We start from the raw sequence: 72,089 nt of genomic DNA, 5'->3' as shown, positions 1-72,089 counted from the left end.
CCAAACCCAGAGTTGTCTTATAGTTGGAGCCGTTACTTTCAAGCTTTATCAGAGGGCATGCTGGAACGTAGGGATACCATTTGCCCATGTACCTCAACAGGTCCTACAACCTGAACTTCAAACGACCGAGCCGCACATCTGGGCTACTGTAGCTGTTTTCGTACAGTCACACCGGACGCTTCGCTTTCATTCACCACCACGAGTCCGACAGCAGTAACGCAATAAGCTGCAGTGGGCCACCGCTGTTTCTGCTAAGGCATCTCGATTCCCGTATCTCACATTTTCTGTTTGTTAGGTTTAGCTCTCTGTTATCTCTTGCTTTCTCTCTGGCGACTGGTTTTTAATTTAGTTGTGTTTGTTGAACTTCTTGATGCGTTGGTTATGTGTAATACCTAGCCTACCGCCGCGCGGGATTAGCCGAGCGGTCTGGGGCGCTGCAGTCATGGACTGTGCGGCTGGTCCCGGCGGAGGTTCGAGTCCTCCCTCGGGCATGGGTGTGTGTGTTTGCCCTTAGGATAATTTACGTTAAGTAGTGTGTAAGCTTAGGGACTGATGACCTTAGCAGTTAAGTCCCATAAGATGTCACACACATTTGAACATTTGAAGCTAGCCTACGTCCCTTTTATTAATTATCAGCTGACAAATTCTGCTTTGCCCTGGTAATTACTTTCCCAATTTTCTATTAGAAATGAAAACAAAAAAATGAACTGTGTTTGTAGTGCAATATTGAAAAAAATTCATTTCCATGTATTCTGATAACACTTTTGAAGAAAAAAAATCACGAAACAGACGTACAAAAAAATATGCATAAAGTACAAATGAATAAGTCCAGTAATCGGTACAGTTTCTGCACATTGGGCGGAGCTCCAACACGATTTAGTAAATATCTCTATCGCCACGCTTCTTCATAGCCCTACAGGCAGCCATTGTTTTCGCCTACAGATGGTTGCGCTTCGCAGTTGAAAGCTATCAAAAGCTCTGACAGGTATCGGGAATTTCCTTAAACTAACTCAAGTGTAAGAGTGTCTTAGCAGTTAAAAGTTCACGGATGATGCAGTATTTTTTCACTAATCTCATGTTTATGACGTCATATCTTGAAATATGCGTCGCACAATGATATATTTGTGTAGGGTCGCGTCCCAGAGTTTGATAACCACTGATCTATTTACGCTTACATTCTTCCCGCATCGGCTTGAAATCATTAGACAAAGCTTTTTGTGCCTCTTGAAGTTCTGAATTCATGTAATGTATTAGCCGTACCTTTCTGCGGTCTGCATCGTCCTTCAACTTTCGCATACAACTGCATTAACGTGTCCTTTTCGAATAGATTTTTCGAGTGACTTGTTTCCTCGCTGTTTACTTCTCTTCTCTCACTATGATCTATCTCAGTCACAGTCACATTTCTTTCTAACGTCCCCATTATACACTGAATTTCCACCCTCGTTTCTTCCGAACTCATCTTCATTTCATTACTGAGATCAAAAAATCAGCTACATTCTCTCGTCAATTCCACTACTCTGTCGAGCTAAAAACACCTCCTTCAAGATACACAAGAACAAGATCAATACAACGCAGCTAGGCAACGCAGGCAGACGACACAAATGGTACAGTAAATGAAACGCAGGAGCTTACAATTGAAACATTACTTGAAATGATAACTGCATTCAGATAGCGTACAGTACACACTCACTCATTCCGTTTTTAAATCTCTGCTAACTACTTGAACTACTTGCCATGCCATTTCGTTACTTTAAGTTGCTTTTAAACAAGAATTTCTATAATGAAGAAAAACAATGTCCCGAAGCAGCAATATATCGGCATTTAAAATAAGATATTGAGCGTTCCAATTAATGTAGTGGTAGAAACTTTAAGACCATTGAAATATAATAGAATTGCTCTTGAGTGAGGCATTAGCATATTTAGTAAAATGATTAGGAGCGTCAGCAGGAAGAATTTAAAGACATTAGCCATAACTATTAGTTTGGTGCGTAAGTTCGTAGCGTTTTTGTTTTGCATGTTGATATTCCGGTTACTCTGGGTTTATTGATCGATTATCATTTTTTATTTGCACCTCACAGATGCTATTTCAGTTTACGTATTGTCATTTTGTCGTTTTTAGATAGTGAATGAAGCAGTGGGCGCTAGAAAATGGAGTGATAAGTGGAGAAATCGGAACATTTCCGACGTATTCGTCTTTCTGACTTCAGTAGCGGGGTGACAGCAAGGCAGCCCGAAACATTCGCCCCGTGTATGCGGATAATGCCATTGTGCACAGCATGTCAAACAAATGATTTTCTCGTTTTAAGAAGGATAGTTTTCACATTAGTGACTCTCCACGTTTAGGAAGACGTTCGGTGTTTGATGAAGATCGTATAAACCCAGTAATCCAGAATGAGCCACGTCAGTATACGCGAGAACTGGCAGGTGTGATGAAATGTGATCATTCCGCCATCGTGCGACATTTGCGTGTAATGGAGAAGGTTCAAAAATCGCATGCATGGGTACGGTATGCTCTAAGGCAAAATCACAAAAAACTCGCTCGTCATCAATTGCCTCGTGAACAACACCGACCGTTCCTATCCTGTATCGTTACTGCCAAACAAAGCAGCAACTCCCCATACAAACACCATCCACAAAAGATAATGTTATACATCTGGTGGAACGGCGACGGTGTGGTGTACTACGAATTACTTCCCCTAGGAGTAACCATCACTGCTGACATTTATTGTCAACAGCTGAGACGTCTTGCAGACGTAGTCCAAGAACAACGACTAGGGAGACTGCATGAAGTGATGCTAATCCATGATAACGGCCGCCCGCATTCTGCTAGACTGACAGAAACACTGGTGCTGGGAAGTCATTTGCGCACCCACCTTATTTACCTGATAATGCGCCCTCATTTATTCACCTTTCCCGCTCTCTATCAAGCAACCTTCAAAGAACTTCCTTTCCAGATGAAAATGCGCTCCGAACATGGCTAGACGAGTTCTTCGTTTCAGAACCACGCGATTTCTACAGTTGCGGAATCGAAGAGTTATCTCAGCGTTGAGACATTGCCACAAATAGTGAAGGAGAATATATCAGTGATGAGTGACGTCTCCGTTGTGTGTATCTGTTTTCATTAAACTTATGGAAAAACGCTACGAACTTATGCACGAACGTAATATTTATTTGCAGAAGCAAAATACTTTTGAGCCACCGTTATTCAACTGAATTTACAAATTCCGTGCGTTGGCAAGACCGGTATCTGCAACTATTTGTACCAAAGCAGCGGCGTGCATTCAGGGGAAGTGATGAAGCTCTGCTTTGGTAGCAGTACGTGTGACCATATATTATGTATTACAACCACACGTTTATTCAACAGTATCTTGATACAAACATTAGATTTCTTCGAAACACATAGAAGCCATACGTTCATAACATTAATGACAGAGCACTGAGAGCAGCACCGAAGCAACGTCCACGTAGCTTACAAGCGAAGCTACCCATCGCACCCTCAGATTTAGTCGTAACACGGCCCAGTGGATAGCCCGTCAAAATTTGAACACAGGTCAGGCATAAAAACAGGAAGAAGGTGTACTGAACTGTGAAAAAAGAAGCAAAATGGAAACACTGAACGGCCCAAGCTAAAGATGTGCATTATTGAGTATACTTTCGTAGCCACGGCTTTCTGTGAGAGGTATATGCACCATCTCGCCTGCTCTCATTATTCATCACATTTACTTGCGACGGTAATATATTCTTACCACATGAATCATATTCTTTAAGCAATGTTTAGTGCGACAATTGCCAAGACTATAGGAGAACTGACACTCAGTGTCGGGACAGAAAGCTCATAACTTTCTGAAGAAAAAAAGACTGGTGCACGAGCGAGATTTGTACTCGAATCTTTCGCTCGTCAGTCTAACGCCACGACCACACAACCACGACGAGCTGATAGCTACGGGTACCTCTATATTACACATCTTGAGCTTCGACCATTCACTGTTTCTATTCTGTTTACAGTCGTAACTCGCCGACGCATTTGCAGCACAAAATGCAAAAAAATGGCTCTGAGCACTATGCGACTTAACTTCTGAGGTCATCAGTCGCCTAGAACTTAGAACTAATTAAACCTAACTAACCTAAGGACATCACACACATCCATGCCCGAGGCAGGATTCGAACCTGCGACCGTAGCGGTCGCTCGGCTCCAGAGCGCCTAGAACCGCACGGCCACTCCGGCCGGCCACAAATTGCAACCACGCCTCACAACAACAAGAAAGTAGAAATCAATGGAAACTGCTTAAGGCTGTTACCAGTGTACATTTCTTAGAATGGTTCTAAAATCAGTCACTAGATTGAAACACCGATCAGGAAAGAAACACAATGTGTTCCTATGTAAACTATCGTCCAGCACAACACCCTCATCCAGTGACAGTTTTCGTAAATGTTTACGACAGCCTGTGTAGTATATGAGCCGTGGGGGCTTCCACGATTAGGTGCTTTCCATCGACTCTGGCCCTCGTCGTATTATCCTTGCTGGGTTTTGTGTTTCCTCTGGGGCTGCGTGATGGTGAGTGGTGTGCCGGCACGGAGCTGCGCGGGCGTGGTAGAGTACTTGGCGTCCTGGCGATTGCAGCGAGTTAACACCGGCGACAGCTGGGCAGCGGGGGCCCGCAATTTCCTGCAGCATTCACCATTATTATAGGTGAGTTTAGAGGGAGAGGAGCGGCTCTCGTAGTGTGCAACCTGATTACGATGTGCATCAGTCAATCGTGGTGTGCTAAGTACGCCGAGATATACCGAACAACTTGTTAACAGACACGAGCAGCGGGGCAGTATTATCTGGTATGAGATTTTCACTCTGCAGCAGAGTGTGCGCTGATATGAAACTTCCTAGCAGATTAAAAACCGTGTGCCGGACAGAGACTCTGTCTCTTTCATGTCTCTGTATTTGAATACTCATGTCTTTACCAGTTTCTTTGGCGCTTCAGTGTATTTGCGGGGACAGAGTTCCGTCGCGAGTTTATTTAATTAATTAACAGTTTGTAGTCCGGCCACCATTGTGTTGCACAGCTGCCATTTTTTAAGTACTACTTGTAATTTGTTGTACAATGCAAATCTCCTAATACATTGTGAATTTAATCTATAAATGTTAACTATTTATATGTATTTCGCAAGAATCTTGGTTGGCTCATGATTGAGTTGATAATAAATACAAATATTTGTTTGGGAAAGATAAATGACGCATCAAGTTGGGTCCTCCTTCCATGTGGTTTCCTTAAATTAATCCCGATTCTTGTTGTTGGTCTCAGTATCTGTATGTGGCAAAACGACATCGAACTTGGAACAGGAAAGAAATTTCCCATTTCAAGAATGAATCAAAGAAATAAGTAACATTGTAGTAAATAAAAATAAAGAATTCTAAAAAACATTTGTTTCCCGATTTCCTGCGATACTTTGCCTCAGAAACGTCGCATCGTAAGCAGCAGCAGTGGTCGGACAACACTGCCGCACTCCATTCTCCTCGATAACGTATTTAAAATAGCGAAATTTCCGGTCACAGTGTGAGCTAATCGCGGTTCTCGAGCCACCTGCGGCTGTTTGGTATCTCACGTGTGGGTCTACTACAAAATACCACGTACGCATGTGCAGTACACCGCAACTGAAACTTCGTTGCCCATGCGAGAATGTCCAGAGTTGTAATTCAGATTTCACACCCACGTGGTTGGCGATTCCACCTCCCACTCCCCTCCAGGGTTCCCTCGCCAGAAGCACTTTCCTCTCTACTCGCTGCCGTTCCACACATTTAAGGGAGACTAAGTTTCACTAGGGATAAGATAGATGCCGCCTACAGAAAAATAATAGAAATCTTTGGAGAAAAGAGAACCACCTGTATGAATATCAAGAGCTCAGATGGTAAACCAGTCCTAAGCAAAGAAGGGAAATCCAAAAGGTGGAAGGAGTGTATAGAGGATCTATACAAGGGCGATGTACTTGAAGGCAATATTACAGAAATGAAAGAGGACGTAGATGAAGACGAGACGGCGGATATGATACAGTGTGAAGAATTTGACAAAGCACTGAAAGATCTAAGTCGAAACAAGGCGCCGGGAGTAGACAACATTCCGTTAGAACTACTGATAGCCTTGGGAGGGCCAGGCCTATCAAAACTCTACCATCTGGTGAGCAAGATGTATGAGACAGGCGATATACCCTCAGACTTCAAGAAGAATATAACAACTCCAATCCCAAAGAAAGCAAGTTTGAAAGGTGGGAAAATTAACGAACTATCAGTTTAATAGATCACAGCTGCGAAATACTTACACGAATTCTTTACACACGAATGGGAAAATTGGGAGAAGCCGACATTAGCGAAGATCAGTTTAGATTCAGTAGAAGTGTAGGAACGCGCAATACCGACCCTATGCCTTACCTTAGAAGCTAGGTTAAGAAAAGGCAATGTTTCTAGCATTTGTAGACTTAGAGAAAGCTTTTGACAATGTTGACTGCAATACTCTCTTTCAAATTCTGAAGGTGGCAGGGATAAAATACAGGGAGCGAAAGGCTATTTACAATTTGTGCAGATAGCAGAAGACAGTGATAAGAGTCGACGGGCACGAAAGGGAAGCAATGGTTGAGAAGGGAATGAGACAAGGTTGTAGCCTATCCCCAATGTTATTCAATCTGTACATTGAACAAGCAATAAAGGAAACCAAAGAAAAATTTGGAGTATGAATTAAAATCCAGGGAGAAGAAATACAAACTACGAGGTTTGTCAGTGACACTGTAATTCTGTCAGAGACAGCAAAGAACTTGGAAGAACAGTTGAACGGAATGGACAGTGTCTTGAAAAGAGGATGTAAGATGAACATATACAAAAGCAAAACGAAGATAATCGAATGTAATCGAAATAAATCAGGTGATGCTGAGGGAGTTAGGTTAAGAAATGAGACACTTAAAGTAGTATACGGGTTCCGCTATTTGGGCAGCAAAATAACTGAGGATGGTCGAAGTAGAGAGGATACAAGATGTAGACTGTCTATGGGAAGAAAGGCGTTTCAGAAGAAGAGAAATTTGTTAACATCGACTATAGATTTAAGTATCAGAAAGTCTTTTCTGAAAGTATTCATATAGTGCGTAGCCATGTAAGGATGTGAAACATGAACGATAAATACTTTAGACAGGAAGAGAATAGAAGTTTTTGAAATGTGGTTCTACAGAAGAATGCTGAAGATTAGATGGGTAGATCACGTAAGTAACGAAGAGGTACTGAATGGAATTGGGGAGATGAGGAATTTGCGGCACAACTTGACTAGAAGAGGGTATCGCTTGGTAGGACACCTTCTGAGGCATCAAGGGATCACCAATTTAGTACTGGAGGTAAGCGTGGAGGATAAAAATCGTAGAGGGAGACCAAGAGATGAATACATTATGCAGATTCAGGAGGATATAGGTTGCAGTAGTTACTCGCGGATGAAGAGGCTTGCACAGAATGGAGTAGTGTGGAAAGCTGCATCAAACCAATGTTTAGACTGAAGCCCACAACAACAACAAATTTCGCTCTGCGTGTAAATGCGGTGGCGGCGCGCGCGATTCATGCACGACTGCGTAAGTCGCGTGAGCCAATCAGTCAGCAGTCTTATTGTGCAGTGGTTAGTGTTAGCCGCGTCCGAATACTGAGCGCGTAAGGGAGAAGTACGTACTCGAAGGATAACGCTAATTATATTTTTCCATCCACTTACAGGTATTTTTGTCATTAGTTTTAAAAGTGTAATTATTTTGTATTTGGTAGGTTTATTATTATACAATGAGGTGACAAAACTCATGGGATAGCGATACAGACATATACAGATGCCGGTAGTGTCACGTACACAACGTAGGAGGATAAAAGGCCAGTGTATTGGCTGACTGTCATTTGTATACAAACTGTTCATGTGAAAAGGTTTCCGACGTGCTTATAGCCGCACGACGTAATTAACAGACACTGAATGCGGATTTGTAGTTTGAACTAGATGCATGGGTCATTCCATTTTGGAAATCGCTAGAGAATTCAAGATCCCGAGGTCCACAGTGTCGAAAGTGCCCCGAGAATGCCAAATTTCAGGCATTACATGTCACCACGAACAATGCAGTGGCCGACGGCCTTCGCTTAGTGACCGAAAGCAGCGGCATTTGTGTAGCATTGTCAGTGCTGACAGTCAAGCAACACTGCATGAAATAACTACAGAAATCAATGCATCCGCTAGGACAGTGCGGCGGAATGTGGCGTTCGTGGGTTATGACATCAGACGACCGACGTGAGTGCCTTTGCTAAGAGCGCCTTCCCTGGGTTCGTGACCATATCGGTTGGACCGTAGGCGACTGGAAAACTGTGGCCTGGTCGCATGAGTCCTGATTCCATATGGTAAGAGCTGACGGTGTAATTCGAATGTCGCGCAGACCCCACTAAGCCACGGGCCCAAGTTGTCAACAAGGCACACTGGAAGCTGATAGTGGCTCCATAATGGTGTGGACTGTATTTACATGGAATGGACTGGGTTCTCTGGTCCAGCTGAACCAATCATTGACTGGAAATAGTTACATTCGGCTACTTGCAGACCATTTACAGCCATTCATGTTTCCAAACAACGATGGAATTTTTATGGATGGCAATTCACCATTTCACCGGACCACAATTGTTCGCGATTGGTTTGAAGTGCATTCTGGACATTTCGAGAGAATGATTTGGCTACCCAGATCGCCCGACATGAACCCCATCGAACATATATTGGACGTAATCGATAGGTCAGTTCGTGCATAAAATCATGCATCGCCAACACTTTCGCATTTATAGACAGCTATGGGGGCAGTATTGCTCGATATTTCTGTAGGGTACTTCCAAAGACTTCTTGAGCCATGTTACGTTGAACTGCTGCACTACGCCAGAAAAACAGAGGTCCGACACGAGATTAAGTAGTATCCCATGATTATTGTCATCTCAGCGTAAAAACAAAAAAAAAAAAAAAAAAGAGGCTCCCTGTTTGACAGACCTACAAAGAAGAAGCACAGAAAAAGGTAGACAACACTTTCAATTTAAAGCTGAATCGATCGAAACTTTCGCGTTTTTTCAAAAGTTAAATGGCCTTCCAACCCTTATTATTATTCAGGAAAAATTGGCTCATAACCGGAAATCAAATTTGGAGAGGTACTTTCCTGCTGAACACGTGTCATTTGGTACTCAGTATCCTGTCAGTCAAGAAAAATGTTCTGTATTGATTACTGGATGAAATGTCCCAACAATGGTTTATTGTAAGTATAGTGCTAAGTCAAGAGATTTATAATAGAGGAAAACCATATATATATATATATATACAAGGAGGAAAGTGGTTGAGGAAATTGAGAAGAGTCACGAAAAATGTTCTGTATTGATTACTGGATGAAATCTTCCAACAATGGTCTATTGTAAGTATGGTGCTTTGTCAAGAGATTTCTAATAAAGAAAAACCATCTATATACGGCGAGTATACAAAAAGATGTTTCAGGATTTTAAGAACAAAGCAGATATTTTAAAAAATTGCGAGTTACCATTGTCTGCTAAAACAGTGAAAGGTTGAACGGTTAAAATGTGCTTAAATACAACCGACCAGCAAATCGAAGATATTCTGTTGGTCTTAACATTCTCAATAGCAGTTGAAGATTCTTGTGACATAAATGATACACTTCATGTTTCACTTTCTGTGCAGTTTATTTCATCAACAGGTTCTAAAGAAGAACTATTAGGATCTATAGCCGTTCAATGATAAAACATTTCGAGAGGTTTTAGCAAATGTAGTAATTGTGTGCACTGAGAAACGTCATATTCCAATGGGTAAAACTGTCTCATTTTCAACAGCCGTGTGAAAACCATGAATGGCATAAGAAACGCGTTTGTTGTTATTTTGAAATAAAAAAATCATGAGTTATTTATTTATCGTTGCATCATTCATCACGAAGAACTTTGTATGCAGACATTTCTAGAAGAAGTTTTCAGAGTTGCAGAATTTATGATTATTAACTGAGTTGTGGATATAGCTCATAATCATCACCAATTAAAAGAATATTTAGCTGAAATGGTGGCTGAGCGCACTCATTTTTTGCTCCATAACAAGGTACATTGGTAATCAAGAGGATACGTTTTGAAACGTTTCGTTTCCTTGTTAAAAAACATTAAAACATTTCTTCTTGAGTAGGTTGTTGACTATCCAGAACTAACGAATCATCAGTGTATCTAAAAATTTCATTTCACGGTAGACGTTACGTCTCATCCGGATGAGCTTAATGGAAAACTACAGGGGACCGACAATACAACTTTTCTGAAGTCAGAAGAAGTTATTTCGTTAAAAAACAAATTACCTCATTCGAAAGATAAACTTTGATTCACTTTGCGGTATCACACCTAAACCGACTGCCGCAGTCTCGTATCCCAGGCGACGTAAATGAAAAGAGCATGCCCCAGCAATGCAACTTATTTAGCCGGCCGGTGTGGCCGTGCGGTTCTAGGCGCTTCAGCCTGGAACCGCGTGACCGCTACGGTCGCAGGTTCGAATCCTGCGTCGGGCATGGATGTGTGTGATGTCCTTAGGTTAGTTAGGTTTAATTAGTTCTAAGTTCTAGGGGACTGATGACCACAGATGTTAAGTCCCATAGTGCTCAGAGCCATTTTTTTGCAACTTATTTAAGAACTATAGTTACAATGAACTGTTGCATGTTTCACAACGTCATGATTTATACAATATAAAATCGAAGTGTGCACTTTCTATTATCAACATCTCCCTTGGAACTAATATTGTGAGCACCTGTTTGCAGACTAGTGTTATACAGTTTTCTTTGCCTCCTTCCGTGTATGTGTAGGAATTTTTTTCATTGCCATTATCGAGACCCATAGCTTTTTTGGCACTTTAGTCTACGACGTTGGCTGAAATACTTGGAAATAAATATAAATAAACATAGGAATGTTGTAAGTAAACATAGAAATCCTTAAGTAAGTTAGAAAGGTTCAAACGGTTCAAATGGCTCTGAGCACTATGGGAATTAACTTCTAAGGTCATCAGTCCCCTAGAACTTAGAACTACTTAAACCTAAGGACATCACACACATCCATACCCGAGGCAGGATTCGAACCTGCGACCGTAGCGGTCGCGAGGTTCCAGGCTGTACCGCCTAGAACCGTTCGGCCAGTTAGAAAGGTTTTAACTATATTGTTATTTAGGAGGAGAATAGGAGAATTGGGTGGGGGAGTAGAGATGTGCTCTTGACCCTAATGACCCCAGTATTGCATACGTATTTACGTCAGGTTTTTGAAGAGCTGATGACTTATTGGTTGAAAGTGGACTATGAGAGGTGGTGTTGCAATGCCCATCGGCGGCACACGCAAGACCGTGATAAGGGTGTTTATATATACGAAGACTGCGAGCCACCGATGTATACGTCACGATGCGCTCCTCAGGATTGAGTCTGCTGCTATTGGCAACACTGTTGGCGTCTGCGCTGGCAGCCGTGTCCTACAGGGGGTGAGTGAATCTGACAGGCGTCCTTCATTTGCCGTTCATAGAAATGGACTTTTAACTTCACACATTTCAACAATGTAATAAATGTTTCATTTCGCTGATGACTGTCAATCTAATTTTCACAGCATCCTCACTCTTCCAGTTTGCTTAACGTTTCTATGAAACTAGCGAACCCGGCAATGCTTCATAATTGCTAAAAATGTAGGGGAATTAGAAATATGCCCTAACTTCCGTCTGCGCCCTCTCTCTGTCCATAATATCCTTCCTCCTATCTCTCTTCCCTTTCTCTCTGTCCATCTTCCTTCCAATCTCCTCCTGACCTTCAGCTTTGTTTATTGATAATTCAAACGGAACCTTAATTGGGAACTGAAGTCGCTTAAAATGAATCGGGAAATGGTTGCCATCTTGGTGTATGAGAGAGATCTCCCCAACTGCAGGATCTGGATATACATGGTGTCCATAACAGACCCAGTTTCAAAGCGCTGTAGAAAGGGAACCAATGCTCAGAATGACGTCAAATTTGAACAGCATATTGTTGAGGCAGGGGGAAACGTCATAGAACAAAGAAGAACTAACGAAAATTTGACCATTATATGGCACTGTAAGCGTCAGAATATGCACAGAAACAAACGCGCGGCACACGGCTGTTCCTCGGTTTGTGTCCAAGACACCCAATATGAACTTTTCCCACGAAGGACTGCACACTGCCGATAAAGCTCTTTTATAAGAATGATGATTGTGGGCCAGCAGCCTTGCAGACGTTCGGGACACTCAAGGGTATGAAAAAAGGCATTGGTCCGATGTCTGTTAAGTGTCTGCAGAAAATGACTGCAAAATTCGAAAAGAGTGGCTTTTTCAAACGGTTCAAATGGCTCTAAGCACTATGGGAATTAACTGCTGACGTCATCAGCCCCTACACTTGGAACTTCTTAAACCTAACTAACCTAAGGACATCGCACACATCCATGCCCGAGGCTGGATTCGAACCTGCGACTGTATCACCAGCGCAGTTCCGGACTGAAGCGCCTAGAACCGCTCGGCTACAGCGGCCAGCTGAGGTTTTTTCGATGTGAAATTTGGCGGAGGGAGGAAAGTAGTCGATGGGACGTCCGTCGGAGATGTGGCCACAGAATTGCAGTAGGAGTCGAGCGGTGGTGTGCAAACACGCAGTGCACGGGGAATTGCCTGAATGTTGCACACGCCTGCGAGCAAGGTGCATAAATTCCACGAAAAATCCTGCATTGCTATCCGTTCAAGAGATACTCCCTGCTGACCTGCCAGCAAGACAAAGGTTCGCTCTGGGGTTTCTTGTTTACATGGACGTGGACAATGAATGGCCATGGAGCATTCTGTGGGCAGACGATGCCCATGTTCATCTCCAGGGACATGTCAATACACATGACTGCAGAATATGGGCAACGGAAAATCCGTACGCACATCACCCACTATCACTTCATTCAATAAGGATGTGTGATGCAGGTTGACAGCATCGTTTTTCGTAGGGCCGTATTTTTTCGAGATGAGTCCTGTTACCTGTGCCGTCACTGGTAAACGCTATGAAAATCTTTTGTGCACCAGAGTCATTCCAACGCTTCAACAGTGTGGATGCGTGGGTAGGATCATTTCTATGCAAGATGGCGCTCCTCTGCGTACTGTGTCAGTGATGCGGCTACTGCAGAGACATTTGGGAAATGCTAGAACTATCAGCCATCATTTCCCTACAGCCTGGCCATCCAGATCACCTGATCTAAATCCTTGTGACTTCTGGCTGTGGGTTTATCTGAAAGAAGTTGTGTTGAGCGCTCCAATTCCGAACGTAGCGGAACTGAAACACATGCGACCCCCGAGACATTGCGATCTGTTGTGGAACAAGCTGTTTCTCGAATTCAACTTGTGGCGGGAAAAGGTGGACGGCATATTGAACATGCCTAGCACCCGTGTCGCGACACTTAGACACCGCTTTGCGGCCCTAGGACAATTAAAAAGCGATGTGAATTTGTTTTTAATGCGGCTTCCGGTCTCAGGATAGTTAAAAACCGATTTTCCCCTTCCGATGTGGTACCACCTTGTCGTGGTGGATAGGCTTACCTACCTAACAGTGCCACAACTGCCGACTACTGAATTTCTGGAGTTGTGCACACTGAACAGTACGGACGGTGTATCATGCAACTGAAACCATAGCAGTCGTATTGCGATTTATCTGTCATTTGTAGCTGACCTCATTTACGTGAAGACGCCGTGTACTACACCATAAGTTGGTAGAGTTCTCGTCAATTTTTGTTTCTTCCATGACGTTCCCCTCAGTGTCAATAATATACTGTTCAAATTTCATTCTGAGGAGTGGTTCTCTTCCTACATCGTTTTGAAACTGCAACTTGAATTGTGGCTTATGTCTGTCTGAGTGTTTATTTGAGTATCGTGTAAAAATTTGAAGTAAATAGGTGAAGAAATTCTCTAGATTTTTGCTAACGATGTTTCCCCCCACATATAATACACTAGCGGAGAAAGGCGTGCCTTATAGCTGTGCGTCTATGCCAATACCACGCAGCGTATGGCGTAGTGCTTATTGTGTGACATATATCTCCTGAACTCTGTGTTGTACAGTGGTATAATTTTGTAGGTACATTCAGCGACGTCTGTGAATGCTGTCTGAAAAATTGTGTTGCGAATGGAGTTAGTAGCAACAAAGTAATAAATTTAACCTTCATGCACAATGCGGCAGTTTTATATGCAACTCACAGTTCATGAACCAATATTTCCTGAACTATGTGTCATACAATGATACAATATTCCAGGTACATTCAGAGGCATATGTGGTACTGTCTGAGAAATTTAATGGGAACAGCATTCGTAACAAAGGAGTAATAATTTCAAATGTCATTCATGGTATGACAGTTTTTCACGCTTCTCATTGATTATTACGTCATATCTGCTGAACTATGAGTCGTACAGTGATGTAATTTGGTATTTACATTCAGTGGTACATGTGCATACTGTCTATAAAATGTGCCGCAAATAAAGTTAATAGTAAAGAAGTAATAAAATAAGTAATAAATCATAACGTCATGCCTTATCCGGTAATTTAACTGCATGTACAGCAGAAAAGTTGTAAGCGATAAACATTTTTCTTTTGATCATTTTGTGGGAGTAGTCAGCGAGAAATCATTTCCTAATTGTTTGAAATTGTTGCAAAATTTGTTGTAAGTTGCTAATCGCTCTCATGGATGAATGAAGTCTGGGAATTCATGCGTCACGAGCTTCGCTTCTTTTTCACGCCCGTCCACACTCAGTTTACATATAGGTGGTTCAGACTCTCATAGTGATTGTTGCCTGATAGTACGGTATTTGTATACTAAGTTTCGTTGAAATCGGTCAAGTTGATTAGAAGGAGATGTGGAACACACGCACACACACACACATATCCATTTTAATAATATGTGTAGATTTATATTTAAAAAAAAATGTACCCTATATCCATCCAAACATTTATTAGAGCATCGTGAAAAATTAGAAGTAAATCAGTTAAGAACATTTCGGGAATGTTGATAATAACATTAAATAACTTCTTATACATATGCAATAGTATATATATATATATACTACATAAATTGAAAATACGTATTCTATCTTTTCGAAATTTTTACCAACATTTCCTCTTTACATATATTTAAAAATATGTAGCTTATGTCGGTTCGAAGGTTTATTAAAGTGTTGTGTAAAAACCTGAAGTGAGCAGATTAAGAGCTATTCGAGATTTTTGGTTATAAAATTAAAAAACAACGACTTGTCTTTATACGGTGTTATAGCTATGTTCACTGCTACCAGTGAGATAGTGAGAATTCGATACAAAAATACACACATTGTAATAAAACACAGTTAGAAATCAGTTAAAAGAAGTAATTACTAACGACAGTTTAAGACATGGGTTGGCTTATTACCTACCCTTTTTAGCACTTACATTGAATTCATTGTTCATAAATGGAAACGTAAAAGTTTATAGTAATAAATTGAAATCAATGGCCTTCTGAGGAAAATGTCCAATCAGATCAAAAATTGTTTAAGACAATTCAGTTTTAGAACAAGCCTATCTCAAATCTCTTATTTAGCTTGTGCTTTAAGTTTTGCTTTCGACTCTCGTATTGAAAATAAAATACACAAATTTCAAACTGCCCATGGCAGCATTTTCAGAACACTGGGCCATAAAGTACAAAAGGAGGCCATCACGAAAGTCTATAAAATGATGGTGGTTCCTGTGCTATTCTATGAAAGCAAAAACCGGGTTTCCACAACAACAAGAAATTAAATTCAAACAGTAGAGGTGAGGTTTCTAAGAAGAACGAGGCGTTGGACAAGAAGAGACATGATTAGAACCGAAGATATTAGAACAGGATGAAATATTTTCAACATGAGTAAAAAAATTCGAAAGTATAGTGAAAATGGGAGAATGCCAGGTCACGGAATTCCTCAGAAGATCCCAAACTACAACCCAAACGGGAAAAGAGATATTGGAAGACTGCAGAAAAGAAAGGAATGATTTTGGTTGTGAGTTCAGAACAGGAAATAGTATAATCGTTGAAAGGAAGGTGATGAAGGTGATGATCATGATGACGAAGCTGTGCTACAAGCGTGACGCGGACAGCCCCCCTCCCCGTTAAGCTTTAGCAGGGTGTAAGTTAGGTAACTGTAATTCCACACATATTTCTCAATGAAAACAAAACTTGTTGTTGTTCTTTATTACTTACTTGTTTCGTGAAGTAGTTTTCCATTTAGAAGGCTGTCGCCAGACAGTAACGAGTACATCGCTGCCACATAGCAATCTGGTGAAGAACACTGGTAAAGATGTTACTTATGAATGGTCTGTTGCAAAACTCACAGGCGAAAAGTCATCTTTGTTGCACGGAGTAAATTTTCTTTAAATTATAAGTTCAAAAGGCGTTTCAACTAAATCAAAATTTGTAACAAGGAAATTACCTACAAGTCACAAGTAATACATAAAATGGGGCATTATAGAAATAGGTATAACTACCGAAATGATATGCACCTGGTAAATCAGAAGAATACCAAAGAATTTAGAATTTCTTAAAAATATCAATAAAGTAAATTCTTAACATAGTGGGTAAGCAGGCGAATTAAACAAGTGGGAAATCTAGCGAAATGAGAGGATGAGGTGAAGTTCAAGAGCGGGAAAGTCCTATCCTGAGTTTGATCGTTTAATGTTAAGTGTCGGCTGTCAGATGTTTACGGATATTAAGTCAGCTTTCGGACTTTTTGTGCCTGTTATCTGCGCGCCTGGTATCTATGACGTTTACTCAGCACGTGTGGAAATTTCTGCAACCTCCAATTACGTTCTTGTTTATGTGGTACAGCTACCGCCAGTTTGTTCTTTGGGGACGATTGTCAGCTATTGTTTGGAAACCAAAATCGTTTTCACAAGATCAATCAATTTTTAGAGGTTCACAGTGTATGCTGTCATTCATAAATACGTAATTTTTCTGACGAGCAGTGACGACAGAACTCATCGACACACACAACTGCTCAAGATAGTCCGCTTCTTTATGGCAAAAAGAAAACGCTGAAAATTTTGTGTGTGAGATATTTGTTAAAAACGTATGTTCTTTCTTTAACGCCTCCCCTTCCTTCACTTTCTATCAAACAGGCCCGCCGTTTTTTTGTTTTAAGTATCCCAGCTACGTAATGTGGCACTGATGACAACTGTTAAAGATATTACACTAGCCTTGGCAATATTCTTAGCCCTGTATAATTTGAAAGAGGTAGTATCTGATATAATAGTAGGACTGATATAATAGTAACTGGTGAAAAATGATCGTTTCTTAAGAACCATCTAGTGATATTTGCTAAATCATACTACGATAAATCAATCGGATTTTTCTATCACTTCTTTAATGACACGTGCTGAGTCCAGTGCGTCCTTGTATTGATTAAAGTCATTAAACTGTGATCAGCTCAGAATTTTATATGGAAAGGAGGATAGCTTATAATTTTTAACTTCTGAAATGTCTAATCAGAGATGGTCTGACAATAATTTTAAAGTGCGTCTGCCTGCCCAATCACTGTCTTTCCTTTAGAGATATCACAGCGTAGACGACTGCACAGAAATAAACGCTTTCACTATTTCACGAAAAAAAAAACGTATAAAATCTTTCAAGTATGTTTCTGAACTTCACTTCTTTTGTATCTTCTGATGATGTTGACTGAATGTTTTTGTTAGACCTTTTTACGATTTAAATCTTTGCCACATTCGAAGAAACATTTCGACATTAAAATTGCATTGGTGGTAAAAACTGCAACGGTTTTCCGACTACGAAAATGGCCATGGGATGCTGGACCACTGGTTTTTTTTTTCTTATCTATCTCAGTACACTGGTTGGTACAGTCCTGATACCTAAGGAAGCCTGATAAATCTACTAATCCTCTAGAATTTCAAGCCTATGCTTCCTGTTAGAAAAAATGAAAAAGAAGTCGGTGCTGATCCCACATGGCTGCGCTACGTTCACACTATTCCTTTTCACGAGGTTTTGTAAATTTACTCACACATCTACAAAAACGTCTGAGAATCAAAGCACGCTATCCTTACGTTGTATTAACATAAAGTTCAGAATATAATGCACAGTGCTCGATGTGCAGGTTCAGACTTAACTCTCTCCAGAAATCTTCCATAGACTCTCAAACGGGTAAATAGCAGTGCTTACCTTAGTTGTAATTCTAATGGCCTTCAAATTTAGCAGCCACCTCAGCATTGACGTCCGACAACAACTATGGTCCATGTTGCTGTTTGTAGATGACTCTGGCATCGCTACATCTCTCTCAAACAGCATAATATAAGATTATAGCCACAGTGAGTATACATAAAAATATAAATATTTGTTCTTTAGCCAACTCTTCACTTAAAAAAAGAAAAATTAACTAGTGACTCGAAAATATGGTACCCACTGAAATCTGTAGACCAGACTGGTCTCTCATATCTCCTTCTCACAGCAAGTCAATGAGAGACAAAACATTTAAATATTAAGACATTTAAATATTAAAAGTGAAATCAATAGCTATTGCGACGTCTCAACGCTGTTCTCATCTGCCTGAGTGGCATTCTGCTCTTGGCAGTGGTGATGCACAGATGTCTTGTTTGTCTCCTATCATCGCAGCTGTGCAGGTGGAGTTGTTTGCTTCCCAGATTTTGCGAGGCATTAGAAACAAGTTCTAAATATCAAGCGCTCCTATAGATAGGCCATGATCAAAATCACTTTTTAACATGATCACACCAGACAACGTGCATATGAGGTTGAAATATTCCTGCGGCACGATCTATGTGTGAATCCCTTGGATGTCATCGGCATCCACTTTTCAATTACAGCCAGTGTCATTCACAATAAGATGATAAATGCTGAAGTTTCCACAACTGCGGTGACCAAATTTACTAAGCCATTTAATTTCAAACACGCCAGTGGTCACATTGAAATTGTTACAGTGGACCGTATGAGTCTGGGCTTGTGAACCATTAAGCACTTTCCCCTGAGATGCCCGCCAATGTCGTAATTGTGGCCTTTCGACATTAAGGAAATACGATCAGCCATGTGGCTCAGAAATGTAGATGACTCTGGCATCACTACATCTCTCTCAAACAGCATAATATAAGATTATAGCCACAGTGGGTATACATAAAAATATAAATATTTGGTCTTTAGTCAACTGTTCATTTAAAAAAAGAAAAATTAACTAGCGACTCGAAAATATGAAATGTAGTATGGTGTCTACTAAATAAAAATTGCACTGATGAAACACATACTGCCATACCGTCCTGCCATGCCATAGTGAAGTACGATGGCCAACCATCGCATATGTTTTGGCTGTGGACAGGAAGGTCATGTCAGGTCGTTGAGTATTCAAAGCCGACTGACGCAAACATAAATCGGAGAATCGGATCCAGCAGCGGTGAGGATCATCCTCCAATCGCCTATGTCAAAGCAGCAGAGACATCCTTCTTGGAGTGATTACCTGGATTACCTGCGGGTGCTGACATCCTGTGAATCGAATGAGGACACGACCCAGGTCACGCCGCCTCCTCAGGCGACGACAACCTTGCAACATCCTCAACCACCATAACTGGGTGAACCAAAAGAAAAGATGGAAGTCAACAACAGGGTCGTGCAGAAACCGGCCTCCCTTACTGAGGGAGCAATGGCGTCTGATCAACTTCCATACTCTGACACAGAAACTTACGTCCGTAAGCAACGATTGCATTACAAACACAATGAACGATGGCATGCACCTCCTGGCAAGTGAGCAGACAACATTGAATGTGGCGCTCTAACAGACGACAGGGAGGAAGGTAGGGGTGATACCCAGTGTGCTATTATTGCTCCGGCGCCCAAGTAAGTGGCAGTGAGTCAATGACTTTTTGATGAGGATATTCCATCTATTGTCGTCCATGACAGCACCATCTGAGATGAAGACAAGGCAAGCTGGTAGCGAACAACCTCATCACTCTGAGAAGGCGCAGTAAATTCTCCATGCTGCAGGAAATGTTTCATGCTGCAGACATAGCATCGCTCTTTTGCAAGAGGACTACACAGCCAGCTTTACCCATCTCTTAGGTTACACAGCTAATGTCACCCATGCTTCGCCCATGGGCAGCATCATCACTGTCTTACTTAAAGAGAGCTTGGCAGAAGATGACGTGCGATATATCCGCAATGCATTGGTCATGGCTGCCACAGTGAACTACGTCCGAATCATCAATATCTATGCCCCTTCTGGTACAGAGCGACAGCAAGAACGCTTCGGTTTGTTGCCAAAGACATCGCGCTGCTCCGTCAGTGTCGACTAGTTGACATGGTAGTTTGGAGAGACTTCAGTTGCACACAAGTACCTTCAGACTAGCTCTCACGTCATTCCCTGTACAGTGAGTCTGACATCCACGATCTTCAAATGGTGGGCATCTGGCGCCCCATCCATGGCGACAGACACAGCTATACTCACTTCGCCAGTCACTCCTCCAGCCGACTCGAATGGATTTATGTCATGTGCTCATTACAGACAGCGATATGCAAAGCGGACGTATGGCCAACACTTTTTTCGTATCACTTGGCCTTCATTTGTCCCATAACCCTCAGTTCACTCAGGGAATGGAGAAGCGCAAGCCCACGGGAGCTACTGCCCACTTGATCTCCCCAATCTGTCAAGTAGCTGGGGAAGGTACATGGAATAAGTGTGTTCGCCTCCATGGTCTGTGCCACTCGGCCTTAAGATGGTGGATTGATTGCACGAAACTGGTCCTCAGAAGAATCTTCATAGCATGCAGTACAGAAGCAGCTGCATGGCACAGACACACAACGGACTTTTACTTTACATCCTTAGGGAGTGTTTCGATCAGCTGCATTCACCGGACATACAGATGTCAACTGGCCACAGCAAAGATTGTTTCTACCATGTGGTCAACTTGATCAACTGCTTAACTAAAGTCGATGGATGGCAGCTTATCAGGTAAATGCTACAGCTTCGCCAGATTATGTCCCTATATCCGCTCAGAACTGTGCATAAACTGGATCCTGCGGAAGTACATACTCTACCATACCCCTGAAATGCATAGCCATCAATCTGGTGAAGATTTTCATGTCACTATTCAGAAGCGTCAAGGTCGGTAATCATGGATGCGGTAGCCACCATTTGGTTTGTGAGTAGGCACTATCAGTCCTTCTAAGAAGGTGATGGGAAGTGGAACATCTGGAAACATCGTTTCACGGCATATATCTGTCCAGCATGATAGCAAAAACTGATTGAAGGCCCGATAAAACCCCATCTAGTCCCGGGGTATCGTTGGCCGCTCCTCTGTCAATGATATCAGATACCTCGTCTTCAGTCACGTCTCCTGACGAGTCCAATTCTAATTTTTGTGGTATGGGGCTGTGGATCAACCCTGACACGTCCACGATGACCGCTGGATCCGCTTTCTGCGCTGAATGCAGTCGAGCATAATGGTTATGAAAAGCCTAGGCTATATCATGTTATTCGTTGAGACATCTACAATCCTTTGTGTCGGTAATGTAGACCAGTGCCCATCGCTGCCTTTTGCACTTCGCTAAATGTGATACATTGAAAGTTGTTCCAACAGCAGGCCGTCTTGTGCAAGCATGTGTACTACAGCTCCGCCTAAATGTACTTCATCAAAGAAATGTTGGCTTTCCTACTGCAGATAACACAGGCACTCATCACTGCCCGAACTCTTCTTCTCTTTCTTCACCTTCTTCTTCTCATTAAGGGATGGCCCAAAGGACGTACTTGATGTTTGGAACTTCATGCAGGAACAGCATTGCGCGATACATAGAAATACCAAATATAGACAGTACTCTTCTGACCCTGGAATGCTACACAACCCACCACACAGCTGGATCATCAATGCCGACAGACGATGAGCATGTTGCAATGCAGATGACTTTAGAACTAGCAACAGTGACAGAACAAAAGATACAAGGAGATACACTAGGATGAAATGGCAACATTAGGACCCTATATTTCGTATATTTCGACATACTAGTGGAGTGAATGTTTAGTTTTCTTTCAATCGGAGGGCGAAGGACCCTTTTCTTTACTTTTCTTCATGGCACGACGTGATGTTGTATACATTGATTGGTTAAAAAAAAGTCCTGCTTCTGTATAGCGTTCTGTACGTTCTTTTCCTTTCCGATTCCTCCTTCCCTACGTTCTTCCTTTTGGTGCGAAGGGGACAACGTGACCAGGAGTTGCGAGACGACACCTGTCCCCCTCCCCCCCCCCCCCCCCCCCCCCCCCTGCCTGCTCTGACCCGACCCCTAAAAGAAGGGGGTGCTATGTTTGAGAACAAATGTAATTTTCCTCGAATCATTACTAGACATAAGAAAACTGTTATACATGGAGGTGGTGTCAATATAGGTTCAGAAGATGTGTGGCACGTGAAAACGCCCACTCTCGGAAAAAAAACTTGCTACTGAGAGAACTAAGAGCATTTCTCGTATATTTCGACATACTTCTACACAGATGTTTGTTTTTGTCGCCGCTCCGAATCCTCTGAACGGAAAAAGAACTACACAGAAGAAGAAATGGGTATCCATAAAGATGGAACTATTTTCAGTGATCAGAAATTCGCTCAACCTTACTGTGAGTGTAATGAATCAATAGAATTTCTTATGGAATCGATGTGCCTTATGACATACGATGGACGTCATGTCGTTATATACAAAAATGTAAATCAATAAAAGCTGCACATATTTAAGTTAATGAAAACACGCTAGACTGATTTACGATGTAATGTACAGTCTCCAGTAGACACACCGACAGATTGACGTAATGCCCAAATAAAAGGAGAATAACGAAGAAAAGAACCAAAATATCAACTTAATGATGAAGTGTTTAGTTTCCTTCAGGCAGCATTGAACCCAGTTAATATATCTGAAAAAGTTTAGTGTTTTTACACGTCAAGACTGAAATCAATTTGGAAAATAAAGTCTACTGCACTGTTAGTGGGAGCAGGCACGTTGGTACCAGTTCTAAGTACACAAAACATACTGAACTGTTAGAAACGTCTCTCACAGCTCGAAAAAAACGAAACGCTTAACTAGAGAACTGAAAGGTTTGTTGCCAGACTGGTCTGCTCCAACATGTAGTTAAATATGAAAAAAAATCTTTTTTTCACAAAGTGTTTTGGTAAAGAAAGTTAGATCATTACATACTTGAAGTTGCATATGTCCCTCAAACATTGCTGGAAAACGCAAGATAGAATAAATTAATAACTGTTTCTTTACTTTTACAAACACTAGATTCATTTCTTATAGTAAGTCAGTGTTGCAAAAGGACTGAGTCGGAACGGAATCGATGAAGCGTCTGAAATGTTTCGAAACTTTGAAATTTCGTCAGTGTATACATTGTAGTCTGCGCTGCTCGATACTGTAACACTTCCATGAAACTAACAATAATTTGATCAAGAGAAAGAACTAGAGACAGGAGCTCAGCATCATCAATACATTTAACCATTGTTAAATCGTTTCCTAGCAACACGAACTGTAAATTTACCTCCTCCTTACATCTACAGGATGCTTACCTTCATGCTTTCTAATGTTTCAGTATTCCAATAAGTATCAACGATTGACATAGAGGATATTAGTTGCAAATTGTGAGGCCATCAAATAAAGCTGAAATCAAGAAAAGGTAACACACTGCGTACATCTTAGCAATATGGAGATAAAATAAATAATTTAAAATGCCTTTGTTTTATCAGAATTGGAATTCACAATCAGCTTTCTTCATATGAGGGATAACTGACACTGAGATTCTTACCATCTCAAAACCAGTGGCTTCCCATAAGTAGCTGCGGATGACAGGTGCAATTTACCGCTTATTACAAATTCGACACTTAATACTTGATGTTATGAAATGTGCGAACACCGCCCCTCCCCCGCTTGACCCCTCCCCTCCCCATCCCAAGAATTTTTTTTCATATGTGATATCTTGCCCTACCATCAGCTTCGATCCTTTTTTTCCTTATAGGTTGAAAGAATTTTTCAGAATTGCTGCTGAAAGCTCTGCTAGATAATACTATAAAAGGCGTCATGAGTCGTGATAATAGTTTCTCATGACATGTTGACGATCAACTTTCTTGATCGAATGTAGATCACATCTGAAATGCAATGCAATTTTGAGACGAAAATGAGATAACGCCCTTATATAGGACAATTACGTATCCAGTCTTCTGAATGAAGATTGCAACAACAACACTACTGAGGAACTAATATTAAAAGCCAAACTGATTCCCTCACATTGTCTGATTTTGCAAATTAAATAAATCACTCCAAAACTCATTTCTGTACTATGTCAGACAGTGTGATTTGACTCACGACACATTTTGAGCAAACGTATCAGAGTAATCTCTTAGATAGTAAGCAGATGACAGCAACACTAAGTCAGCAGAAATCATCGTTGATGTAATGTTACTTACGATAAACATGCACCAAAGTAATCAAAAATAGACTGTTAACTGACAATTGCACCACTGAAGCTGTAGTGAAAACTTTTGAAAAAGAAAATAATTATGTTAAATTTTGAAAATGAAGGACGTTTCAAACGGAAATAAATGAGTTTTGACCAAAGCTATGACCCGTATGTTCTAATTGAGATACATCTCTACCTGTGAGATTAACTCTTACAATCCAATGAAAAAATAGTTTGAGCCGCTAGGTTCACATAACATTACCAGTTAACATTGATTGGAGGAATTAACGTATGTAAGTATGTCGTATGTAGACTAGGCCCTATTAACGACAGGTCTCTGCCAAATTCTTGTTTTTACTCTGAAGAAGCAAAGACCCCCTATCAGGTGTCAGAAGGAACAACGAAAAAAATGTATGCCTGAGCGCACTTGAAACAAAGAAAACTATTTATTTTTATGAAACTGAATTTAGAAATGCTGGTAAGTCGCTTAAGTAACACAGATCCAGATAGTATTGATTCCTTTAATGTGCTCATGCCGCATTTCGGGAGTAGCCCACCATCTGATGACCATTTCAGATCATTAAAAGCATAGACAAGGAGGACATTGGATAATGTCCGCGCTATCATCTTAAATGGTCATCTGATGATAGGTTAAGCCCGAAACGCGTCATGAGCACATTAAAGGATTCAGCACCATCGGGGTCTGTATTACTTATGTGATTAACCAGCACTTTTAAATTCACTTTCGCAGTTACTATTATTACGGTTACACACTTCTACCAGGACTTCAGGTCAGATTTACAACATTTATTTTTATTGTGAAATACTTCACTATTTCACAAGTTTTTAATGTTTGTGAGACTCTTGAGAGTGTTGACAGCGCATGAGTGGAGTGATCTACACGTAAATAGCAACGAAGGCACCTACCTGTTGGTATTGGCAAGTGCTTCATGAGGAATCGAGGTGTTGGGAAGTCATCTGCGTTCACTGAGTTACTTCTACGTCTGTCGATGACACTCCACACAAAATAACGTACTGGGTTCTCCCTTCCAAGAAATCCTGAGTCCAGCCACAAATTTCGTTTGATTCCACATATGATTGTATACAAATTAATGGGCGTTGGTCTGATATTGTGTCAAAGGCTTTCTTTTTTTAAGTAAAAAAATATTACACTACCTGATTTCCCTTGTCCATAGTTTTCAAATGTCAAGTGAGCAAAGAAAGAATTGGTTTTCGTGTGACAGATGTGTATGGGATCTATACTCTTTGGCATGTGCAAGGTACTATTTTTCGATATAGCTCCTTACGTTTGAGCTCAGAATACTCTCTCAAACGGCTTAAAATACGGATGTAGGCAATACTAAATGGTAGTTTTGGAATCAGTTCTATTGCGCTTCTTCCACAAAGGTCAGAACTTCGCTTTCGTCCAATTATTGGAAACAGTTCTTTGTGAAAAGGATCTACGATGTACTGTGGTTTGAAAAAGGGCTAACTCAGCTCCAAATTGTGTCTGGCAGGGATTTCAACGGGCTCCATGGTCTTGCGCACTTCTAAGTATTTCAACTGTTTCTAATGGAACTGACACTAATATCTAAATTACTCAATTTAGAAATGGTACAAGGATGAACTGAGGCAATAATCCTGCATCTTTCTTCGTAAAGGTGCATTTGAAAACATAGGTCACGCTACCTGAATATGCATGCTTCCTTCACTTTCGGTATCTGTTTCTTCTACGAGTTTCTCACTTTGGTGCCAACGACAGGCAGAACAAATGATGTGAATTTTTTTGGATTTGCTGAGAGGTCTTCGATGATATTCTGCTCTGGTACTCGTTGAAAGCTTCATATATTCCCATTTCGACAAACGCTTTTTGTGTAGCATTTACATATATTTATAGGTTTGTTTTAGTTCCATTGTCCTCGTATCTCTGTATACTACGATGGTCCCTCGCAATGTAAACTATATGTCCATATGATATATTTGTGTCAAATTACGAGTGTTAATAAATCTTACAACACAGTATGCACTAAAGGTGTGAAAACCGGAGCACCTTGCGCAAATCTTTAGAATAAATACAATCTTGGAGGATATATAGAACAGTTTTTAAGCAGTAAATGATTCACGTCAATGGCCAGCACACACAGCGTCAGTCCATAAATTTCCGGGGCTGATTTTATTCGTGGCGTATAAGCGACGTCAGCGCAGTAATTACGATGGCTGCTTGAACTAACAACTGTAAACAACAGGTGCGCATTCGACCAGCAAGTTGTGTGCAGACAGTAGATAGCGTTAAGTAGCTGAAGTGCGTTCGTAGTACGTCAACGTTGTTCATTGTCACAAAATGCAATGGAGCAACATCTTTAACTTTTCTTATACTTTTGAGCATGGCTGTCTTTCAGCAACCATATGCAGGCTGTTACCGTAAGAGCGAGCAAAGATTTAATAGTACATACAGGATGCTGCACTGAACAATTTGAGGTAGGGAACTTGGTGCTGGCGAAGCCATCTTAAGGAAATATTAGGAATAAAATAACGTTACTGTGCACTTTTTTATTTACATTAGTTCACTGCAGATACCATCATTAAAACAATGAACGTACCATTTGGACTGTATCCTACAAAATGTGCTGAAATGGCGGTCATCAAGCTCAATGCAAGCATGAAATCGGCGAGCAAGATTCTGATGCACCCTGACAAACATCACTAGTGTACTCCGAATCACATCACAGGCAGATATAATTCTGGCAACTAATTCCATCTCCGTATCCAAATGTTACTTTAGATATCCCCAAAGGGAATAATCAAAGGCATTCAGATCATGTGACATCGCAGGGCATGGAATAGAGCCTCCCTTTCCAATCCAGCGACCGGGAAGTATTGTACCGGTGCTGCCCCATCGTATTGTGCTGTATGTCTCTGAACAGCATTGACTAATGAATGAGTCTGTCGTTGATTCATAACGCGTTCTTTCATGGGATAATGTAAATACGATACAACAGAACCACCTCATGTACAAGTAAAGTAAACAGAACCTGCATCATAACTTCCCAGTAATCAGGCTCGTCCTCCATGGCTCCTTGCAGGTTCAAATGGCTCTGAGTTCAAATGGTTCAAATGGCTCTGAGCACTATGCGACTTAACTTCTGGGGTCATCAGTCGCCTAGAACTTAGAACTAATTAAACCTAACTAACCTAAGGACATCACACACATCCATGCCTGAGGCAGGATTCTAACCTGCGACCGTAGCGGTCACGCGGTTCCCGACAGAAGCGCCTAGAACTGATCGGCCACTCCAGCCGGCCTGATTTATCTGTTTAGAGTTATACTCTACGAAAAATAACGTGTGCAAAGTTGTCCCGCACAACTTGACTCCCGAACAAAAATAACTCTTGGATACTTGTTTTGGAAGACTTCACCGTGGGTGAAGAGACTTGGTGTTGTCAGTTCGAATCTGCCATAAAACGACAAAGCGTAAAAATTCACATAAAGGATCGATGTTTTGACGACAAAACCGACACTCAAGCCAATGCGAGTTGAACAATATTCCAATGAAATATTTTTCTTAGAGAATCCGGTGGCTGAATGGACATGCTGCGCGTTCTATTCAAGTCAGGGGGGACTATATAGAACACCTGAAACATTAAAACCACAATATTAACCTTTTATTGCCGACCTCTATGGCCGAGGGATTCTAGGTGCTTCAGTCCGGAACCGCGCTGCTGCTACGGTCGCAAGTTCGAATCCTGCCTCGGGCAATGATGTGTGTGATGTCCTTAGGTTAACTAGGTTTAAGTAGTACGAAGTCTAGGGGACTGATGACCTCAGATGTTAAGTCCCATAGGGCTTGGAACTATATGAACCATATTTTAAACTTTTTATTAATCCAGTCACTAAACTTCTTGGACTAACGGGGCAGGCTCAGCAGTAGACTGTTTTGCGTGACGGGGGAGGTCAGTGTTATACGCCAAGCTCAGTCAATACAATCGTCAAAGGGGCTGTATATAATTTATTGCAGATGTACACTGCTGGGAAAAATATTGTAAATCGATTTAGAGGCTTCCAGTTCACCCAAGATTTATAGCTGTAGCAATTTACATGGGGTACATGTAATGATTACATTTACATATCAGTTGCACAAGTGGTTCAGAAGTACGAAGTATTGACCAATGCTGAGACGCCCATGTTATTAGGTGGTGCAGCCTCCCTGGGCAGCTATGCAGGCACCGACTCTGGCATCCAGTCGATCGTACAGATGACGAATACTGTCCTAGGATATACTACGCCACGGCTGCTCGACCTGTTCTCTTAGTTCTGTGTGTGTCGTTGTTTGACAAGTCGCAGGAGCCACTTCTCGACCCCCTCGACTGGAGACAAGTCCGGAGATGGTGCTGACCAGGGAAGTTGCTGCACGCCTTGCAGAGCACGTTCTGTTTCGCAGGAAGTGTGTGGGCGAGCGTTACCTTCGTGTTGCAAGAACGGCAAAAGAACGGGTTTAACAACATTTTGCACGTACCGAGTGCTGGTTAGCGTCTCTTCCAGAAACACCCTGCCGGCCGGAGTGGCCGAGCGGTTAAAGGCGCTAGTCTGGAACCGCACGACCACTACGGTCGCAGGTTCGAATCCTGCCCCGGGCATGGATGTGTGTGATGTCCTTAGGTTAGTTAGGTTTAAGTAGTTCTAAGTTCTAGGGGACTTATGACCACAGCAGTTGAGTCCCATAGTGCTCAGAGCCATTTTTTTGAACCAGAAACACCAAACGTGAACAAGCGCTATAGCTTATCGCGCCCCACACCATTAAAATTGCGGTGGGGCCAGTGTGTCTTGGAGGAATTCACTCAACAAGATAGCGTTCATCAGGTCTATGTCGTACGTGCAAACAACCATGACTTGCATGCAGGCAGAATCTGCTTTCATCGCTGAAGACCACGGCGCGCCATTCCATCTTCCAACTGCTCCTCTGACGGCACTAGTCGATGCTGCGGCGTGAGTGGAAGACGGGCTAGAGGTGTGCGTGGCCGGAGGCCCACTGATAACAACCGGTTCGTTAACACTTAGTGTTAACGCTTCTGGACTCACAAGCCTTCTTGTCTGAGCTGTGGTAGCTGTACGATCTGCAACTGCAGTCCTTATAACATGATGATCCTAGCGGGCGGCTGGGCAGTGTGGACGTCCAGAACCTCGTCTACGGCTGTGAGAACGGTCACGTGACTACTGATATCAGCATCGCTGCACTACTGACGTAACACATCAACATGTGTGGCAATTCTCCGAAAGGACAATCCCGCCATTTGGAAGGCCACAATTTTACTCCTTTAAAGCTCTTTCAGTTCGCTGTAGGAAGCAAAGGTCCTTCCCCGTGGTGCAGACTACCGGCCATTAAAATTGGTACACCAAGAAGAAATGCAGATCAAATCATAACAACCACCCCTGGCCGTGATAACGGCCTTGATATAACAGAGCTTGGATGGCGTGTACAGGTACAGCTGCCCATGCAGCTTCAACACGATACGACAGTTCATCAGGAGCAGTGACTGGGGTATTGTGACGAACCAGTTGCTCGGCCACCATTGACCAGACGTTTTCAGTTTGTGAGAGATCTGGAGAACGTGCTGGGCAGGGCAGCAACGAACATTTTCTGTAACCAGAAAGGCCCGTACAGGACCTGCAACATGCGGTCGTGCATTATCCTGCTGAAATGTAGGGTTTCGCAGGGATCGAATGAAGGGTAGAGCCACGGGTCTTAACACATCTGAAATGTAACGTCCACTGTTCGAAGTGCCGTCAATGCGAACAAGAGGTGACCGAGACGTGTAACCAATGGCACTCCATACCATCACGCCGGGTGATACGCCAGTATGGCGATGACGAATACACGCTTCCAATGTGCGAGAACCGCGATGTCGCCAAACACGGATGCGGCCATCATATTGCTGTAAGAAGAACCTGGATTCATCCGAAAAAATGACGTTTTGCCATTCGTGCACCCAGGTTCTTTGTTGTGTACACCATCGCAGGCGCTCCTGTTTGTGATGCAGCGTCAAGGGTATCCGCAACCGTGGTCCCCGAGCTGATAATCCATGCTGCTGCAAACGTCGTCGAACTGTTGGTGCAGATGGTTGTTGTTTGGAAACGTCCACATCTGTTGACTCAGGGATCGAGACGTGGCTGCACGATCCGTTACAGCCTTGGGGATAAACTGCCTGTCATCTCGACTGCTAGTGATACGAGGCCGTTGGGATCCAGCACGGCGTTCCGTATTACCTTCCTGAACCCACCGATTCCATATTCTGCTAACAATCACTGGATCTCGACCAACGCGAGCAGCAATGTCGCGATACGATAAACCGCAATCACGATAGGCTACAATCCGACCTTTATCAAAGTCGCACACGTGATGGTACGCATTTCTCCTCCTTACAAGAGGCATCACAACAACGTTTCACCAGGCAACGCCGGTGAAGTGCTGTTTGTGTATGAGAAATCGATTGGAAACTTTCCTCACGTCAGCACGCTGTAGGTGTCCCCACCGGCGCCAACCTTGCGTGAATGCTCTGAAAAGGTAATCATTTGCATATCGCAGCATCTTCTTCCTGTCGGTTAAATTTCGCGTCTGTAGCACGTCATCTTCGTGGTGCAGCAATTTTAATGGCCAGTAGTGTAGTTGTCTGCTTCCTTCACACCTTTGCACCGCACTGAGACTGGCAATGACCATTCTCTGTGAAAGGGTAGATACAGATGTCGCTGTGGTAATCATGCCACTATACCGTCTATTGGCGAATGACGTTGAAGCTATTATCAGTACACCTGCTATCCCCAGTTGGCATATGGCGTCATCAGGCGCATAAATTTTTTTTCCGGCAGTGTACATTTCGTCTGCGGCGCTTCATTCTTCACAAACGCTATTATATGGCAGTTCCTCCGCAGTTATGCATATGTTTAAATAGATATTTGTAAGAACATAACGAGGCAATTGTCGTCTTTCTGTGGCAGACACAAAGTTTACCGTCTGGTGCCGACGGAGGAGCAGCTGCAGACGCTGTCTCAGCTGCGGGAGCACCCGGCGCTCGACTTCTGGTCGCGAGCTCACCGTGCCGGCCACCCCGTGGACGTTAGGGTGCCGCCCCACATGCAAGACCACTTCCGAGCATTCCTCGATCGCCATAGAGTGCTGCACAACGTCCTCATTGATGACCTCGAACAGTAAGTTTCAAATCTCTTTGATAGGCCTCTTTCATTTCACATCTCTCCTACACGTGGCGTATATACTGGGGGAATTAGGTAAGAGTGATACACTAAAAGTAATAGACGGGTTTCGCTATTTCGGCAGCAAAGTAGCTGCTGATGACCGAAATTGAGAGGCTATAAAATGTAGACTGATTATTGCAAGGAAATCATTTCTGGAAAAGAGCAATTTGTTGCCATCGATTATAAATTAAAGCGTTAAGAAGCATTTACTGAAGAAAATTGTTTCGAAGGTAGGCCTGTATGGAAATGAAACGGAGACGGTAAACAGATCAGTTATTCTCGACGGACAGTGCTCGAACAGTCTGGAACCGCGCGACCGCTACGGTCGCAGGTTCGAATCCTGCCTCGGGCATGGATGTGTGTCATGTCCTTAGATTGGTTAGGTTTAAGTAGTTGTAAGTTCTAGGGGACTGATGACTTTAGAAGTTAAATCCCATTGTGCTCAGAGCCAGCCAGTGCTCGTCAGAGACTGATGCATCGTCTGCAATGCCCCAGAATGTGTGATGTAAACGCTGTTACTTTCTGTGTGCACTGGTGTCCAAAATTAAAGCGATAACGGAAGTTTTCAAAGGGTGCACTTATTTTGCCACAAAGCAGTGTAAAAAGGGGGTAGTAAAGTGCAAACAACGTAAAGCATAGAAAATGTAAACAACTGCAAAATGCATATCAGGAGACGAAAATATTCTTCGTTTTTTTCCAACTTAACAGATTTGCACACAAATTCCGACAACTGGCTAAGGTGCTCACTGTGGGGTGTGACCACCTCTGGTAAAAATACAGGCCTGGCAACGTCGGCGCATTCTGCGAATAAAGTCGACAATGTCATGTTATAACGCCCACTCTTCCTGCGGAGCTGCTCCCAAGTCTTGGAGAGTGGTTGGTGGGTATTGACGTCTAGTGTATCGCAGACATTCTCTGTGGAATTCCAATAGGGAGAGCGAGCAGGCCACTCCATGCGTGCAATATCTTCAGTTTCCAAGAAAACAACAAGCACTCGTGCTCTATGAGGTCGAGCATTACCGTTCATCAGTACGAAGTCTGTACGCACACTACATCGCAACAACCGTACATGGGGTTCCAAGGTCTCGTCACTTTACCTGTTAGCTATTAAATCTTGCTGATTCACCCGTAAAATTTCGTGAAGTGGTGATCCAGTAGTCAACATAATCCCTACTCACACCATTAGCGATCTTCCTCGATATCGGTCTCTTTTCACAATGTTTGGGTCTCGAAATCATGTTCCACTTCCCCTTCAGATGCGAATCCGTCGAGAATCACTTTCCAGACCAAATCGGGACTCATCTGTGAAAAGAACATAGGCCCACTGTTGGACTGTCCAGATGGCATGTAGACGGTTCCATTTGATGTTCCCGTCTGTGAAGACGTGTCAGAGGCACACATATAGCAGGACTCCGACAACGAAAGTCACTCTGTCGAAGCCTTCTGTACATCGTTTGCCACGATGTGGATGCTGAGAGACCAGATGCCGGTTGCTGCGCAATACTGAGGTGGTACTGTTGTGCCCCCACAGCCAAGTAACTGTTCCCTCCTCCTGATGCAACACGTTGTCGGACCTGCCCTCGTCTTCGGGATACAGTTTAGGTTTCTATAAACTGTAGCCACATCCTAGAAACAACAGAACGGTTCACGTTAAGCCATCGGGCCACATGAGTTTGTGACTGTCCTGTTTCCATTCTTGCTATGGCCCTCCACGCAGAGAATCTGGCAGGCGTCTTCTCTGTGCCATACTGCACCGTCTGTGACTATGTACACAGCGATTGTGGATGTGGGACTACCCGGTAAACAATAGTCCGTTTGATAGGTGCCATGACTTCATCATTGGTGAGGTTTTCCGTCAACCGAAATGGCATCTTCCGTGCACAACTCGTACACACAGATATCCGTTGACAGTTTATGTGATTATATCGTGAAACAGACACAGGACGGGGAAATAGCGGTCTGTTGCATTAATTTTGGACACCAGTGTAGTTGTTGTGACGAATGACAGCGTGGTCTAAATGTAAAAAACGTTAACTAATGCAGATCATTGGGAATATCGATTGTGTAAAGTTTTAATGTAACATTAATAGTGTGTTGCTTGACACAGACACGTCGATTAAATCTTTCGAGGTTGCAAAACGGTGTCACATAGAACGACCACGTAAGGACGTTGGTAGGGAAAGAGAATGATAGACTTTGGTTCATTGGACGAACTTTAGGAAAATGTAGCTCATCTATGAAGGAGCCAGTGTACTGAACGCCAATGCTATCCATTCTTGAGTATTACTCGAGTGTTTGAGATCCAATTCGAATTAAAAGCAAAACATCGAAGCAGTTCAGAGGCGTGTTGCTATTTATGTTACCGGTAGGTTCAACCAGCACGCAAGTATTGCGGAGATGCTTCAGGAACTCAGATGGATGTAGACAAAAGGTGAACAGAAACTGTTTTGTTCGGTGCTGTAGAAGAATGCTGAATATCAGGTGGGTATCTCGAGTAACTAATAAAGATGTACTGAATTAAATTGAGGTACAACAAAATTTATGGAAAACTTTAACTAAAGGAAGGGATTCATTAAGAGGACATATCTTGATTTATCAGGAGTTAACCTGGTAATGCAGGAAAGTATGTGGGTGTGGTGGAGATATTCACAGAAGCTATAAAATACTTTATCATTTTAAAAAAAGTTCTTGATGTGCGTAATGTACACAACTATGTTGTATACAGATGATTTTCGAGTGTCTACAACGTCACTGAGTCCAATCGTCGCGTTCATGCATCAAATGAAATAACTTTGTACCCACGATGATTTCTAAAGCAACAAAGGAAAATTGAGAAACAATATTAATTCATAGCAAATAAATTTTATGTACGAAAGGAGGCAAACAATGTGCAACAGTGATATGTGGCCACTAATAGTAACAATAGTTAAACGGTATTGTTAATGTTTATGACATGATTCGTTAACAGGTTCTGAAACAAGCAGTTAGAACACTAAGCTACTCCAGGGAGTGGTGCTGACTTTCAGTTTGATTTGTGTCTATATCATGAAACATATGTATAGATAAAATTACTAACGTTATTTTTTGCGTTCGTTCCGGTGTGCTGTTTTACTCAGTAAGCTAAATACGATGCTTTGAGAACAGCAATAATTTGGAGTGTAAAGTTCAGGTTGAAAATGGTAGGAGATAAAAAGTACACTGGGCCGTAATTTCTCTAGCGATAAGCTTGGTAAACAGTGTACTAAAACGCAGTACGTACGCTATAGCGTTCTCATAGGCTTCTTTGATTTCTCTGTTCAACTCTTTTTCTCTTTGTTCTTCGGCAGGAGATTTTCAAGAAGGGTCTAGGTTTGTTTTGTTTCCTTTTCCCCTCAGACTACTACAAAGAACTTGGACATGCTCGTACAGCTTAACGCACTGTGCGCTAGCTTGTGAGACAGGGAGGTGCACCACACCCGAACCGAATTCGTGCCGCCGATTAACGACCGTGGGCTGGTACGCCGGCCAACCTGAATGTGGTTTTTATTCAGTTTTCCACTCTTACGCTAATGCTGGGCTGTCCCCCAAATTCCGCTTCAGAGAATACGACAAACAAACAGTGAAAATACGATAATGCACACAACAAAGTGTACACCGTTCACTGACACATGCTCACACAAATTCCCTTCCTCGACGGCTGTGGCTCTAGGAAGAGTGTCCGACCGCGAGGTTAAATAATACAGTAAAACCTGCAGGTCAGTGGCAGTCAACGTGCTCCCTCACACCTACTGGTGGGCGTGCCAGCTTTCGTGGTGCGCGTTTGGCGGCACGGGTCCTAAAAACATTATTTAGGTTTTCATAAAATTTTGACATAAAGTATCTGGTAATTTTATCACCCTTGAGTTTAATTTCACCGAAGGTTGTTTTGACTTTGCTGTATGCTGAGTGAGTCCTTCTGGCAATCTTTTCCTTTTCGATTTCTTCACATTTTTCATGCAGCTATTTCGTCTTAGTTTCTCAGGACTTCTTACTTATTTCATTCTTCAGTGACTCGTATTTCTGTATTCCTGAATTTCCCTGAACATTTTTGTATTTCCTTGTTCTATCGATCAAATGAAGTGTTTCTTCTGTTACTCATGGTTTCTTTGCAGTTACCTTCTTTGCACCTATGTTTTTGTTTCCAACTTTTGTGACTGCCCTTTATAGAGATGTCCATTCCTCTTCAACTGTACTGCCTATTATGCTATTCCCTATTGCAGTATCTACAGCTTTAGGTAACTTAAAGCCTACCTCGTTACTCCTTAATACTTCTGTATGCCACTTCTTTGCGTATCGATTCTTCCTGAATAATCTCTCAAACTTCAGCCTACTCTTCAGTCTACTGTTCATAACTGTTCATTGTGATCTGAGTCTATATCTTCTCCTAGGTATGCCTTACAATCCAGTATCTGATTTCGGAATCTCTGTCTGACCATGATGTAATTCAACTGAAACTTTCCCGTATCGCGCGGCCTGTTCCAAGTATACCTCCTCCTCTTGTGATTCTTGATTCGTTGTTACTAGCTGAAATTTATTACAGAACTCAGTTAGCCTTTCTGCTCCCTCATATCTTGTCCCAAGCCCATATTCTCCTGTAACCATTTCTTCTACTCCTTCCCCTACATCTGCATTCCAGTACCCCACGACTCTTAGATTTCATATCCCTTTACCCTTTGTATTACCCTTTCAGCATCCTCACTTACTTTCCTTATCTCTTCTTCTTCATCTACTATATCTAGATTGAGCTTTGGCATTTCCCTTTTCAGATGTTCCAGCTTCCCCACCACGTTCAAGATTCTGACATTCCACGCCCCGACTTGTAGAAGTTATACTTTCGGTGGTTATTCAATCTTTTCCTTATGGTCAGGTTCCCGTGGGCAGTCCCCTCCTGGAGATCTGAGTGGGGGACTATTCCGGAATCGTTTGCGAATGGAGATATCATCATGTCACGTTTTCAGTTATAGGCCACATGTCCTGTGAATACACGTTATTTGTCTTTACTACAGTGGTTTCCATTGCCTTCTGCTCCCTCATGCCTTGGATTATTCCACCTTTAGGAGTAGTTTCCCACACTAAGAGCAAGAGAGTGCACTGAAGCCCGGTCCGCTCCTCTGTTCTCTTTGAAAAGGTCGTTGGCAGAATTAGAGTGACTTTTTATGCCGGAAGTCTTCAGCCGCCAACGGTGATAATTAATCAAAATTTAAGCAAGGGCGCGTTTCGAACCCAGGCCCAACGACGTCTTGATTACTAAATTTTATACGCTACCCCTAGCCTGCAGGTGATGAGGACACTCCAGCTGCCATAAAAACCCAGGGAGATGGGAAAGACTCGGTCTGACGGATGGGAACGAGCCCATTCTGAGACAATGATAACGAAGTATAGTCGTATTGCATGTATTGTTGGGAGACCACGAAGGACAGGTTCAGCTTCCTAATTGGAGAGTTGTTTTCTATGCAACCACACCTACAGCCATCTATCCTTCCTGAAGTACGAGAGCTGTGTGCGGAAATGTGTATGTTAAGTGTAGGGGACACTAATGGGTATGCGTGTAGTGTAGCCTCGTGTTCGCGCAGAAACGATGAGAGAAGGGGGAGGGTGAAACCCGGTGCCGTCACACAGCGTACTCCTGTCGAAGAGGACCAAGGGCGAAGCCCCAGCTTAACCTCCCCATCCGACCACTGTATCACCATCAACACTTCACGAGACACTGCTGACAAATATGGATTCTAATAAAGGACTTTGGCTCAAGGACTAGAGATCCACGATTTTCGCCACCACCTCTCCTGTCACCCCTGTCTTAAACTGACATCGGTACAATGAAAAATTAAAACGAAACTCTCAAAATGTGCTGTGTCGTACATCGCGTGGTTCAGTAGAAACGTACGGGCGAATATTAATAATAATTATTATTACTATTATTTCCTTCTCGGAAGTGCCAACTAAGGACTACGTGCTATTTCAGTTCCTTACTCCTGGTTCTTTCTTTCAGCATTTCTTCTATTCACTACGTTTTTTCATCCTGTCTTCTGACCATTTCACACCAATTTTCACACTCACCTAGCTTGGAATCCTTTCATATTCATTACTTTTCTCCTAAACGCTTCTCTGTCTGTCGCTTCTTCACCTTTTATATTATTATTTTTTTCGAAATGCTCTTTTACTTAATGAATACAACTTATAGACGTCTTATCCCACAACTATTTGGTCGTTTTTGGTTAATATAACGTCTTGTATTCGATATAAATGTCCCAAAACGTACCAACCTTTCTGTCTCATTAGTTCTGGTATGTTTTCGATGTTTCGATAAAGTTCATCACTACTGCGTAATTTCCAAAATGCCACAGTTTTTCCTAATGATTTGGATTTCTAGTATTTCTAATTTATCTAGAATATGTATTAATGCTACAAGCCGCACGGATAGCGGCGTCTGTTTACACTCCTCTACTTGGATTAGGGCAGGCGTGCCGGCCCCGGATCTAATTCGCCCAGCGGATTAACGACGGGATCCAATGTGTCGGCCATCGTGGCTGTGGTTTTTAGGTGGTTTCTCACATCCTACTAGACGAATACTGGGCTGGTACCCAAGTCCCCCTCAATTTCACGATTCGCATACATTTAGAAAACGTTCCCACATTTTCACATGACTTGATTCAGACAGTTGGGGTACACAGATTCCGTCCTAGGGGCGAAGGGAAGGTGACACGAATAGCACCTGGCCACCCTCTAACATTAACAATAAGTACGGGATAACGTCTAAAGAAAATGAAGGTAGTTTAATGCTAGACATTCGCTTGCATATAGATATTCTGGCTTCGTTATTGTATTGTAATGTCTTGTTTTTGCATAAATAATAATAATAAAATTAATTATTATTATTACTATTACTACTACTCTTATTATTATTATTATTTGTGTTGAGAGAACGATGCGTTATATTATAAATAGAATCACTTCTATGATGAACAGGTACTGCCAATGTCGATTTTCAGGATCTTAGAAAAGGAGCGAAATCTGACGCTAGTGAGATCCATCCCCAAAAGCCCCGAGGATCGCATATCATTCACCGAATACCAACGCTACGATGATGTGAGTACTGCCAGAGCTAAGATTATATTGTCTGGCTCCCTGTAACAGCCAAAAGATGGAAGTTCAAAATGTGCAACAATTTTATATGACTAAGTACGATCAATACTAACATATGAGCCGGACATAGCTACCTAAACATAATTTTTAAAATCCTTACTCATTCGCTTGCGACTGTCCGCTAATTACGATGAACATTTCTCTTGAAACTGTTACAATATCGTATACACTGTTTCTCATATTATAGTATTTCGTACGGCTAGACGATAAGCTGAGAACATGGACCATGGTTGTTGTATGCCAAGCGTTTCATCTTGGTTACAGTGCTTGCTGTCAGTCGTCTGTTCACCGCTACAGCAAGGCATAAATTCCTGTTCGGAAAATATCTCGATGTATTTAATGTTGCCACGTCATGAAAGGGCGAAGAAAGCTTTATTTACAACGTGACATTGATAATGGCGCTGGGTATCTCGTAACTGGTCATGGGCGTTAATAAACTGGAAAGTGCTAATGGGGTTGCAGTGTACTCTTAATGAAGTGACACATTTTTTCGCTGTTAAATGCCTACGCTTACCACACAAGCGCTTTTTTTGTCGTTCACTGAGATAAACATCACATCGAGGCACGTCGGGACTGTAGGGAGGACCCCAATAAATCCATTAGGACCACCGAAAAAGATTACGTATGGTCTTATTCGAATGTGGTGGGCGTTATCATACCTAAATACTATTTCAAATTGTGGGGTGGATTATTTTCAACCATTCCAGCAGCTCTCTAAAAGAGGCCTCCTACTTACAGAACGATTTAAGGCCTTGTTCGACCAATACTATAATATTGCTTGTCAGTTTGGGATCTGTGTCATATAGAGCCGCTAGAGGAAACTGAGAAGCTCTAAAGAAGAGTATCGTGTTCATTACAGGTTTATTTATTAAGAATGAGACCATCGTGGAGAGTTCGTGGTCATCCAGCTCCATTTCTTTTTCAGTATGGTTATAATTAAGGTCTCCACTCCAGTCTTTTTCCTGCTCTGCATGCTTGTTCCATTGACTCACTTAGGAATACTCATCATTCACCTGTCCATATGTCGCTGAGCAGCCCACAATGCTTGAAAGTTTCTCGCACAGAAAATCTATGTCTCACTGTTATAAACCTAAGCTGGAAATGCACTGTGACTACCACTCCTTTAACTCCTATACACAGCTGAGGTCCCAAAACTCATCCCTCCTGCATACCTACTACAGTATGCTGAGAACATGAGCTTCCCTGCACTCAATAGTATCCTACAATCATATCTGAAACTTCATCTCAACAACTTTACCCCATGAAATAATCAGTGTTACCTCTGCATCAATCCTGCAAAAACCCCAGGCACTAATTGCAGCAAGTATCACCCGAGTATTCTGCACCAAAGACCTTTACCTGAGAATCTACAACAGTCGACTCAACCTAATTAATCTTAAAAGCCGGCCCAGGTGGCCGAGCGGTTCTAGGCGCTACAGTCTGGAACAGCGCGACCGATACGGTCGCAGGTTCTAATCCTGCCTCGGGCATGGGTGTGTGTGATGTCCTTAAGTTAGTTAGGTTTAAGTAGTTCTAAGTTCTAGCTGACTGATGACTTCAGAAGTTATGTCCCATAGTGCTCAGAGCCGTTTGAACCATTTTTTTAATCATAAAAACACACCATATCCTCTGCCAGTCTAATTTCCAACGCCATCCCCTTCCATATCACGAACTCGTGGCTGAAATCTATTCCTCCCATCCCATCTCAAATGTAATCTTAAAAAGTACGCTTTCCTCGCCCAGCTGACACCCTATTCGTCTCCTGACACCTACACTCCAAATATCACTTCCTTTCCACATGGCCATCCTACATATTTTTTTATCTAACATCTTTTGGAATAATTGCCTCATCACAATCCCTACCCACAATTACTAGGAGCCTTGATCAAGAAGTTCTCGTAAGGAATATAATCTACGTCACATCATTGTGTCATGAAAATAATCTACACTGCCTTACAGAAAACGTGAAGCTTCCAGAAGACATGGTCGTTTGTCAATGTAACTTCGCACACATACTCAGCATCCGAGCGTATGTTAATAATGAGAGCTGCAATTCTCTGTGACAGAATGGCCACTGGAGTAGAGTAATTTTGTTTGTGTTTAGTGCTGTTACCAAGTCTAGTACGACGCGGACAACGTTAGATGTCGAATGATCACTGTGAAAACCACTGAGTTATCATGTACTCATGTGAGACAGAATTGTCAGCATCTCACAGAGTTCGAAAGGGACCTCATTGAGGTTTCCGTTTGACCAGCTGGTCGAATCGGGCAAGATTTGTGGGGCAGTCGAACCTGACAGTAGCCCGTTGTTGGTCTGCACGAGAAGATGAGTACAGACATAGATGTTGTCAAGATTCTAGTCAACCACATCTGACCAACACAAAAGTGGATCAAGGTACTGTGTACCAAGCACATCGTAACCCCTTCACATCTGCTCCTGCCATTCGAGATGAAGTAATGGACTTCCTGCAACGTTCTGTGTTATTCCACACTATCAGTAGGATAACAGCAGCGGCCGGACTAGAGAATTACGGTCCCACGCGTATGCTGCCGTTAACACCATGACACAAACGACTACGTTTGGAGTGGTGACGCGACAGGGAAGCATGGACTGCTGATGAAGGGCATGACCATCGTGGGCGAGTTTGCTGGGCGCCTGGGAAGAGCTGCCATTTATCCAATGTTTTGGAGAGACACGGAGGTGTTACTCATGTTGTGGGGCGTTACCGAGTATAGCTTCAGCTCATGGCTGGTAGTAGTGAGGAAACTCTGACAGAATAACACAACGTCAGGAACATCTTGTGTGATCACGTGTTATCTCTCATGCGACAGTACCGTTGTGCCATTTTTGGACGAGACAGTTTTCGTCCACATATGGCGAGGTCCCTGTGACCCATCATCGGGATGTTGATGTACTCATGTGGCCAGCAAGATCATCAGATCTGTCCACAGTAAAATATGTAGGAGACCAGTTCTGACGTCAACTCCATTCCTCTGTCAGTATAAAGGATATCATGGATCAGATACAGTAGTTGTGGGCTATTTTGCCTCAGAACAGGACACAACAGGTTTAGAACACTTTCCCCAACCGAATTAGTGCCTGCATTCTAGCCAGAGGGAGCGCAACATCATACAGATATGTGGACTTGTAGTGCCAAGTTCTTTGAAGATTCGCCTCGACTTGGAAATAAGTGAAATTAAATAACATATCCTCTCAACCCGTGAAGTATAATTTCGTCTTTTCATCCGTTTTTTGGTACTTAACTTTTGTGTTAGGTAGTTTATTTTGCCCACCTAAATTATAAATTAAAGTATGCAATGGCTACAGAGTGTTAATTTGTTAGCTGCCAGCCTACACCCAATAGGAGAAGTGTAAACAACCCTTAATAAAAGAAAACACAGTGACTAAAAGCTTTTCAGTTTCAGAGACGTTACAGTTTCTGAAACTTCATTTAGCTTTCCAAATGGCCTTTATTTTGTTATTATTCACTTATTAATTGAAATATTGTGGCTTAAATTACAAATTATGGATTTGTATAGAGCTATAGATTTAATTTCTAAGAATACTGTACAGACAGAACTTTGTTTGAGAAGTATCTTGTCACAGGGTCAGTTTATGAGGATGGAGCATATATGTAACAGAGTTTGGAATTAGTCTATATCGATTCACGGCAGACATAAAAAGAAAATTTCAAACTTATGTAGTGGGCCAAACAACACTTAACAATGTTAGGCAATTATTATTGTTGTGTTTATTTATTTTGCTCTCCTACCTAACGTTTTCTTCAGCAAAACTAACTATAATACCACGTCATATGGTTCTATGACATCATTATTAATTTGATTTTTTTATTCAATGTGTTGATTGTGTATTATGTTTAATTATAGTTGATGTTTAAGATGGCTTTCAAAGTGACTCGTCCATTCAGTAAAAAATTTAGCTGCGGCTATTACTCGTAGTACTGAATACCCCAGCAAACCACCATCGTTATTTTAAAAACGACGAATCTGTTTATAGAAAAAATGACGATTCTGCCCTTGTTGCTGAAATCATTATGTCGCCACCGAGATTCAACCAAGTAGAATGCAGAAGAAAGGGGAAATTTTCACCATCAACATTTAAAGCAGTGGAAGAGTGTTACCTAAAGTTCCAGTTCAACAGAATTTTTAGCAAAGTTTTACCCTAATTACACTACTGGCTATTAAAATTGCTATACCAAGAAGAAATGCAGATGATAAACAAGTATTCATTGGACAAATATATTATACTAGAACTGACATGAGATTACATTTTCACGCAATTTGGGTGCATATATCCTGAGAAATCAGAACCCAGAATAACCACCTCTGGCCGTAACAACGGCCTTGATACGCCTGGGCATTGAGTCAAAAAGAGCTTGGATGGCGTGTACAGGTACAGCTGCCCATGCAGCTTCAGCACGATACCACAGTTCATCAAGAGTAGTGACTGGCGTATTTTGACGAGTCAGTTGCTCGGCCACCACTGAACAGACGTTTTCAATTGGTGAGAGATCTTGAGAAAGTGCTGGCCAGGGCAGCAGTCGAACATTTTCTGTATCCAGAAAGACCCGTACAGGACCTGCAACATGCGGTCGTGCATTATCCTGCTGAAATGTAGGGTTTTGCAGGGATCGAATGAAGGGTAGAGCCACGGCTCATAAAACATCTGAAATGTAACGTCCTTTGTTAAAAGTGCCGTCAATGCGAACAAGAGGTGACCGAGACGTGTAACCAATGGCACCCCATACCATCACGCCGGGTGATAAGCCAGTATGGCGATGACGAATACACGCTTCCAATGTGCGTTCACCGCGATGTCGCCAAACACGGATGCGACCATCATATTGCTGTAAGTAGAAACTGGATTCATCCGAAAAAATGACGTTTTACCATTCATGCACCCAGGTTCGTCGTTGAGTACGCCATCGCAGGCGCTCCTGTCTGTGATGCAGCGTCAAGGGTAACCGCAGCCATGGTCTCTGAGCTGATAGTCCATGCTGCTGCAAACGTCGTCGAACTGTTCGTGCAGATGGTTGTTGTCTTGCAAACGTCCCCATCTGTTGACTCAGGAATCGAGACATGGCTGCACGATCAGTTACAGCCATTTGGATAAGATGCCTGTCATCTCGACTGCTAGTGATACGAGGCCGTTGGGATCCAGCACGGCGTTCCGTATTACCCTCCTGAACCCACCGATTCCATATTCTGCTAACAGTCATTGGATCTCGACGAACGCGAGCAGCAATGTCGCGATACGATAAACCGCAGTGGCGATAAGCTACAATCCGACCTTTATCAAAGTCGCATACGTGATGGTACGCACTTCTCCTCCTTACACGAGGCATCACAACAACGTTTCACCAGGCAACGCCGGTCAACTGCTGTTTGTGTATGAGAAATCGGTTGGAAATTTTCCTCATGTCAGCTCGTTGTAGGTGTCGCCACCGGCGACAACCTTGTGTGAATGCTCTGAAAAGCTAATCATTTGCATATCACAGCATCTTCTTCCTGTCGGTTAAATTTCGCGTCTGTAGCATGCCATCTTCGTGGTGCAGCAATTTTAATGGCCAATAGTGTATTCATCTTCTATGCGGCGACATTACGAGTATCTGACACAGCTGACTCTGGTATGTCCTTCCAGTCGGAGACACTTAGCTTGTCAGCTCAGTTAGTGATATTCGAAACGGGTAGCCTAGCGAGTATCGAGTGGTATACGTCTCGGCACCATGCTTCACCCCCTCCCTTCCATTCAATAAACAGAATGCCATAACCTCACAACTGTACACTGCACAAGCATCCATCATAGCCTGCCATCCCGTTGGTTACCAATGCGCCCGTCTAACATTCTGACTTGGGTTTCACAGAGTCGGCAATACCTGTCGCAGCTGGCATCAAGCTATCCCAGTACGGTGACTGTGCAGAGCATCGGACAGACGTCCGAGGGTCGCCCTCTGGATATCATCCAGATATCCTCTGGAGGCGGCGGCTCCAGGCCGGTCATCCTGATCGACGCCGGCATCCACGCCAGGGAGTGGATCGCGCCAGCTGCCGCCCTCTACGTCATCAACCAGCTGGTCGAGAACGCAGCCGAGGGCGCGCTCACAGCCAGCGTCGACTGGCACATCATACCCGTGCTCAACCCCGATGGTTACGAGTACACTTTCACAAACGTAATGACTGCTTGGCTATCTTCATATCTGTCCTAGGGCTGCTATTTATAGAGGAACTGTATTCCAACAAAGCCACTCAGTTCTAATGACACTGTTTAATTACCGTTTTATTAATGAACTACAGAGGGTGTGCCTTCTTGGAAGAGCAGAATTATTGCTTTGTTCAGTCCCCAAACATGTTTCACTGCAGTTGTGGCATCTTCAGTGCGTATTTTCTTTAATGCTTGTGAAATACAAAGATACAAATTTTACGCAGGTTGGGGCATGTGATTGGTTGGTTGTTTGGGGAAGGAGACCAGACAGCGTGGTCATCGGTCTCATCGGATTAGGGAAGGATGGGGAAGGAAGTCGGCCGTGCCCTTTCAGAGGAACCATCCCGGCATTTGCCTGGAGTGATTTAGGGAAATCACGGAAAACCTAAATCAAGATGGGCGGACGCGGGATTGAACCGTCGTCCTCCCGAATGCGAGTCCAATGTAGGGACATGTGGACATCAGATTTTGACGTTGTTTAGATCACAAATAATGTTTACCTTTTTTATGCTGTGGGTGGGGTGTGACTTTCAACAAAAATGATCCACAGCTTCTGAGCCACACGTGAGTTAAATTTTTGTCGAGAATATAACGTCTAAACGGTGAAATATTGGTAGATGCCCCTTTTTGAAGTTTATCATTGCTGCAGTTGAACTGTCTTGAGCTCTGATTATTTGCCTGCTGAATGTATTGGTTTGTTTTTATGGGTAAAGTGAATCGTGGGCATCAGTAATATTTCGTTGAGGGTTGGATTTAGAAAACAGTTTGGTGTGGTTTACGATTCATAGATTGTGTTGGGGATTTACAAACACGATAATCATGTCTATCGTTCATCAAGAATAGCAAAGATTATCATAAAAGCTATCATATGGGGCGACAAAGTCGTCATTGATCGTGCAGTATTTTGCAACGCTGTAAACTAACAAACAAACAACAGAGTATAAACTCGAGTGCGCGCACGCGAATTTCGCGGCCGTCAATCGAAAACAACACAGTAGAACAAACGACTGTCAGCAGCCTACCTGAAAGGTAAATGTCAGTGAAAAGTGAGTGAAAGCCACAGCAATGTGGTAACATTCTGGATTCAGCAATGAGAACGAGAAAACGTAAGTAAAGGCTATTGTAAATCCGCAGCACAAGCAATAAATAGGGAACACCGCCAAATAGTTTTTCAAACCAAAACGTCACTAATTTTAGCGATGCCCACAGGTCATTTCAAGCATAAAACCAATTATACCGGCACATTCAGCAGATTTATAATAACTAAGTACAACTTAGGTCATAGCAACTATTGAAATGGTAAGCGCATAAAGGGTTATAGGCCACCATTTTACCGGAATACGTAGTTTAAAATATACATTCTGAACAACTATTTGGTTCGGATCTTGCCCTAACATCCTAATGTTGCGTATGAACGGATGTACACTGGCGGAAAAAAGATCGCAACACCAGGAAGGACTTGTGTGACATAAACGAAAGTTGGCAGGCGTGTTTCTACCAGTGGCTGGATGTTGCTTCTGCGATACTGCAGAAATACTTGACAGAATTGTAGCCAATGCACGTGGATGCTGACAGTGGTGGTCAAGAGAATGTATGGTCGCAAGAAGACCGGGCTCCGGATGGACACGTGGCACTACCGAACGGGAGGACCATCGTATTCGGTGTGTGGCTTTGCCGCATCGTACTGCATCTTCAGCAGCAATTTAAGCAGCAGTTGTCACTACAGTGGCACAACGAACTGTTACAAATCGCTTATTTCAAGGAAAGCTCCGAGCCAGATGCCCTGTAGCGTGCGTTCCGCTGCCCCCAAACCAGCACCATTTGCGACTTCAGTGATGTCAAGCGAGAGCTCACTGGAGGACTGGGTGGAGGTCTTGTTGGAAGGAGGGTGGTTCTGCCTCAGTGCCAGTACGGCTGTGTGTTGGTTAGAAGGAGGCAAGTTGAAGACCTGCAACCAACCTGTCTGCTTGCTAGACACACTGGACCATCTGGAGTTGTGGTCTGGGGTGCGATTTTGTGTGACAGCAGGAGCACTCTAGTGGTTATCCCACACACCCTGACTGCAAATTTTTACGTCAGTCTGGGATTCGACCTGTTCTGCTGCCATTCACAAACAGCATACCAAGTGCATTTTCCAACAAGATAGCGCTCGCCCACGTACCGCTGTTTTAACCCAACATGCTGTACAGAGTGTTGACATGTTGCCTTGACCTGTTCAATCACCATATCTGTCTCCAGCCGAGCACATATGGGACATCACGCATGACAACTACAGCGTCATCCATAAACAGCATTAACTGTCCCTGTATAGACCAACCAAATACAACAGACATAAGACACTATCCCCCAAACTGACATCTGGCACCTGTAAAACACAATGGATGTACGTGTGCACGCTTGCATTGAACATTATTGCGGTTACACCGGTTTTTAATGTACCAGCTTTTCACATTTGCAATGGCTCATCTAGCGCTTACATTAACCTGTGATTTTGCGAGGTTAACCACTTACATATGTTGCCTAGACAAACGTATTCCCGAAACTTCATTAATCATTTTTTTGGTTGCGATTTTTTTTTACGTCCGTGTGTTAATATAGACTTATGGCTCATTTCTGTTGACAGCCACAGAGTACACATGATGTAAAAACTTGGAAACTAAACAACAAAATCTGATGTCAACACATTCCTAATGTAAAGGGTTTCCATGATTAAAGTGCCAGCTTCAAAACAGTGTAGAATGAGAGCCACTGCTCAGAATGACGTAAAATTTGAACTGCATATTATTGACGCAGAGAAAAAGGTCAAGGAAAAAAAGAAAACGAAAATTTGGCCAGTAGATGGCGCTGTAAGCGCCAGAATACGCACACCAACAGACACGCGGCACGCGGCTTTTCCTCATTTTGCTTCTGAGACGCCCAACTGACTGTGTCCATGAAGGATCGTGCGCTCCTGATAAAGCTGCAGAAGTTTCGGACACTCCAGGGCGTGATAAAAGACATTTGCCCCGTTTATGCTAAGAGTCTGGAGAAAATGATTACAAAATTCGAAACGACAAGTTTTTTTGAAGTGCAGTGTGCCAGAGGGAGGAAACCAGTTGATCCGACGCTGTTAGAGTCTTCTGCACACCGACAGCCTCCCCCCCTCCCCCCTTGCCAACCCCGCCTTCTCCCCTCCCTCCCCTCTTTGTCTCTTAAACAGTGTCCACATGTGGGTAGAATCATTTTTATCCAAGATGGCGCTCCTCCACACATTGCAGAGCCCGTGAAGCGGCTGCGGCAGAGGCATTTCGGAAGTGCTACAATTATCAGTCGTCAGTTCGCTACAGCATTCGGGAGGACGACGGGTCAAACCCGCGTCCGGCCATTAGGTTTCGGCTTTCCATGATTTCCTTAAATCGTTTCAGGCAAATGCCGGGACGGCCCCTTTGAATGGGCACGGCCGATTTCCTTCCCCGTATTTCCCTTACCCGAGCATAAAACGTTATCTGGAATTGTACTGAATGCTTTCTCAGAAAATTATTTTGGGCAATTAGTTCATGAGCCGACTCGGCGTGTAAATTGTTGCGAATGCATACTTGACCTCTTAGCAACAAATAATACTGAACAAATAGGGAGTAGCGTGACGAATACAGGGATTAGCGACCACAAGGCAGTTGCTGTTAGGCTGAATACCGTAACATCTACAACCACAAGAAAGAAGAGCCAAGTATATCTATTTAAAAAAGCTGATAAAATGCTCTAAATACCTTTTTAAGAGACTGTCTTCACTCCTTCAAAATGGTTCAAATGGCTCTGAGCGCTATGGGATTTAACTGCTGTGGTCATCAGTCCCCTAGAACTTAGAACTACTTAAACCTAACTAACCTAAGCACATCACACACATCCATGCCCGAGGCAAGATTCTAACCTGTGACCGTAGCGGTCGCGCGGTTCCAAACTGTAGCGTCTAGAACTGCTCGGCCTGAATTACAGGCCCATGTCATTAATGTCGATTTGCAGTAGAGTTTTGGAATGTATACTGTGTTCGAACATTATGAAGTACATCGAAGAAAATGATTTATTGACACATAGCCAGCACGGACTCAGAAGATATCGTTCTTGTGAAACACAACTAGCTCTCTATACTAATGAAGTAATGTGTGATATCGACAGGTGATGTCAAATTGGTTCCATATATTTAGATTTCCAGAAGGCTTTCGACACCGTTCCTTACAAGCGTCTTCTAACCAAACTACGCCCTATGGAATATCGCTTCAGTCGTGCAAGTGAATTTATGATTTCCTGTCAGAAAGATCACAGTTCGTAGTAATAGACGGAAAGCCATGTAGTAAAACAGAAGTAATATCCAGCGTTCCCCAAGGAGGTGTTTTAGGCCCTCTTTTGTTCCTGATCTATATTAACGACATAGGAGACAATCTGATTAGCTGTCTTAGATTATTTGCAGGTTATGCTGTCATTTACCGTCTTGTAAAGTCATCAGATGACCAAAACGAGTTGCAAAATCATTTAGATAAGATATCGGTATTGTGCGAAAAGTGGCAATTGACCGTGAATAAAGAAAAGTGTGAAGTTATTCACATGAGTACTAAAAGAAATCCGCCAAATTTCTATAACGCGTCAACTCACACAATTCTGAAGGCTGTAAATTTAACTAAATACTTAGGGATTACAATTACAAATAACCTAAAATACACTCCCGGAAATGGAAAAAAGAACACATTGACACCGGTGTGTCAGACCCACCATACTTGCTCCGGACACTGCGAGAGGGCTGTACAAGCAATGATCACACGCACGGCACAGCGGACACACCAGGAACTGCGGTGTTGGCCGTCGAATGGCGCTAGCTGCGCAGCATTTGTGCACCGCCGCCGTCAGTGTCAGCCAGTTTGCCGTGGCATACGGAGCTCCATCGCAGTCTTTAACACTGGTAGCATGCCGCGACAGCGTGGACGTGAACCGTATTTGCAGTTGACGGACTTTGAGCGAGGGCGTATAGTGGGCATGCGGGAGGCCGGGTGGACGTACCGCCGAATTGCTCAACACGTGGGGCGTGAGGTCTCCACAGTACATCGATGTTGTCGCCAGTGGTCGGCGGAAGGTGCACGTGCCCGTCGACCTGGGACCGGACCGCAGCGACGCACGGATGCACGCCAAGACCGTAGGATCCTACGCAGTGCCGTAGGGGACCGCACCGCCACTTCCCAGCAAATTAGGGACACTGTTGTTCCTGGGGTATCGGCGAGGACCATTCGCAACCGTCTCCATGAAGCTGGGCTACGGTCCCGCACACTGTTAGGCCGTCTTGCGCTCACGCCCCAACATCGTGCAGCCCCCCTCCAGTGGTGTCGCGACAGGCGTGAATGGAGGGACGAATGGAGACGTGTCGTCTTCAGCGATGAGAGTCGCTTCTGCCTTGGTGCCAATGATGGTCGTATGCGTGTTTGGCGCCGTGCAGGTGAGCGCCACAATCAGGACTGCATACGACCGAGGCACACAGGGCCAACACCCGGCATCATGGTGTGGGGAGCGATCTCCTACACTGGCCGTACACCACTGGTGATCGTCGAGGGGACACTGAATAGTGCACGGTACATCCAAACCGTCATCGAACCCATCGTTCTACCATTCCTAGACCGGCAAGGGAACTTGCTGTTCCAACAGGACAATGCACGTCCGCATGTATCCCGTGCCACCCAGCGTGCTCTAGAAGGTGTAAGTCAACTACCCTGGCCAGCAAGATCTCCGGATCTGTCCCCCATTGAGCATGTTTGGGACTGGATGAAGCGTCGTCTCACGCGGTCTGCAAGTCCAGCACGAACGCTGGTCCAACTGAGGCATGGCAAGCCGTTCCACAGGACTACATCCAGCAGCTCTACGATCGTCTCCATGGGAGAATAGCAGCCTGCATTGCTGCGAAAGGTGGATATACACTGTAATAGTGCCGACATTGTGCATGCTCTGTTGCCTGTGTCTATGTGCCTGTGGTTCTGTCAGTGTGATCATGTGATGTATCTGACCCCAGGAATGTGTCAATAAAGTTTCCCCTTCCTGGGATAATGAATTCACGGTGTTCTTATTTCAATTTCCAGGAGTGTAGAACGATCTCACAGATAATGTTGTGGATAGGGCAAACCAAAGACTGCGATTCACCGGCAGAACACTTAGAAGGTGCAACAGGTCTACTAAAGAGAGTGCTTACACCACGCGTGTCTGCCCTATTTTGGAATATTGATGCGCGGTGTGGGATCCGCATCAAGTGGGGCTGACGGAGAAGAAGGACGACTCGTTTTGTACAGTCGCGAAATAGGGGAGGTAGTGCCACAGACATGATACGTGAATTGGAGTGGCAATCATTAAAACAAAGGCGTTTTTCGTTGCGACGGGATCTTCTCATGAAATTTCAATCCCTAGTTTTCTTCTCCGATCGTGAAAACATTCTATTGGCACCCATCTACATAGGGAGATGTGATCATCACGATAAAGTAAGAGAAATCAGGGTTCGCACAGAAAAATTTAAGTTTTCGTTTTTCCGACGCGCTGTTTGAGAGTGGAATGGTAGAGAGAGCTAGAAGTGGGTTCATTGAACCCTCTGCCAGGCACTTTATTGTGAATAGAAGAGTAATCACGCAGACGTTCCGCATACTGTTCGCCAGCGTACCAAGTGACGTTTTCTGCTCAGTGCCAGACGCCTGTAACTTCGCCGCTCTGTAGCGTCGTTGGGTGACGTTTCCAGACACGGGCTCCTATCCTGGACTTATTCCTCAAGACATCCTATACAACTCCTCGAAATTTGTCACTACGTTTGCGGGACACCATGTTTACTAAATACGCTCCAGGAGTTTCTGTGTTACGTTTCCGTGTCACACATTTTCAGCTTCACCCTCAGCCGTAGGGATGATAGGGGTGTCTTCCTGTCAAATAATTTTTTCTACATAGTAAGTGTGGCAAAAAAGTTTCTTCAGATTTTACCGAGGTACGCTGATACGTGACTATCTTTATACCCCTACCCCTCCCCCTCTCCTAGGGACCTGTCACCATTGATCCCAGTGACCCCGAAAACTATGGATTAGATACTAATATGGGTCGCTGTCGAATTTACCTGCATGACATGGCCCCTCACCCTCAACTCCACTGCTGCGGGTGTACTTCCGCAGTATTTTTGCACAAATAATACAAATAATAAGACTATTCAAATTTTTTTGGAATTACTACAGAAGTTCTTGAGTTAATCTTCTTTGTCAGTTCCTTTTTATCCTCACCCGCACCTGTATGGGCAGTAAGTGTGTCCTACCCCAAAGTATGTTTTTTCAGACTATGTAAGTGTAATTTCCATTTAATTTTGGTAACAATCAGTTTTTAATATAAAATTAACCAAAGGTGGTCTAAATATTTTCTTCCTTACATCTGTGGAGCAATTACAAGCCGCTGGCTAGTGCTTTAAAATTTGGTTGTAATGATACTGTCGATACGTGGAAGCTCATAAAACCTTGCCGTCTGCACTTTTACTTAGGCGAAGACACCCACAGGTTACACCATTACTGATATATACTTTTGTTTTTCGCAGGAGCGTATGTGGAGGAAGACCCGATCAACAAGAACATCTCCTGATTGCCCAGGAGTGGACGGCAACAGAAACTTTGACTTCCACTGGAATGGTAAGGAAGCAGTTAGTTGTCTTTTACATACTAAACGTCGATTGCATTTTATTAGATTCGTACATACTGAACACTGACTTTACAGCGAACAGCTGAACAGTTTGCTCATACTGATCACGGAATTGCGCTACGTTTTCCTTTTTCTTTGTACGATCCAATAAATATACTTGCCAGTGTTCACATCTTGTGTTGTGTCGCACCGTACAACTACTCTCAGATGCTTGAGGGCTGTGTATCCAGTCAACTATCGCCTATTGTGTAGCCAAGCGATATCGCTTTTTTCGCCTATTCACCAAACTGCATTAGATTTAATTAGGTAGATGTCATTCGTGCGCAAACGCTGATCGATTGCTAGCTTCTTTGAATTTCGAAACAATTTTCTAACGGCATGCCTGAATCTACACAAATACGCTGGACAAAAAAGTCTAAGAAACATTACGAACGTACTTCGTACAGGAGTTTCGGAGATGCATCTCGACAATAAATACACTTGTAAATTACTCGTTCCTGATGTTTTGTTTGATGTCTACTTTCAAACTGCAGTTACTTCGCAATCATTTGTAAACATCTATGGGAGAAATTAAATTGGGAGGAATAGTTTTTCTTAGTCACGAAAACTCTCAACAACCCTCCAGTAAACAATTCCGACTCCAACGCTACCTTTGGGAAAACCGCATTACCAAGCAGAAACAGTTAGCGGTGGTACTTCGATAATTGGAAAATTAAATTCAATATCTCGTCCAGCGACAAGGAGAATACTTTAATAATAACAGCTAGAGATCCGCCCCGCCTTAGCAAGGGTAGCATGAAGTATCTACGGCCCGACAGCGAGCCTTCACTTAGCGACATAGAAACGTGTCGGGGGACTTTAATCCATACAAATGCCCCAAGTAAGCCCGGTACTCCTCACGCCCGATATTCAAGTAATAACGAACTAACTAAAAAAACACTTAGTTACCTGCACTTAATTTTCTGCTAAAGTGCAGTGGAGTCAACTTTCGAGACAGTGTTGCCACTTCACAATAGAAATAGTTAGCCAGTACACGAAGCGTACTGGTTTCATGTGGGAAACGCTCTACAATAAAAAAGTAGTTATGTGTGTATGTATATGTGTTCCGCATGCCCTCCTCAAACACTCGACCGATTTCAACCAAACTAGGTACACATATCCTTTACCGTCAAGCAACAATCGCTATGGGGATAATAACTGCCTACCTATCACAGTTCAGGAGATACGGCGATGTAAGCATTGAGATGCGTGAAAACTGCCGAATCATACATGACGTTTAAATTTATTACCTCTTTGCTATTAACTTAATCCGCAACCTACTTCGCAGACGGTATCGTCATATACTGCTGAATGTATCTACAAAATTATATCAATGTACGAGTCGTCGTACAAGAGATATGACGTGCTAAACGTGAAATAATGCCGTATTACGTGTGAAATGTTAATACATTTATCCCTTATTGTTAAGACACATCTACAATCAGTCAAGAAATCCGTGACACCTGACAGTGTTTTTGGCAGCTTTCAACTGCGAAGCGCAAATGGCTGTAGGAAGCAATAGCCGTCTATAGAGCTATGAAAAGACGTTGTCATGGAGACAGACGTTTACAAAATCACATTGGAGACAGGCAAAGCAGCTGCGGTCAGCGTACAGAAGCTCTCCGGGATCACGTTTATTAATTTGGATACTGCACTTTAGGATTTCTGCGTTATGCATATTTTCTTGTACGGCTGTTTCATAATTTCAAAGGTATTTTCGCAAATATGAGGAAATGAATTTTTTTCGATTCTTCATTACAAGCTCAATTTCTTTTTTTGTTTACGTTTATAATAGAAAACTGACGAAATCAATACCCAGGCAAAACCACGCTTGTCAGCTAGATTAGAATAGTTATAAATTCTGGTCAAGTTTCGCTGCTCTCTGGATTTACGGCGGCAGTTAGTTTGCTCTTTCCCAGCCGGATGCGGCCTCCTCTCCAGCTGACGGGCTTGTAACTCCTGTCGACACCAGGAGATGTCTCTCGAAACGCCAATTAATTATGGAACAGATAAAAATACATACATTACACTCTCATAATGACTTAGAGATAATAAATTACATACAGAAACCTTCTTCGTGAATCAAGCTATCTGATAGTGAAAACGGTATTAAAATCGCTACAGTATTTCCTGAGACTGGTTCAAACATACAAACAGAAACTTTGGCAGTGGACTTTATAACATAGACAATAGAACCAGAAACAAAATCCTCTACACCTACAAATCCTTAATACGTCCTATCCTCTGTTATGCCAGTCTTGCCTGGATATCTGCCCCCCCCCCTCCCCCCCTCAAATTCTATAAGTCCCTCCAGATTCTTGAGCGTCATGCACTCCGCCTCGCCTTCCATATACGCCTCCCATCCCCCATGTGGATCCTCTATGACCTCATTCCTTTCCCCCATCTGCTCCTGTTCCTCGAACATATCCGCATCCTCCACATCTTCCGCCGCCTTGATCCCCCTCACTCCCTGGTTGCTCCTCTCCTCTCCCATCCCTACCCCCTGCCACGTCTTCACTGTTGCGTCCCCCCTACCCTCCATCTCTACACCCTTCATCTCCTTTGCCAAGGCGGCTTCCATCAACTCCCCCTCCCAGATGATGCCCTCTGTCCCTCCATTTAACCCTCCTATCAACTCTGATCCTCACCTCCCCCCTCCTTTCCTCCGACCTTTTCCTTGGCTCCCTCTCTCCCCCTTCCATCCTCTTTTTTCCCCACCTACCCTCTCTCTGCCCCCCTTTCTCTCCACCGAGTCCTTTTGCATTTCCCTCCTCTGCCTTTTCACATTCCCTCTCGTGTCTGCCCTGCCCCTCCCCCCCCCCCCCCCCTTCTTATGAGTCCTCTCCCTTCTTTGGTTCCCTGTCCTTTCGTTTTTCCTCTCCTCCCTCCTTGTTTTCCCCCCATCTGTCCAGGTCCCCCCCCCCCCATCTGCCCTCGGCTATGGTGTGTTATCTTTGTGCCGACATTTTAGTGCAGTGTTTACAGTGAGTGTTCTGTGTTGTTGTCTTCTCCGAAGTGTTGCAAACGGACATCATACTGTCGCTGGGTGTTTCTTTATATCTCTTGCGAACAGAAACCAGACTGTCGCCATGTTTTTTAATTGTCTGTCTACTATGTTACCTGTCTGCTTCCTGTGTATTTTATTAGCTTTCCCAACCCCTTGCTTTATGTTTTAACTTTCCACAATTTTCCGCCGTTTTGCAATTTCAGTCACCGTTTTACCGCCTGCTTTTATTGTAATTATCTTCTTCTCACATTTTAAAAAGTCTGTAGGCTGCAGAGCAACGTAATAAGCTGCTGCCAGCCCGCCCCCTTTGGGGGGAATCGAAATACAATAAAGAAAAAAAAAAAAAAAACAGAAACACATCAGTGCAGCCGATCTGCTTTCATGGCGAATACAGACGTGAACGGACGACGTGTTTTGTAAACTCCGTCCAGTGTGTCATCAAAATATCCTGAAACTTAGACTGAGTGCTCATTGTCACTTCACAGCAAGAAGGATTAGCTGCAGGGGAAGCAGCTCGCCACATTCTGCTGTTACTGGTTCTCTGCTGACAACTCAATACTCCCCGTTATAACACCCCAACGACCCCCTTAAAGTGAATTAAGAGAGAATATCATAATATGAAATAGGGAAGAGTTATCTTGGCAAATACAACATCTTTGCCGATAAGCTAAGACCAAGAAGTTTTGATACAACAACATTATACATCACTGGGAATTTTTGTTATGAAAAGAGGAGGAAGAAACCTCAGATTTAATTAATGGACAAATATCCAAGTGATAACTGCAATTAATATCTTGAAAGCTAAGTCCAAGGTGATGTTAGTCAGAGATAACTTTTATGTGGAAGAGAGTTGTAAGCGCAACGAAGAAATGCAATGCGCCTACAATACTCTTTCACAGAAGAAGTCACTTGCTGGCTCTCGTCCTGTCAAGACGTGCGAGAACAATTCTTGTCTTAGTTATTGAGAGTACGGAACGCGACGAGATTGTTTTGCGTTCAGAAGTGTTTCTTGCGTGACGTGATTCACGAACTTCGGAAACTGATTTTTTAAGCAGAGACAGGAACTGATAGACGCGTTTAACCGTGCATAACGGGTTAATTGAACTTTATTGACGAAACTAGTGAATATTGGACTTGGCTTTCAAATAGTTGGAACTAAAAGAAGAGTGGATAGTATATCAAAGGTCTACACTCGATTAGTCTCGAGTAGGACACAATTACACGACTTCAAGAAGATAATACAATTACGCTGAAGAGTCAAGTTGTCGTAATTGTCAAGAAACTTAATTTTAATAGAACTGACTTTACCAACCAACTGCGTGTGCGTGTGGTGCGAAAGTTATAAAGTATTTAGTGGCCAAGGAAGAATAAACTGTTCGTTCCAAGTGAAATATCAAGCGTGGACTACATTATTAAGTGATTTATTCAATGATTGTTAACCAACGACTGTTCAGCAGGAACAATTTAATGTGAATATCAAAATACCTACCTCATTAACTGAAAAGAGAATGTTACTTTAAATCCGTCTTGATTGCAAATTTAATAAAAAATTTGCAATCAAGACGGATTTAAAGTAACATAAAATCACTGATTGCTGTTATCCCATAAGACATTATGTCTGTTTTTGCAAAGTGAAAAGAGAATTTTTGAACATTTTTTTTAACATTACGGCGTAGATTCACTCAGACGTGATCAGAGAGTATCTGCGGATCTCGCTTCATACAGGTTCAACAACTCCATAGCAACGAGCCAACAACGTACGAGAAGACTGATAATTACAGTGTGTCCTCGCAATTGGTGGTGTGTACGATGCGGAAGAGATAAGCTTTAACAACTACTGCATATCCGGCCAATGAATCATTCAATCTTAAATCAGAAGAAGCATCCATTGTACGAGTTCGCATTTCTGTCTCCCGTTCACCAACGGGGACCTACGTCATCGCTCATCGTGCCTCAACTCCACTACGAGAGCTGTGGCAGTAGCAGCTCCACGGCGTCGACAATATCAGCACGCGGTTGGAGTGCGGGGACACCACACACCGTACCTTTTTTATGGTCGGTTCCCCTCTCGTGACATCTAGCGCTCAATTTCATATGGGTGTCCGGATACTTTTGATCGGGTAGTGTACCCCGAGGAGAATGTAACATAACTGCATACTACCTCTTTTTTGCAGGGTTCTGGCAGGATTGTGTTGGCACTTCAGTTTGTGCAGTAGGAGTCCACAACGAACAACAGTACAAACTTGTCAATATCAATGAAATTCTCCAACAGCCATGTAACTGTTGATAGCAGGTCTTCGAATGAAGCACTAGTGAAGCAGTTGCATTCACGACATCCAGAGATATATGGCATTATATGACATATTCGTTTATTTGGACTGATGCATATGGGGCCTGAAGACGGCATAGTGGATTGCCGAAACTGGTAGCCTTCAGAATAAAATAACATCTCAGTGACACGGCAGTTGGAGAATTTCTTTGATATTGACAATTATTTAAGCAGCCGATGTCCCCTGGCCATGATGGAACAGTATATAACAGTACAAACCTCTCAGTATTGTGGAGCGCCAAGTAGAAGTTTGGAAAGGGAACACGTAGCATTGAATCTGGATTAGTGACGTGTATTCTCTTTACCAGCAAGTGTAGTATTTGTCTGATGCGTGACGATCATGGTAGACAAGCGTGGAGACAGCGAGGTGCGAAGGTTCGTCTCAAGCATGCAATATGCATCAACATTTACATACCTCTCAGCAGCCCACGGTGTGGTGCATGGTGGATATCTATGTTGTACCAGTGCTAGTCATTTCCTTTCCTGTTCCACTCGTACATGGGCTTAGGGAGAAACTACTGTCTGCACGCCTCTGTACAAGCCGTAATTCTCTTCTACGTACGTTGGAGGTAGCAGCATCGTTATGCAGCGAGTCACAATTGCCGGTTCTCTAAATTTTCTTAACAGTGTTTCGTGAAAAGAACGTCATCTTCCCTCCAGGTATTCAACGAGTGAGGTGGTGCATTGGTTGGTGCTCTGCACTGCGATTCTGGATAACTAGGGGTCAGTTCCCCATTCGGCAATCTAGATTTCCGTAAATTGCTTAAGGCAAATACCGGCATGGTTCGCCTGACAGGTCACGGCCAATTTTCTTCTGTCCATAACTAATCCAAGCTTTTGCTCCCGTTTTCATGACCGTGATGTCGACTGGGCGTTAAACACTAATTTTCCATCTTTTGCAGAAACTCTCATTTGAGTTCACAGACGATTTCCCCAGTATTCGCATGCTGATCAAAGCTATCGGTAACAAAGCTAGCAGCATTCCTCTGAATTGCTTCAATATATCGCTTTAATCCGACCTGGCGGGGATCCCAAACACTCGAGCAGTTCTCAAGAATGGCCCACAATAGTATTCAACACGCGGTCTCCCTTAAAAATGAGTTACACTTTCCTAAAACTGTCCCAATAAACCGAAGTCCACCATTCGGCTTCCCTACTACCGTCATTACTTACTTGTTCAATGCTATATCGGTTTACTACATTACGCCCAGATATTTAATAGACGTGACTGTGTCAAGAGGCACACCACTAATACTGCATTCTAACATAACGGTATTAGTTTTCGTACTCATTCAGATTAAGTGACATTTTGCTGCATTCAGGGAAGCTGCTATTCACCGCACCAAATATAAATTCTGTATAAGCCATTCTGTGTCCTTCTGCAGTCACTCAGCGACGACATTTTCGCGTCACTCCTGATCATACTCTTAGGTGAATAGCTCGCCGTCCAGTGGAAGGTACAAAATTCTACCATTTAAGAAGTATTAGAGCCAGTGACGTATCTGGGAACACATTCCGAGTGCGCTCTCAACATGGAAGTGGGCTAGTCATGCTTTTCATCGGTGTCGTGTTTGGCTATCAGACACATGTCTTCGCTGTCGAGTGTAATGTGAGGTCTGGCTGCACATGCTTCTATAGCATTCTGCAACATAGTGTCCAGCCATACATGAAAATTCGGCGATGACTTCATCTCTCACGGTGATCATACCCCAGCGTACTGTCCCCACCTCGGGAACACCTTCCTGGAGAAGATAGCAATCAACCGAATGGAATAGCGTGCAGTATCTCTGACGTAACTGATTTTGTATGGGTCCAGCTAAGACTTGTCGTTCGTTATGATAGGAATCCTTATTCTTCAGTTTCATAAGATTTCCCTTTTCCTTTTTAGAGTAAGAACGCATTCAAAAAAATGGTTCAAATGGCTCTGAACACTATGGGACTTAACATCTATGGTCATCAGTCCCCTAGAACTTAGAACTACTTAAACCTAACTAACCTAAGGACATTACACAACACCCAGCCATCACGAGGCAGAGAAAATCCCTGACCCCGCCGGGAATCGAACCCGGGAACCCGGGCGTGGGAAGCGAGAACGCTACCGCACGACCACGAGATGCGGGCAAGAACGCATTCGTTCGCAGCTATGCAGGTGATGCAAACAATGTTCTTAATCAATTTCTGTCGATTGACCCACCTCCTGATAGACTGTGGAGACGCATTTGGGTTGATCCAAGAACTGGCGCACATCATGGTGCTCAAAAATGGTAGGCGGAAAAATATGCTTACTTTTCGGATACTTATTCTCGTCAACAAGTGGAAAGGACACGGCTGCAACTTTCGTCTTTACCAACTCACAAGACAATATGGAAGGCCTTGAACTCTCACCAGGTGTTGGGTTCCTTTTTTTTCAGAGGCCGGCGCCGACAGCTATCCCTGCTCTGATGTTTACGCTGGTCCTCAGGCGTTCTCGGAGCCTGAGACGCAAGCTCTCAGAGACTACATCCTGGCCAACGCCGACCGCATCAAACTTTACCTAACGTTCCATAGCTACGGACCCGTAAGTAAATAATACAGTATTATTTAGGTATTGTTGTACTGGGTCGGTGCCTAAGTTCGTAGCTACGGTCCTAGCTTTTTTCCATAATCTTAATAAACACAACAGATACACATAATAGAGACTTTAGTCAGCAATATTATAGTCCCCTCCACTGTTTACAACAGTCTGCCAACGCTGGGGCAGCTTTTCGATTCCACGATGTGGAAATCGCATGGTTTTGAGGCGAAGAACTCGTCGAGACACGTTCGAACGCATTTTCATGCGGAAAGGAAGTTCGTTGAAGCTTGTTCGGTCGAGAACGGAAAAGGTGAAAATGTGAGAACGTAAGATCAGGCGAATAAGGTGGACGCGAAATGAATTCCAAACATAGAACGTGGGTGTGCGTTATTGTGGAGTAGCATCGCTTCAGGCAGTTTTTCTAGTTGTTGTTCTTGGTTTTTATGAGCAAGACGTCTCTGGTGCTGACAGTAAATGTCAACAGTGATGAAACTTCCTGGCAGATTAAAAGGGTGTGCCGGACCGAGACTCGAACTCGGGACCTTTGCCTTTCGCGGGCAAGTGCTCAAGTGCAAGTCCCGAGTTCGAGTCTCGGTCCGGCACACAGTTTTAATCTGCCAGGAAGTTTCATATCAGCGCACACTCCGCTGTAGAGTGAAAATTTCATTCTGTCAACAGTGATGGTTACACCTCAGGATAATTCGTAGCATATCATACCATCGCTGTTCTACCGGTTGCACAACATTGCCATTCGTGGATGATGGAGATGCTGCTTTGCTTAGGCTCAACCATTCCTTCATTCTCGTCACCAGTAACGATACTGGATAGGAATGGTCGATGTTGTTCACGAGCCAACTGATGATGGGCAAGCAGAGACGCACGTATGATTACCCGCTTTTTGTTATTTTGGCTAGACCATGCAGTACCCAAACACCAGATTTTTAAACCTTCCCTATCGCATGCAAATGTCACACGGTGGTGGAGTAATAACATATCATCACATCTGTCAGTTCTCGGTACACTGACCTGGCTCATTGTGGATTCATGCCTTTGAGCGATATCCATCAAACCCCCAAGATCTCCCTGAATGTTGACAGTCACTAATATCAAAACGATCATCCTTAAAAGGAGAAAACCATTTTCTTACCGAACTCTGTCCAATGACATTATTCCTATATACTGCGCGTATGTTCCTGGATGTCTTCACTGGTACCTCCTCTTTACTGAACTCATACAGAAGAATATGTCGGAAATGTTTCGATTTCTCCACTTGGAACACCACAGATCCACTCTCTATATCCGACAGAGGTGAAGAAGCGCGATAAACTAGCGTGGAAAGTGGCATTTAACCAGTCTTCGTACTGAAAATCACAATGACAACAAAAACAACAACAACAATAACAACTGGATACTAGCTAAAAGTTTCTGAAGATTAAGCTTCTTGCATCTATTTTCATTTTTTTTTTTGTTATAGTCACCAGTCTTCTGACTGGTTTGATGCGACCCACCACACATTCCTCTCCATTCCTTCATCTCAGAGTAGCACTTGCAACCCACGTTCTCAAATATTTGCTGGATGTATTCCAATGTCTGTTTTCCTCTACAGTTTTCAACGTCCACAGTTTTTATTATCTACAGTTCCCTCTAGTACCATGCAAGTTATTCCATTATGTCTAAACAGATGTCCTAGCAACCTGTCTCTTCTTCTTGTCAGTGTTTTCCCCATATTCCTTTCCTCAGCTCATTCCTTACCTTATCAGTCTACCAAATTTTCAGCATTCATCTGCGGCATCACACTCAAATTCTTCGAATCTCTTCTGCTCCGGTTTGTCCATAAGTCCATATCTCATTACCGTACAATGCTGTGCTCCAAACGTACATTCACAGGAATTTCTTCCTCAGATTGACGTCTATGTTTGATACTAGCAGATTTCTCTTCGCCAGGAATTTCCTTTCTGCCAGTGCCAGTTTGCTTTTGATGTCCTCCTTGTTCGCCCATCATTGTTTATTTTAGTACCTAATTAATAGAATTCCTTAATTTCATCCACTTCGTGACCATTTATCCCGATGTTAAGTTTCTCGTTGTTCTCACTGCTGCTACTTCTCATTATTTTCGTCTGTCTTCGATTTTCTCTCAATCCATACTATGGATTCATTAGACTGTTCATTCCATTCTCCAGATCCTGTAATTTCACTCAGGATAGCAATGTCGCCAGCGTATAGTATCATTGATGACTTTTCAACTTGGATTTTAATTCCACTGCTGAACCTTACTTTCTTCATTGCTTCTTCCTTGTACAGATTCAGACTGAACAGTATGGGCGAAAGACTACATATAATTTTTAATCGGAACCCTCCTTTCTTGGTATTCCACTCTTATTATTCCCTCTTGGTTCTTGTACACGTTATACATTACCCGTCTCTCCCTATGGCTTACCCCTATTTTCCTGAGAATTTCGAACATCTTGCACCATTTTTCGCTTTTTCCATGTCGAGAAATCCTAAGAACGTGTCTTGATTTTTCTTTAGCCTTGCTTCCACTATCAGCTGCAACATTAGAATTGCCTCTCTGGTGCCTTTACCTTTCCTAAAGCCAAACTTATCGTCACCTAACACACCCTCAATTTTCTTTTCTATTCTTCAGTTTATCATTCTTATCAGCAACTTGGATGCATGTGCTGATAAGCTGATTGTACGATAACTCTCGCACTTGTCAGCTCTTGCACTCTTCGGAATTGTGTGTGTGATATTTTTCCGAAAGTCAGATGGCAAGTCGCCAGACTCACACATTCTACACACCAACGTGAATAGTCGTTTTGTTGTCTCTTTCCCCAATGATTTTAGAAATTCTGATGGAATGTTATCTATCCCTTCTGCCTTATTTGATCTTAAGTCTTATAAAGTTCTTTTAAATTCTGATTCTGATACTGGATCCCCTATCTCTTCTGAATCGACTCCTATTTCTTCTTGTATCACATCAGACAAATCCTCCCCTTCATGGAAGCGTTCAGTGTACTCTTTGCACCTATTCACTCTCTCCTGTGCATTTAACGGAGGAATTCCTTTTGAAGTCTTAGTGTTACCACCCTTGCTTTTAATTTCACCGAATGTTGTTTTGACTTTCCTATATGCTGAGTCAGTTCTTCCGACAATAATTTCTAATTCGATTTCTGCACATTTCTGATGCAGCCTTTCCGCCATAGCTTCCCTGCACTTTCTGTTTATTTCATTCCTCAGGGACTTGTATTTCTGTACTCCTGAATTTTTTTGTACTTTCCTCTTTCATCGATCTACTGAAGAATTTCTTCTGTTTCCCATGGTTTCTTCGCAGTTACCTTCGTTGTACCTATGTTTTCTTTTCCAATTTCTGTGATTGTCCTTTTTAGAGAGACCCACTCCTCTTCAACAGTACTGCTTACTGAGCTATTCCTTATTGCAGTATCAGTAGTCTTAGAGAACTTCAAGCACATTTCATCACTTGTTAGTGTTTCCGTCTCCCACTTCTTTGCGTATTGATTCTTCCTGACTAATCTCTTAAACTCCAGCCTACTATTCACCACTACTGCATTGTGGTATGAGTCTGTACCTGCTCGTGGGTATGCCGTACAATCGAGTTTCTGATTTATGACTCTCTGCCTGACCATGATGCAATGTAACTGAAATCTTCCCGTATCTACCGGCCTTTTACATGCTTACCTTCTCCTCTTGTGATTCTTGAACAGAGTATTCGCTATTACTAGCTGAAATTCATTACAGAACTCAATCAGTCTTTCTCCTCTCTCATTCCTATTACTGAGTCCACGTTCTCCTATAACCCTTTCTTCTACTTCTTTCCTTACAATCGCATTCCAGTCCCCCGTGTTTATTAGATTTTCTCCGCCCTTTATGTACTGCATTACCTGTTCATTATCCCAGTACACTTACTCTTTCTCTTCAGCTTCAGCTTGAGACGTCGGAATATATACCTGAACTATCGTTGTCGGTGTTGGTTTGCTGTTGATTCTGATGAGAACAACCCTATCACTGGATAAGTCACAGGAACACACTTTCTGCCCTGCCTTCCTATACATAACGGATTGTACTCCCATTATACCATTTTCTGCTGCTGCTGAAGTTATGCTGTGCTCATCTGACCAGAAATCCTTATCTTCATTCCATTTCACATCACTGAACCCCACTATATCTACTTTGAGCCTTTGCATTTCCCTTTTCTAATTTTGTATCTTCGCTACCACATTCAAGCTTCTGACGTTCAACACCCCAACTGACAAAATGTTATCCTTTCGTTGGTTATTTAATCTTTTTCTCATGTTCACCTTCCCCGTGGCAGTCTCCTCCTAGAGATCCGAATGGGGGACTAGTACAGAATCTTTCGCCAATGTAGAGGTCATTCTGGCACTTTTTCAATTACAGGTCATATGTTCTGTGGATGCACGTGATGTGGTTTCCATTGCCTTCTGCATCCTAATGCCGTTGATCATTGCTGATTCTTCCACCTTTAAGATCAGTTTCCCACCCCAAGAGTAAGAGAGTGCTCTGAAACTCTGTCCGCTCCTCCGTCCTCTTTGACAAGGCCGTTGGCACAATGAGAGTGACTTCTTATACCGGAAGCCTTCGCTCGTCAGTGGTGATTGCTATTCAAAATTTAAGCGGTGACGGGTTTCGAACTGGATCCAAGCACGTTTTATTACTGATCGAAGACGCTATTTTTAGACCATGGGTGCGCACTTGTATTTTCATATTAACCCCCCAAAAAACTAAAAAGATTTGAACGGAAGTGATATGTACCTTTATTCGTGAAGTGATTTTTTCCTCACTATCAGCTATTTTTTTCTTTTTTTTAGTATTTTCAGATCACAATTCACTTTAGTTTTACCCATGTGATTTTAGATGTGATTGTAGATAATATGTGCTGAGCACAAGTATACTGCTGAATTCACTTTAGTTTTGTCCACGTGATTTTAGATGTGATTGTCGATAATGTGTGCTGAGCACAAATATATAGCTGAACGATTTTCCTATCAAAACCGTGTCATGTTCTATTACCAGTTAATAAATTCAGTATGATGTGAATAGCATGTCTGTAATCTCTTTCCAGTACATACTCTACCCGTAGGGTTACACTAGCGAACTGCCTGACGACTGGGAAACTTTGGTAAGCCCTCTTTTCTACTTTCTGTTCTCTTTAAATCATAGGTCATCTTCACTGTGTGGTTCTATCACTCTGAGTGGGGAAGCGTTCAATGTTACTAATGATTCTGTTTCCACGCCACCTCAGGATGCCTTGGCACAACAAGCGAACGCCGCCCAGGAAGCAGCCGGCGGTCCCAGGTACACCATTGGCAGCTCTACAAACGTCTTGTGTAAGTACTGATCTCGTGTTCACTTACTCTCATGAAACGGGAGCTGTAAGTGGGTAAATGATCTTTCCTGCATCATCTGCAACGCGCTGTTTGTGCTACGAAAATGTAACCATTGTTGGCGCATTGTTGTCCGGCAATCCCATCCCCCGCTGTCCCTTTGCCCCTCACTGAATCTTCGTGGTGTGGACTCAACTAGTCGTTGGAAGCCCCCTGCAGAAATATCAAGCCATGCTGCCTTTATAGGTGTTCACAATTGCAGAAATGTTGGCGGTGCTGGATTTTTTGCATGAACTGACTTGTCCATTATGTCCCATAGATGTTCGACGGGATTCACGTCGGGCCATTTGGGTGGCCAGGTTATTCGCTCGCATTGTCGAGAATGTTCTTGAAACCAATCGTGAACAACTGTGACACGATGACATAGCGCATTGTCATCCATAAAAATTCCATCGTTGTTTGGGAACAATACACATGCACAGCCCACTCCATTATGGGGCCACCACCAGCTTGCACAGTGTCTTGGTGACAACTTGGGTCCATGGTTTCGTGGGTTCTACCCGACTCAGGAAACGTACCACTATCATTTACCACTTGAAATTGAGAATCACCTGATCAGGCCACGGTTTTACATCGTCTAGGGTCCAACCGATATGGTCACGAGCCCAGGATAGGCGTTGCAGGAGATGTGCTGTTAGCAAAGGCACTCATGTCGGTTGTTTGCTGCCATAGCTCATTAACGACACATTTCCTAACTGATACGTTCGTCGTACATTCGACATTGATTTCTGCGGCTATTTCACGCTGTGTTGCTTTTCCCTTGGTGCTGACAATACTACGCAAACGCCGCTGCTCTCGGTCGTTAAGTGAAGCCCGTCGACCACTGCGTTGTTCGTGGTGAGAAGTAATGCCTGAATTATATTATCGTCGACACATTCTTGACACAGTGAATCTCATAATACTGTATTCCTTAACGAATGCCGTAATGGAACGTCCCATGAGTCTAGTTCCAACTACAGTTCTGCCTTCAAAGTCTGTTAATTCCCGTCGTGCGGCCATAATCACATTACGAAAGTATCGCGTGACTCAGCTGAGTACAAGTGACAGCTCGGCCAAAGCACTGCCCGTTTATACGTTGCGTACCCGATACCACCGTTATGTGTGTACCTGCATATCGCTGCCCCATAGCTTCTGCCGCCTCAATGTATTGTCTATATAGTGGGTCATTGGTTGGAGTTGGGTGGATAGTTTTGGCATTCCCCACTGAAGATGACGAAATCTAGCTTGATTCCCTGGCCATTATTTCGAATCGTCGTTGAAGCCATGCGGTGAAGGATACATACAAAGTCCTCTGCGATCTGGGAATCCCCGCCATTTCGGGCCGCCCAGCTTGAAGGCAATAACTGGGTCGCTCCAGTCGGCGTCAACACTGGGACGGTTGCAACTCCAACTTCTGTTAGGTTGGCGTCAAGGACCGGAGGTGCATTGTAGTGCATCGACCGAGTTTTTAACTAGGACGGAGAGCAGCTCTCCACACCATTCCGTTGCGGCTGCTAAAGGTGTCGACATCGAGATGTTCATCGTGCAGCAGTTACCGCCATTATGTGGCAAGTGTTGTCTTTCATATCCTCGGGAGCAGCATTGTGTTAACCATCCGCGAGTTGCTCGTAATACTTAGAGCTACGAAGCACGCTGCTACTTTGCTGTCGTTATATTTCCACCGCGAGATACGGACAATGCAAATCGACATTTAGCGTGGTAAGCTTAATAGTCTGACCCCTCTTATTGTTACTCTTCTTGATTCATGGCTAGCTTCTTTGTTGTAGTGACTCAGAATGGTCTTCATACAGAAGACATTATTGTTTCTGTGCACTTTTGTTCTTTTGGGTTGTCCTACATCAAGTCCATTACTAAACTCGCGGCTGCTTTATTGCGAGTGATACATTAAGAAACTTGTGAAGGGGCTGTCTCTTGTTTACATGTCCATTTCTGAATAGATGCATAGCTAGACGATAACTAGCTTCCCTGCTGTATCTGTAATCAGTTCTTTACGAGATGACAAAACACCTGTTTTAAGAAACGAAGTCCGACGCCTGGGACAGGAGATCATCAGGTGAATGATCTTCTAGGAAACAATGATAGTTCGTCAATTACTCCAGACTAACAAGAGGAGATATTACAGAGACCGCACCCACACCTACAGCTATTCTCCCAACCAACCCACTCGCTACAGCTGACATGAACTGCCTGGGAAGACACCACAGAAACCCGCCTTGGAATTCTGTTCATCGGGTTCCTGTTTACAGGTGCAAAGTAATTCGATGCAGCCGTACGGACCAGATGATTAGTCTACGTCTACTGACATACCTACTCCCTAATACAAATACCCCATGATGTGTATTACGAATCGAATCTTAGAGAGATGTTCTATCCACTGATGTGAGTTACTTTTCTATGTGCCTTATAGTTTTCGTGCAGTATCCTTCTAAAACCCTGGAGGCACTAATGAATAACACTGTATGTTATAGATACAAGCAAAGAGCAGAAGAAGAATGGATGAAGAAACATTTGTCAGCTTAGAATTACTTTGACTTATACTACTTGTATTTTCACAAAAATGATACGAAAGTTTCGTTTGTGCAACTGACTCCTTCTAGAGAGTTAACGAAAAGAGAGTCGGGCCAATCGAATGTACACAGACAGAAGAAAAGTCGCAACAACGAGAAAGAGTTGTGCGACATAAAGGGAAGTCGGTAGATGTGTTTCTGCATCTGAAAGATGATGTCTGTTAAATTTCGTGCCAGTGGCGTAAGATTGACGCTTGTAGTGCCACTATGAGGATGCAAATCAGCTTCGCTTTCGCTCACGCTGTAATGGTCGTGAACGTCAGTTAGCTTTGTGACTAGACATGGAGAGTTAATGCTAGTCAGGAATGCCTTTAAGGCGACAAGACGCCATTATGGACAACTCACTATGTTTGAGCGATGTCATCTGATACGGGTACAGGGATTCGAATGTTCCTTTTGCGATATGCAGAAAGACTTGGAAGGACTATAGCCACTATACCTGATTGCTGACAACGCTGATCACGATAATGGTCGGTGGCAAGAAGACCGGACTCTGGACGGTCACGTGGCACTGTTGAGAGCAAGACCACTGTGTTCGGCGTTTGGTTCTCGTGCATCATACTGTGTCTGCAGCGGCAGTGTGAGTAGCAGTCGGCTCCACAGTGACTCAACAAGCTATTACAAATCGGTTACTTCAAGGACAACTTCGAGCCAGACGCCCTGTTGCGCTCAGTCCGCTGACCCCAAACCAGCGCCCTTTGCATCTTCAGTGATGTCAGACGAGAGCTCACTTGAGAGCAGGGTGGGGGTTTGTTGTGTTTTCTAATAGAAGTCGAACCTGCCAGTATGGCCGTCTGTTGGTTAGAAAGAGGCCATTTGAGGGCATGCAGCCAACCCGTCTGTGTGCGAGACACACTGGACCTACACCTGGTGTTATGGTCTTGGGTGCAATTTCGTACGACAGCAGGAACAGTCTCGTACTTATCCCACGTATCCCCACTGCAAATTTGTATATTAACCTTGTGATTCGACCCGTTGTGCTGATATTCATGGCTGGCAGGTGTGGCCTAGCGGCTCTAGGCGCTACAGTCGGAGGTTCGAATCCCGCCTCGGGCATGGATGCGTGTGATGTCCTTAGATTAGTTAGGTTTAAGTAGTTCTAAGTTCTAGGGGACTGACGACCTCAGATGTTAAGTCCCATAGTGCTCAGAGCCATTTGAACCATTTTTTGACATTCATTTAACGTATTCCAGAGGTTTTTTTCCAACAGGATAACTGTCGCCCTCATACCGCTGTTGTAACCGAACATGTTCTACAGAGTGTCGACGTGTTGACTTGTCCTGCTCGACCAGCAGATCTGTCTCCAGTCGAGCACATATGGGACATCGTCGTACCACAACTCCTGCGTCATTCCTTCCAGCATTAGTCGCCTCCATATTGACCGACGAAGAGCAACAGGGACGGAACTGACATCCGGCACCTGTAAAACATGCTTGCTTTCAAAGTTCTGACGGTTACACCGGTTATTAATGTACCAGCATTTTATATTTGCAGTGGCTTATCTTGCGGTGTTAATCACCTAAGTATGTTACCTAGACAAATTACTCTACAGGGCTATTACAAATGATTGAAGCGATTTCATAAAATCACTGTAGCTCCATTCATTGACATATGGTCACGACATGCTACAGATACGTAGAAAAACTCATAAAGTTTTGTTCGGCTGAAGACGCACTTCAGGTTTCTGCCGCCAGAGCGCTCGAGAGCGCAGTGAGACAAAATGGCGACGGGAGACGAGAAAGCGTATGCCGTGCTTGAAATGCACTCACATCAGTCAGTCATAACAGTGCAACGACACTTCAGGACGAAGTTCAACAAAGATCCACCTACTGCTAACTCCATTCGGCGATGGTATGCGCAGTTTAAAGCTTCTGGATGCCTCTGTAAGGGGAAATCAACGGGTCGGCCTGCAGTGAGCGAAGAAACGGTTGAACGCGTGCGGGCAAGTTTCACGCGTAGCCCGCGGAAGTCGACGAATAAAGCAAGCAGGGAGCTAAACGTACCACAGCCGACGGTTTGGAAAATCTTACGGAAAAGGCTAAAGCAGAAGCCTTACCGTTTCGAACTCATTGATGGGGACATGCTGCGCCGAGTGTGGGAGGAACTTGATTATCGGCTTGATGTCTGCCGAATCACTAAAGGGGCACATATCGAACATTTGTGAATGCCTAAAAAAACTTTTTGAGTTTTTGTATGTGTGTGCAAAGCATTGTGAAAATATCTCAAATAATAAAGTTATTGTAGAGCTGTGAAATCGCTTCAATCATTTGTAGTAACCCTGTACATAAATAATTTTTTGGAGTTGCGACTGTTTTTCCCCGGCATTGTATCATTTTCTTCTGAAATGAATCGGTCGCCAGGCTGTTATACTCTGTTGTATTCAGATTGAAAAATTTCGTCGTTGCTTTCGTGGGTGCAAATTGTTCCATATTTGTTTCCATACTGAATGACACTAACGTCAGGATGTTTTTACAGACGCAGCTGCCGGCGGCAGTGATGACTGGACCAAAGGCGTTGGCGGAGTAGCCCTCTCCTACACCATCGAACTTCCCTATGGCGGCCTGGACGGTTTCGATCCTCCAGCGTCAGACATCCTTAAATTGGTGACGCCATTCTTTGAAGCCGTACGCGTCTATGGGGAATACATTGCTGATAACTATGGATAAAACGAAGGACAAAAAGAATCGCTAATGCTGATCATTTTTATATAATATATGTTTCACTGGAATAAACACAGATTGCTTTGTGCATTTACATTTATGACTATTAGTGCAATTCTGAATAGCAAATCGTTTGTAAACTCCATCCCCTCTCCTAAAATGTAATATGTATTACCACCAATGAATTACTTATTGCAGGATTATAAATACCAGATTCTCTACAAAGACCAGCCGGTGTGGGCTATCGGTTCTAGGTGCTTCAGTCTGGAACCGCACGACCGCTACGGTCGCAGGTTCGAATCCTGCCTCGGGCATGGATGTATGTGATGTCCTTAGGTTAGTTAGGTTTAAGTAGTTCTAAGTTGCAGGGCATTGATACCTCAGATGTTAAGTCCCATAGTGCTCAGAGCCATTGTTTTCTCTACAAAGAACGTGACAAATCCGCATAGACTTGTCTTTGAGGGTCTCGTTGGACGAGCAGTTTACATTTAAACACATTACGTATTACACTGAGAGACGATCGTTAGCTTCCATGGGCCGTAGAATTGCACCAAAATTTGAGAGTGTTTGTAGTTCTCTCACTATCTTACACAGAAAAAAACACATTTTACTAGGCTAGTATTGAATAGTAAAGTAGAATTAATATTCGTATCTGACCTTGGTATGGAGATGATCAGCACCAATACAACTTCATTGAAAAATTTTTTGTGTTTCGCACCTCGATCGGAGC

General features: G+C 43.2%; 1 protein-coding gene across 1 annotated transcript; it reads left to right on the top strand.

The window, feature by feature from the left end:
- Positions 1-11,436: 11,436 nt before the first annotated feature.
- On the top strand, positions 11,437-71,365 carry LOC124613407 (carboxypeptidase B-like). Its single transcript, XM_047142111.1, is given in 9 exon segments — positions 11,437-11,513; positions 31,477-31,686; positions 38,739-38,835; positions 44,778-45,083; positions 52,683-52,773; positions 60,570-60,715; positions 65,811-65,867; positions 65,991-66,075; positions 71,175-71,365. Coding segments are annotated over 9 exon segments (1,260 nt in total).
- The last annotated feature ends 724 nt before the right edge of the window (positions 71,366-72,089 follow it).

The sequence above is a fragment of the Schistocerca americana genome, chromosome 4 (genome assembly GCF_021461395.2).
Source record: "Schistocerca americana isolate TAMUIC-IGC-003095 chromosome 4, iqSchAmer2.1, whole genome shotgun sequence".
NCBI classification, from domain to species: domain Eukaryota; kingdom Metazoa; phylum Arthropoda; class Insecta; order Orthoptera; family Acrididae; genus Schistocerca; species Schistocerca americana.
This window is presented reverse-complemented; position numbering and strand designations above follow the sequence as displayed.